The 72,089-nt window shown below is 42.4% G+C and overlaps 3 protein-coding genes across 4 annotated transcripts; 2 read left to right on the top strand and 1 right to left on the bottom strand.

The window, feature by feature from the left end:
* The first annotated feature begins 12,325 nt into the window (after window positions 1–12,325).
* LOC110492055 (creatine kinase U-type, mitochondrial) lies at window positions 12,326–30,678 on the top strand. The gene is made up of 10 exons (XM_021566037.2): window positions 12,326–12,458; window positions 14,589–14,801; window positions 15,907–16,105; window positions 17,016–17,111; window positions 18,155–18,376; window positions 18,539–18,624; window positions 23,047–23,170; window positions 25,467–25,601; window positions 28,389–28,514; window positions 29,873–30,678. Exons 2-10 carry the CDS (start codon window positions 14,653–14,655, stop codon window positions 29,978–29,980), a joined length of 1,245 nt encoding a protein of 414 aa, XP_021421712.1. The 5' UTR covers window positions 12,326–12,458; window positions 14,589–14,652; the 3' UTR covers window positions 29,981–30,678.
* An 11,002-nt stretch (window positions 30,679–41,680) lies between these two features.
* LOC110492043 (cation channel sperm-associated protein 2) lies at window positions 41,681–62,930 on the bottom strand. Of its 2 annotated transcripts, XM_036951018.1 has the most exons (14): window positions 62,718–62,930; window positions 62,500–62,534; window positions 59,620–59,803; window positions 59,166–59,339; window positions 58,774–58,842; window positions 56,638–56,810; window positions 53,397–53,558; window positions 48,287–48,411; window positions 47,795–47,973; window positions 47,385–47,484; window positions 47,116–47,142; window positions 46,876–46,961; window positions 44,836–44,994; window positions 41,681–43,423 (listed from the first exon to the last, which is right to left on the bottom strand). In XM_036951018.1, the coding sequence occupies exons 2-14, from the start codon at window positions 62,509–62,511 to the stop codon at window positions 43,392–43,394; spliced, it is 1,482 nt and encodes a 493-aa protein (XP_036806913.1). In that variant the 5' UTR covers window positions 62,512–62,534; window positions 62,718–62,930; the 3' UTR covers window positions 41,681–43,391. The 2 variants fall into 2 exon arrangements, with proteins under 2 accessions (XP_036806913.1, XP_036806912.1); XM_036951017.1 differs by lacking the exons at window positions 62,500–62,534; window positions 62,718–62,930 and having other exon boundaries at window positions 59,620–59,995.
* A 194-nt stretch (window positions 62,931–63,124) lies between these two features.
* pdia3 (protein disulfide isomerase family A, member 3) lies at window positions 63,125–71,873 on the top strand. The gene is made up of 13 exons (XM_021566005.2): window positions 63,125–63,429; window positions 64,483–64,561; window positions 64,753–64,870; window positions 64,989–65,096; window positions 65,233–65,362; window positions 66,438–66,554; window positions 66,864–66,989; window positions 67,257–67,439; window positions 69,887–69,995; window positions 70,251–70,379; window positions 70,470–70,549; window positions 70,696–70,753; window positions 70,899–71,873. The coding sequence occupies exons 1-13, from the start codon at window positions 63,296–63,298 to the stop codon at window positions 71,001–71,003; spliced, it is 1,476 nt and encodes a 491-aa protein (XP_021421680.1). The 5' UTR covers window positions 63,125–63,295; the 3' UTR covers window positions 71,004–71,873.
* The last annotated feature ends 216 nt before the right edge of the window (window positions 71,874–72,089 follow it).

The following is a 72,089-nucleotide window of genomic DNA, read 5'->3' as shown; positions in this document are numbered from 1 at the left end:
CACTCTGATACTTAATTATTCGCCAGTATGCATTCCCTGATATTTCGGCATTCCAAGAGCTCATAGCTTCAGTAACAAGAGAAAATGTTTTGTTAGCACTGTTGACCCAGAGGAAATCTGCCCTTTTCAGATCGACATGCCCTCCGGACCAAAAAGGTGATGGAGACGCCACTTCACAAGCAGGTGTCCAATCGCCTGCTGCACAGGCAAAAGATGGGCAGGTGAGTTGGACATGTGATTTTTTTTTTAACCAGGATGTAGCCCTTTACACTCATACCTGTATTCGGTTAAAAATGGCAGATTTGGACACTGATAAATGCCTAATTTGGAATACAGTGGCTGTACAGTAACATGCTATACATGACGTCAGAGCTCTGGCTCTGCGCTTCACAGTCCTGTATGGGTTTTGACTGACAGCTGTTCTGACCTTGAGCACGTCGCGCGATAAGAAGTTGCCCCCATAACTACCGCTAATTGGTCAAATTTGGCAAATGTTCTGTTGTCTGAGTGAGTGAAATGCCATAAATTAAGAAGACTGTATTTTGAAAGCTGAGACATTGAGGACTGTAATAAATACCGCTTTGATGTCATGCAAGCCAAACACTTGAGTCCAAATGTGCACATTTCCATAGAATAAAACTCACGTCATAAAACAGTGTCAATATTTCTGATCACTATGTTTGATGTGCAGTTACAAGATGACAAGTCGTTACACCCTGCGTTGTGCTGAACCAAATGAGACTGTCTATTGTGAAGAAAACTAGCACCGGAATATACTCGTGACTTCTTTCTATTCTCACCAAAATTACGATCAGTTTCCCTGAATGTCATTGCGAAAGCTTAACACTGCAATAACTGTGTGCGTGCGGGGATGCAGGGTTGTGTTCCAACCAAAACAACTACAAGTGTGCTCGCTTTAGATCCTCAACAGCACAGCTAGGAGAGCTAAGAAAAGCACCTTATAGTTGAAGACTCTTCTTTGAGTCATCAAAGGGCATCAAAATGACTTAGGATCAGTGCACACTTTGGAGAGGTGTGTGGCCACTTGGAGACAAATGTTACTCCTCTCACACAAACCGTGGTATATATTTTTTTCTTATGTTGCACCTACCCCGCATTGTCCAAGGGAAATTCATATCATGTTACTGAATGTATCCAGCATATGATTTTCATATCCATGTAGGCCCATTCCCACAAGGTAAAAAATGATACAGGGCCTTCGGAAAGTATTCACACCCCTTAACTTTTTCCACTGCTGTGTTGTTCTACAGCCTTCATTTAAAATAGATTAAGTCGACACACGTGCTTTCAAATGAATACAAAATGAAAGCTGAAAGTATTCAATCCCTTTTGTGTGGCAAGGCAAAATGGGGTTTGCGTTATATGAGTTTAACATGTATTTGTTTAGGAGAAGTTATTACTGTAACTGATTTGGTAGCAGTACACCGTGGGGATAATGGTGCGTAAGAAACATTTGAAATGTTCGGACTGTTTGATTTGCCAGGTCTGTCCCGACAGAGGAGTGCATCGTGAAGGAGTCGCCAGTGAAGCCCCCAGGTCAGTGACTGCTGCTAAGAGTGGATATGAAACAGACATTTCTGAACTCCAGCAACCTGGACAGAGCTCTCTCCTCCCAGCTCCTACTCAGCGACAGCTAAATAGGCCGGTGGACTAAACACCATTATTACAGGCGTATCACTACAGTTATTACTGTTCACTATTCTGTGGAGTCTTTCAACTGACACATATTGACAATTTGATCATTCAAATGCTGTAGATGCGGTAAACCTGCGATCAGTACGGTCTCCGGTACGTCTCCTATTTGGAGCCACTCAGTCTTCTGCTACCAGGTCCAGCCGGAGGCAGCTGTCCACTAACTCTGATGTCTTCGAGATAACTGGTCCATCTCGTTGAACCTCTTCAGTTGTCGTATACCACATTGTTTTCTCCAGGCAAAGAATAACAATGCTGATTAGTTTGTGATACTTATTGGAAATATTTGATTGGTTTTCCTTTCAGAGTCCAAAGAAAACTCCTTCAAAGTCGCCTGGTAGAGACGGTAGGTTTGCGAAAGGGAACAAGACACCCAGAAGCCCTCAGAACCCCAGAACAACCAGACCTTACAGGGTCCAGGGCTACTCGGTCACAGACAGCCCGGTGGCAGGGCCCTCTCACGGGCAGGACGGCATGGCCCTGAGAGGCAGCCCCTTCAGATCCCCAGCCAGGAGGAGCCTGGTGTTGGAAAGGCCCCAAAAGGAGTGCCCTCTGAAGGGCATCCTGAGGACCCCCGGTCAAGACCTTACTGGATTCTCTTTCACCCTCCGGAGCTTGCCAACTCCAGAGCCCACCCTGCTCCAGAACGCCCAGGAAGTGTGTCACCTGGTCATCGTCTCCACAGAAACCCAGAGTTACAGAAAGGAACGCACCCTTCAAGGTGCCAGAGTCGCCTCTTCTTTTCACCCGAAGCTTTCCATGGCTGTTGATGAACACACCCAACAAGTTCTGCAGTCTGCTCAAGAGTCCTAGAAGCAAATAGGCTATTTTTATGACTCCAGCAAAAAATAGCCCAGAGAACGAACAGAAATTCCTCACAGGTGTCTCTGTCTAGGATTCCAGACAATTCTGCTGTGGGTGGCGCTGAAACAACGCCAGAGAAAAGTGAATGTCAGAGGTCTTCCGAATGGCATATGGGAAAGTTCAACACACCTGTTAAGGATGAGCAGGACCTCCCTGATGGTCCCCAGAAATCCCCCTCTTCTTGTTCCACACCACCTCCTGACCACTTTTCCCCACCCACCCACTCCCACCACCACAACCCCCAGGAAATCTCCAAGCCTTGGCCCCCGCATGCTCACTTGCTCTGGAGGGACCCCTGTTAAAGACTCTCTCCATGTCTCAACACCAAAGCATGCTCACACCAACAAAGGCCACCTCCGTAATGTCAAAGTTCAACTGAATAAAACGACTGTTGCCATCTCTATAGGATCAAGGATTATCAAAAGCCGTGCTATAATTTCTCAGACAACCCAAAGATTCCTAGATGCCCTGTCAGACTCCCTCCACCTACCCAATGACGTCAGAGTACAAAAATCGGTTAACCACCAAACTGAGGAACTAAATTGAACCTTGCGTAATGCCCTAGATGCAGTCGCACCCCTAAAAACTAAAAACATTTGTCATAAGAAACTAGCTCCCTGGTATACAGAAAATACCCGATCCCTGACGCAAGCTTCCAGAAAATTGGAACGGAAATGGCGCTCCACCAAACTGAAAGTCTTCCGACTAGCTTGGAAAGAACGTATCGAAAGCCCTCACTGCTGCTTGATCATGCTATTTTTTCAACTTAACTGAGGAGAATAAGAACAATCCCAAACTTATTTTTGATACTGCCACAAAGCTAACTAAAAAGCAGCATTCCCCAAGAGAGGATGGCTTTCACTTCAGCAGTGATAAATCCATGAACTTGTGTGATGGAAAAGATCACGATCGTTAGAAATCAAATGACGGACTCCTCTTTACATCTGCATATTTCTCCAACACTCAGTTGTCCTGAGTCTGCACTGCTTGTCTGGAAGCAAGACGTCGGTGTCCGCAACGTGGCTAGTTTTCTCTTTGTAGTCCGTGATTGTCTGTAGACCCTGCCACATACGTCTCGTGTTTGAGCCGTTGAATTGCGACTCCACTTTAGCTCTGTACTGACATCTTGCCTGTTTGATTGCCTTGCGGAGGGAATGTTGTGCTGCCATCTCTCCACGGTTTCTGGTTTGGGTAGGTTTAAATAGTCACAGTGGGTATAACGTTTCCTATACACTTCCTGATGAACTCAGTCATCGTATCCGTGCATTCGTCGATGTTATTCTCTGCTGATCACCGTTCTCAAAACTTGTCGTTGCACATCTCACACTACAGAGCATTGCAGATTTTGTGCCAACATGTTTGTAAAATATTGGGACGTCTGGAACAGCACAAAGACGAGATCGTTAGCCCTCAGATTGCGTCTCTGACCCTCTCGCATTAAATGAATGTCGGCGATGGCCGCTCGCCCCTTTGTAGGCAACGACATGAGGATTTTTTTCTCCAACCTCAAACTTGTCTGGGAGAGCTAAATCGGGGCCAAAATCGTGTAGTGTCCACCCGGCTTAAGGATGGGAGAGACATGACATCCATCACAGCTCCTTGCTGAAGGTGACGTTGATCATGTACTGCTTCTCGTGGGCTGAGCTTGATGTTCGGCATGTCACGCCTCATGTCTGAAACATCAAAATGCCTATGCATCTACAAATCATTGTTTTACACAATATTGTATCATATTTTGAGTTGCTGACCTGTTCATCCACAGGCTTGTGCTGTAGTCTCCACGACTGGATCAGACTGACACAGGATTCCCATTCACCGGATGGTCTGAGGGATGCACTCATGTTGGACTGGAAAACATTTGGTCAGTGGTAGGTATTTTTCAATGCCGTATCACCATCCAATCGTAACACATACCAACTTTTGACAACGTGACAAGTGGTCCCTCGACGCCCAATCTTAAGTCATGACACAAACATACCGCGCAGATATCTCTTCAAAGGCACTGTTGTACACAATATTGTATCACATTTGATGAGTTACTGACCTGTCCGTCCACAGGCTCGATCTGTTGTCGTCTCTACAGGTACAGGATGTCCACGCACCGGATGGCCTGAGGGATTCACTCCTGTTGGACTGGAAAACAAAAAAGAGACATTTGGTCAGTGCCGTATCAACATCTTTATCTGGAGAGAAAATGTACCGTTTGTCATAACACAAACCCACCTTGGACAATGTGTGACAAGGGGTCCCTCAACAACCAATCCTCATGCCTCATTGTTTGTTCTCGTTTCCCAATCAATAGTCTGGATCTTCCTCTCTGCCATGGTGGATGAGCTACCTTTTCCTGGTAAATTTTCCCACTGGAAAATGGCAGCTGCAGACCCGAGTGCTGTCACTAGGTTTTCTGTCCTCCCATCTGAAAGACAACACAAAAAAAGTTACTTTTACTAGCTAGCTAAGTTGATTACTAAAATGGTAACATCTATATTGAAATGCCATAACCCACAGACTTGACTATAGTAATGGTCAAATAAAATGGTATATCTCAAATGCCCGTGCTTCTACACCTGCATTGCTTGCTGTTTGGGGTTTTAGGCTGGGTTTCTGTACAGCACTTTGAGATATCAGCTGATGTACGAAGGGCTGTATAAATAAATTTGATTTGATTTGATTTGATCTGCAACATATAAAATCCTACTGTGTGGATGGGACATTTCTGCTGGGATGGAGGAATTATCTGGAAGGCTCAACTAGATGATCAGGACAGTCTAGGGTACTATTTGCCCGAAGAGGTGAAGTATTGCGATGAGCTATATGACTGTACTTCTGATTATAATTCTCGAGAGGAAAATTAAAACCCTCAGCCGTGAGGTCACTGAGGAGGACCAACAGTGATAGCGGGATCGTCTGAAAGCGACTGACATGTAGGGAATGTAACATAAGGATTTGGGCACGGCCAGCAGACCACAATTTCTACATGGCATGCCATGTTTGCAAAGGCAAGATTTCACTGCTATGTCAGGCTAGTTTGGCACATTCTCTACTAGCCATTTCACTGTTGTATCAGGCTAGTTGGGCACATTGTCTACTATCCCAGTTTGAAAAGTACTAGCCTCGGGCTAGCTTAATTTCCATCCCTGCTGACATGTATAACTGACTTCACAGGTCATTTGGTTAATCATGTGCAACAGATGCACTCGTGGAATAAAACCATTTGTGTTTTCTATGGGAAAACATTGAGCCAACAAGTCCTTTGTGAGCTAGCTAGCCAGTTAGTTAACGTTAGCTCACCATTCGTGTAGTCACACTTTTCCACGTGGGGACATGCTAGCTAATGTTATCCCACCAGGGCACGGATATTTAGTTTACGTTTAGCTAGCTAGTTACGTTAGCTCATCGTTCATATAGTCAGACTTTTCCCCAGAACCCATGGGTGATGACATGCTAGCTAGTCCACCATGGCAGGGATATTAAGCATTAGCTAGTTAACGCTAATTGCTAACATTAGGCACTTCAAGAAGCTAAGTAAACAGAATGATCATTACACAGGTGCACTTTGTGCTGGGCGCAGTTTTGTCACACAACAAAATGCCACAGATGCCTTAAGTTTTGAGGGGACAGGCAATTGGCATGCTGGCTGCAGGTATGTCCACCAGATCTGAGAATGTAATGTTAATTTCCATACCCTTAGCATCATTTTACCTCCTCTATACCTCCAACATTGTTTTAGAGAATTTGTCAGTACGTCCAACAAGCCTCACAACCGCAGACCACGTGTAACCACGCCAATCCAGGGCCTCAACATATGGCTTCTTCACCTGTGGGATCATCTGGGGAGGAGGAAGAGGGAGTATTTCTGTCTGTAATTAAACCCTTTTGTGGGGAAAAACGAATTCTGATTGGCTAGGCCTGGCTCACCAGTGGGTGGGCCTGGCTCCAGTGAGTAGGCCTATGCCCCCAATGGCTGTGCCACTGCCCAGTCATGTGAAATCCATAAATTAGGGCCTAATTCATTTATTTCAATTGAATGATTTCCTTTTATGAACTGTAACTCAGTAAAAAATTTGAAATTGTTGCATGTTGAGTTTTTTATTTTTGTTCAGTGTATATATAGTTACTGAACAATAATATATGAGGGATTGGAAATGATGCAGACAATTAAATAGATATAAGCTGTTAGGTTCTAAATAAACAGAGTAAAAAACGCACAGATGCTTAGTAAAGCTCAAACCAAGTTTATTCACCCACATACAGCTGCATAAGACAAAGAACATATTAACACAAGTACTGGTATATAACCCTTTCTCCTATGCTGAGTCTCCAACACATCTGAAAAGCCAATACATCTCTGTTGCTAGACAGAACCTTTGTGATATCTGTTCTTCCTCACTTCATCTGACCTGACCTCTGCCCCAAATTCCTCTCTCCTCCCCACAGGATCACTGATGTCTAACAATAAAATATTCTGACGGAATGTAAATGTTCTAAATGTTCTTCTCTCTCCCTTAGTGACATGAATAAGGATACTTCATATTTTCAAATTAGAACTCAATCAAAGCCTTTGGTTGGAAAATCATTCCTCATGAAGCTGGTTGAGAGAATGCCAAGAGTGTGCAAAGCTGTCATCAAGGTAAAGGGTGGCTACTTTCAAGAATCTCAAATATTAAATATCTTTTGATTTGTTTAACACTTTTTTGGTTACTACATGATTCCATATGTGTTATTTCATAGTTTTGATGTCTCCACTATTATTCTACAATGTAGAAAATAGTAAAAATAAAGAAAACCCTGGAATGGGTAGGTGTGTCCAAACTTTTGACTGGTACTGTATAAGAGGTGTGAACTGTTGACCACACCCCCTGACTTTGAGAAGCTTTGAATCAAGCACAACCATAAAAACATTTCTTCAGGATTTTGGAAATTCTCCCACGAACCCCGTCTTCTTATCAGTTGACCCCACATGGAGTCGTGACCCCTGGTTTGGGAGCTAAAATTATAATTTAGTTCTCAGGCAAGGCTTGATCATGCAAACCAGTTCATAAACCTCTTATTTTGTTCATTTCTAGTTAAAATTTCTGTACCTGTCACAATTTTTTAAACAAGCTGCTAGTTATTATATTATTTTATCACAGTTTTGGTTCATGACTGGACACAGTGAACGGGCAGTAATCCTAACTGCTTTAAAAGTGTCCAGGTTTTTCCTGGCCAACTCCATTGTCCTTTGCTTATCAGCAGGTATATGTGATAAAAGGCACCTGATAGTCTAAATCAGAAATCACCCTATCCTGTTCAAAGGTCAGAGCTGTAAAGCACATTATCCTAAACGACAGACAATCAGTGGTACAGTGCCTACAGAAGGTACACGCCCATTGACTTTTTGCACTGTATTGTGTTGTGAAAGCCTGAATTTAAAATGGATTAAACTGAGATGTGTTTGTCACTGGCCTACACACATTACCACATATCAGTGAAATAATGTTTTTTAGCCATTTTTCAAAATTATTTATAGAAATTAAATCTGAAATGTCTTGAGTCAAGAACTATTCAAATCAAATCACATTGTACGTGTCACAAACACGCGTTTAGCAGATTTTTATAGCAAAATGCTTGTGTTTCTAGCTCTAACAGTGTCTGTAAAAGTTTGAGGGTTTTAGGTGCCAAGCCAAATTTCTTCAGCCTGCTGAGGTTGAAGAGGCGCTTTTGTGGGTGGGCCATTTCAGTTTGTCAGTGATGTGTACGCTGAGGAACTTGAAGCTTTCCACCTTCTCTGCCGCGGTCCCGTCGATGTGGAAAGAGGGGTGCTCCCTCTGCTGTTTCCTGAAGTCCACAATCAGCTCCTTTGTTTTGTTGACGTTGGGCGAGAGGTTATTTTGCTGGTACCACACTCCCAGGGCTCTCAACTCCTCGCTGTAGGCTGTCTCATCATTGTCGGTAATCAGGCCTACTACTGTTGTGTCATCTGCAAACTTGATGATTGAGTTGGAGGTGTGCGTAGCCACAGTCATGGGTGAACAGGGAGTACAAAAGGAGGCTGAGCACGCACCCTTGTGTCCCCAGTGTTGAGGATCAACGAAGTGGAGGTGTTGTTTCCTATCTTCACCACCTGGGGGCGGCCCTGGAAGTCCAGGACCCAGTTGCACAGGGCGGGGTTCAAACCCAGGGCCTAGAGCTTAATGATGAGCATGGAGGGTACTATGGTGTTGAATGCTGAGATATGGTCAATGAACAGCATTCTTACATAGGTATTCCTCTTGTCCAAATGGGATAGGGCAGTGTGCAGTGCGATGGCGATTGCATCGTCTGTGTATCTATTGGGGCAGTAAGCCAATTGAAGTGGGTCTAGTGTGTCAGGCCGAGTTGCAGTTATTCAGCCCCTTTGTTATGGCAAGCCTAAATAAGTTCAGGAGTAAACATTTGCTTAACAAGTCACATGGACTCTGTAACCCACACATACAATTATCTGTAAGGTCCCTCAGTCGAGCAGTGAATTTCAAACACAGATTCAACCATAAAGACCAGGGAGGTTTTCTAATGCCTCACAAAGGTCACCTATTGGTAGATTAGTACAAATAATAAAGCACATATTGATTATCCCTTTTGAGCATGGTGAAGTTATGAATTACACTTAGGATGGTATATCAATACACCCAGTAACTATTAAGATACAAGTGCTGATTCCAAACTATGTTGCCGGAGAGGAAGGAAACCACTCAGGAATTTCACCATGAGGCCGATGGTGACTTTAAAACAGTTACAGAGTTTAATGGCTGTGATAGGAGAAAACTGAGGATGGACAAACAACATTGTAGTTGGAAGCATGTAAAGAATATTCCAAAACATGCAACAAGGCACTAATGTAATACTGCAGAAAATGTGGCAAAGCAATTAGCTTTTTGTCCTGAATGCAAAGTGTTATGTTTGGGGCAAATCCAATACAACACATTACTGAGTATTACTCTCCATATTTTCAAGCATAGTGGTGGCTGCATCATGTTATGGATTTGCTTGTAATCGTTAAGGACTGGGGAGGTTTTCAGGATAAAAAATGAACTAAATGGAGCTAAGCACAGGCAAAATCCTAGAGGAAAACCTGGTTCAGTCGGCTTTCGACCAGACACTGGGAGATGAGATGAATTCACCTTTCAGAAGAATGCCAAGTCTAGACTGGAATTGCTTACAAGACAGTGAATGTTCATGAGTAGACGAGTTGCAGTTTTGACTTAAATCTACCTCAAAATCTATGGCAAGACCTGAAAATGGTTATCTAGCAATGATCAACAATCAATTGGATAGAGCTTGAAGAAGTTTGAAAATAGTAATAGGGAAATGTTGCACAATCCAGGTATGGAAAGATCTTAGAAACTTACCCAGAAAAACTTAAAACTGTGATCTACAAAGTATTGACTCAGGGGTGTCAATACTTATGTCAATTAGATATTTCTGTATTTCCTTTTAAATATTTTGCAACCATTTCTAAAAACATGTTTTCACTTTGTCATTATGGGGTATTGTGTGTAGATGGGCGAAAAAGACAGCGAGCGCATTTTTTTTTTGTTAATTCATTTTTAATGGACTCTACGAGGTGTCATGTTCCTGCTGGACCATGTTGACTCCAATGCTTCCCACAGTGTCAAGTTGTCTGGATGTCCTTTGTGTTATGGACCATTCTTGATACACACTGGAAACTTGATACACACCCTCAGAATGGCACACATATACAATCCATGCCTCAATTGTCTCAAGGCTTAAAAATCCTTATTTAACCGGTCTTCTCCCTTTCATCTACACTGATTGAAATAGATTTAACAAGTCACATCAATGAAGGATCGTAGCTTTCACCTGTATTCACCTGGTCAGTCTGTCATGGAAAGAGCAGGTGTTCTTTATGTTTTGCACAGTCAGTGTGTGTATATATATGTATACACACTATGCATACAATACCATAATATCTACCCTTACCTGAAACCCAAATAATCTGCATAATAGGATAAGGTTATTGGGAGTTAAATATGCCATATATATATACAGTGCCTTGCGAAAGAATTCGGCCCCCTTGAACTTTGCGACCTTTTGCCACATTTCAGGCTTCAAACATAAAGATATAAAACTGTATTTTTTTGTGAAGAATCAACAACAAGTGGGACACAATCATGAAGTGGAACGACATTTATTGGATATTTCAAACTTTTTTAACAAATCAAAAACTGAAGAATTGGCCGTGCAAAATTATTCAGCCCCTTTACTTTCAGTGCAGCTAACTCTCTCCAGAATTCAGTGAGGATCTCTGAATGATCCAATGTTGACCTAAATGACTAATGATGATAAATACAATCCACCTGTGTGTAATCAAGTCTCCGTATAAATCCACCTGCACTGTGATAGTCTCAGAGGTCCGTTAAAAGCGCAGAGAGCATCATGAAGAACAAGGAACACACCAGGCAGGTCCGAGATACTGTTGTGAAGAAGTTTAAAGCCGGATTTGGATACAAAATATTTCCCAAGCTTTAAACATCCCAAGGAGCACTGTGCAAGCGATAATATTGAAATGGAAGGAGTATCAGACCACTGCAAATCTACCAAGACCTGGCCGTCCCTCTAAACTTTCAGCTCATACAAGGAGAAGACTGATCAGAGATGCAGCCAAGAGGCCCATGATCACTCTGGATGAACTGCAGAGATCTACAGCTGAGGTGGGAGACTCTGTCCATAGGACAACAATCAGTCGTATATTGCACAAATCTGGCCTTTATGGAAGAGTGGCAAGAAGAAAGCCATTTCTTAAAGATATCCATAAAAAGTGTTGTTTAAAGTTTGCCACAAGCCACCTGGGAGACACACCAAACGTGGAAGAAGGTGCTCTGGTCAGATGAAACCAAAATTGAACTTTTTGGCAACAATGCAAAACGTTATGTTTGGCGTAAAAGCAACACAGCTGAACACACCATCCCCACTGTCAAACATGGTGGTGGCAGCATCATGGTTTGGGCCTGCTTTTCTTCAGCAGGGACAGGGAAGATGGTTAAAATTGATGGGAAGATGGATGGAGCCAAATACAGGACCATTCTGGAAGAAAACCTGATGGAGTCTGCAAAAGACCTGAGACTGGGGCGGAGATTTGTCTTCCAACAAGACAATGATCCAAAACATAAAGCAAAATCTACAATGGAATGGTTCAAAAATAAACATATCCAGGTGTTAGAATGGCCAAGTCAAAGTCCAGACCTGAATCCAATCGAGAATCTGTGGAAAGAACTGAAAACTGCTGTTCACAAATGCTCTCCATCCAACCTCACTGAGCTCGAGCTGTTTTGCAAGGAGGAATGGGAAAAAATGTCAGTCTCTCGATGTGCAAAACTGATAGAGACATACCCCAAGCGACTTACAGCTGTAATCGCAGCAAAAGGTGGCGCTACAAAGTATTAACTTAAGGGGGCTGAATAATTTTGCACGCCCAATTTTTCAGTTTTTGATTTGTTAAAAAAGTTTGAAATATCCAATAAATGTCGTTCCACTTCATGATTGTGTCCCACTTGTTGTTGATTCTTCACAAAAAAATACAGTTTTATATCTTTATGTTTGAAGCCTGAAATGTGGCAAAAGGTTGCAAAGTTCAAGGGGGCCGAATACTTTCGCAAGGCACTGTATATATATATATATATATATATATATATATATATATATATATATATATATGGTTAGATATTATGGTATTGGGGGGAGGGGAGCATGTAAATTCTTAGTCATGATGTGTCTTATCAGGTTCTCTGGTAGGCACAATCCACTCTAAGGGAGATAAGGAGACACCACGCCTCTCACAGGTCTGCCAGGCAGCCAAAGGCATCAACAGGCAGTGCCATCCAGTACCTGGGTACTGCAACAAGGTGAGACTATCCTGCATATATTTTTTTCATCTGTAGTGTGCCACAAGAATTGACTTCCAAAGTATAGATGTACACATTTTTAGAATTGGTTTGCCATGAATGTTAACTCAATTGCAATTGTTTCTGCACTGTATTGTGTTTAACAATTATTATTTATTGCAGTTACACCAAATATTTAGTAGATTTGGCTATTTCAGCCACACCTGTCGATAACAGGTGTAAAAAAAAAACTGAGCACATAGCCATGCAATCTCCATAGACAAACATTGACATTATAATTGCCTTTCTGAAGAGATCAGTGACTCCACGTGGCAACATGATAGGATGCCACCTTTCCAACAAGTCAGTTTGTCAAATGTATGCCCTGCTAGCACTGTTATTGTGAAGTGAAAATGTCTAGGAGCAACAACAGCTCAGCCACAAAGTGGTAAGCCACACAAGCTCACAGAACAAGACCGACGAATGCTGAAGCGTGTAGGGCGTAACAATTGTATGTCCTCAGTTGCAACGCTCACTACCGAGTTCCAAACTGCCTCTGGAAGCCACGTCAGCACAAGAACTGTTACTGTTCGTTGGAAGCATCATGAAATGGGGTTTCATGGCTGAACATGTCTAAGATCCCCATGTGCAATGCCAAGAGTTGACTGGAGTGGTGTAAAGCCATTGTACTCTGGAGCAGTGAAACGCGTTCTCTGGAGTGAGGAATCACGCTCCACCATCTGGCAGTCCGACGGACGAATCTGGGTTTGGCGGATGTCAGGAGAACGCTTGCTGCCCCAATGCATAGTGCCAACGGTAAAGTTTGGTGGAGGTGGAATAATGGTCTGGGGCTGTTTTTCATGGTTCGGGCTAGTCCCCTTAGTGCCAGTGAAAGGACATTTTAACGCTACAGCATACAATGACATTGACTTCACTAATGCTCTTGTGGCTGAATGGAAGCAAGTCCCCACAGCAATGTTCCAACATCTAGTGGAAAGCCTTCCCAGAAGAGTGGAGGCTGTTATAGCAGCAAAGGGGGGACCAAATAGATATTAATGCCCATGATTTTGGAATGAGATGTTCGACAAGCAGGTGTCCACATACTTTTGGTCATGTAGCATATGCATTTCGTCTTTTAATACTAACTAACTTATATTGCAAAAGCATATGTTATGCAATCATCTATCCTGCAATGGAATTGCCATAGGCCTGTATATAAAACACCTCTTGCATCATTTCCTCCTGTGAACTTTGATCAGATAACCCATGTAAGCTTGCTATTTCCTCATTTCATGTCTTGATCACTGAATTATCCCCTACTAAATAGCCTTTCCTACAAGTCTCCCTCAGAATAATGCCTTTGGTTTTCTACAGTAATGCTCTTGTTTTCCTCCCACGTGATGGCATAAAGTAGCTACCCATGCAGATCGTTTTAAGAGGGATTTCCACTCAAAAAGCACACAGCCCGTTTAAATACCATAACATGATCTCTTAAGGCAATAGAGTACTGTACTAATATTCCCTTTCCCTTTCATAGCCTATATATTCATTTGAATTAGGCTGTAGCTGAACAGGACTGTGTGCTTTTCTAGGCATCTTTAAAAGTTGTGTCAAAAGCAAGGTATTTAGTCACTATACTTGTCCTTAATCCCTGGTAAAAGTCAGCCCCTTTTAAAACTCTTGGTTCCTGCAATACATGGTGACTGGTCGGTAATTACGCAAACCCAAACCACAATACATTGATTGATAATCCAATTAAGGAATTGTCAAGAGTTATCGATTTGCTCGAATTTCACATGAATGATTCAACTATAGCGCTTGCCAAAGCCTACTACACCCATCCATGACTCATTGCATGGTTACTTGTAGTTGTGGGACGTTTGTCCGTGAGTATATCCAAAAATCCACAGATGCACTTTGCACCCTGCTTTCACCGTCTAGCCACAACTAAATTAAGTAAGTATGTGTCCAGTGTGTAGACCTATGGGAGGGGGAAATACAGACAGACTACAGCGTAGCCTACAGCTGCGTTAGTGTAGTGTAGACGGCTTCGTATATTGCTGTACTCTCTTGGACCCCTTAGCATTCACGCAGTCTCCTCTATTCCAGTCTCACTCATCCACTCTCTCTGATTTCATCCTTTCCTTTTAGACGCTTAGCATCAACAAGGCTCCCTTTCATCCATCCCTACCTCTTGAACTGTGGATATAAAAGAATGGCAAACAACTTCGCCAGAATGTTGTCCTCCAAACGAAATGTGAGGATTCTGTCATTAATTGGAGCCGGGTCTTTGACAGCGGGCTTTCTGCTCAATCGTGAACATGTCACCGCCGGAGCGCAAGCACGGAGAGTGTACCCCGCCAGGTAAGCCACGACGCCCTTTACTGCTATAGATAGACATTTTCAGTTTAGCCATGTCAAGTGCGAGAGCGTATTGCCACATTGTCATTAAGTATTTAGATAGAGTAGCTTAATACGTGAATAATATGCTGACCTCAATGAAATAATTTTACTATCAAAGCAATGCCAGCGACTGGGAGACGAATGTGGTATTTCGAGTCTTTCGATCATAAACTAACCTATTTGTAAAAATTATAACCCGACCTAAGCCAGTTTATTCTCGAGATATATTTAACTTATATTGCACCACATGTTCTTTATGCCTAATGATGAATAATTAATATAGATATAAATAATTAAATATGCATATTTTCTAAATCATTCTCTGAATGCTACATGGTTCCACGAGGGAATGCTTTGCCAACAAATACTAGGCCACATTGATATGTTCTAATTGAGTTGTTGATGAGACAGGTTTTTTTCCTGAACCATGGTGGAATTGTCTAGATTCGACCTTTTATGACCTGCATAGGGTCAGGGAAAACTCTGCTTTTGTGACTTTATAGGCCTAATGATAGGCACAATCTAGCGCAAACCCAACCCCGAGTGGAGGTGCTGTAGACAAAATGCTCAGCTGGAAAATCTGATTGCATAATGTGTATTAAGCATGGTTGGATATTCAATTTCCAAAGAATGCTCAACTTCTGGTGTGACCAGATTGTAAAAAGAATGCTCAACTTCTGGTGTGACCAGATTGTATCAAATTTGGCTACTATACACTGTTATGTCGTTGGCGAAGACATCGCTCTGTGCCAGGTGTATAAATAGCGCATGCATGCAGGGCATGCCAAAAGCCTAGTGGTAGGCTATGCCAAAGAAAAGCACAGGTAACCAACCTATAATTATAGCTATATCTTAACAATCAGAGCCATAGATGGAAATCTGTGTAGGTGTTGACTTGCAGTGAGTCTTAGGTTATAATTCTCAGGAGCATCATAATAATGAACTCTAATTAGTCATGTGCACATTTCCAATTTCATTTCGAATTTTAAACTGTCCTTGTGGTTGTTTCTCAGTTACAATGATATAGCAATTTTTGGGGGGTGAGTGACTGACTGTGTCCTGACAGTGCCGAGTACCCGGACCTACGCAAGCACAACAACTGCATGGCCAGCCACCTGACCCCAGCCATCTATGCCAAGCTGGTGGACAAGACCACGCCCAACGGATACTCCCTGGACCAGGCCATCCAGACTGGCGTGGACAACCCCGGGCACCCCTTCATCAAGACCGTGGGCATGGTGGCAGGGGATGAGGAGTCATACGAGGTCAGAGCAAGGGGCATTATTTTGGAGGCAGTAGTTCAAGGTCAGTGTAGTGAAGCCGTAGGCTGTGTTTGTTCTCTCAAAGAGTAGGAGGAGAGGATCCGAAGTCCCTCCCTTTGGACCTCATCCTCCAATGAGCTTTGAGAGGAAGGTGAGGATTTGGGGAAATGAGCACGGGGAGGAAGAAAGGATTTGACAGCTAGTAACATTTTCAGACACCCCCTAAATGTATGGTTGAAGGTCAAGTTGTGGAGCATATTTAACGACAAAGAAAAGCAATTGCTTTTGCCATAAATAGCCAATTTAGTCAATGGTCTACATTTATCTCAGAGACATTGAGAATGAATGACTACCCTGTGGCCTATATAACACTTTTGGCATCTAAAATGATCAGTAGCGAGCGCAATGGTTCATGGACCACATTCTATTACAATCCCAGACACTTCTTAATCTGACAATGGAGAATAGGCACATCCAACCCCCAAGTCCTGTTTTAGACTGAGGCCCACTACCACAGCACCAGCGGGAGTGCTGGTTTTAGGATAAAGGAGACCGTGTCATTTTGGGATCTCATTGCTTGCTATGAACTTGAAAGGTTCTCAAAATAGAAAGTGATATCATTATTATTTCCTCACTCGTATGCAGATGATATTCTGTCTCATCATGTGGCTATGACTGTGCATTAGTGCCCCGCCCAGTGAGTGGACATTGCCCATATACCACACCCCCTCGGGCCTTATTGCTTAACTCAACTGCATTACAATACTATACTGTAAGCCCGTCTAGTAGTTTATAAAGTGACAATGATCATTTAAAGAACTCCCATCCTTTCAACTTATAGGTGTGACAACTGTTGTAGGCTATATGATGATGTTATGTGGTCAGACCTCTGATGTGGATGTGGGGGTTTCAGGTGTTTGCAGACCTCCTTGACCCAGTCATCAAGGAGCGGCACAATGGCTACGACCCTCAGATTATGACCCATCCCACCGACTTGGACTCCAGCAAGGTATAGAGATGCAACTTCACTGAAAACCACAGTATAGGGTTTGCGTCCCAAATGGCGCCCTACTCCTTTGATCGTGCTCTACTTTTGACCAGACCCCGTAGGGAATAGGGTGCAGGCCCTGGTCAAAAGTAGTGCACTACATAGGGAGTCGGATGCCATTTGGGACGCTACTCTAGATGTGACAGTGAAGTTATCTAACGTTTAGAAGGTGGACAGATTCACTCGCTGGACACTACACCAGGGGAGAACGACTGCCTCCTTTTATTGAAGCCATGAAGTTCAAGGCCCACCGAGGCTGTTGATTTAATGAAACAGGGTTCCCCTATTGTAGTGAATGGGAAAATGGCAATCTTCGTGGTCAATCTTCATGCAAATAAAGAACAAATTCAAGGACAATCATGGTATCAATAATTGCTTCTATTACACCGGATGTATGTCCTTGAACCAATTATTTTAAAATCGCACACAGAATAAGTTATAAGGATAGCTTAGTTGCAGCCTGCAGTACCCCGGTCGGGATTCAACTTGAGGTGCTCCATGAGACGGGGCAGTCGTACTCCCCTGGTTGCAGCTTACAACAGCACTTCCTGGAGTAGCTCAAGCTGCAAATGCTATGTCTTGAGAATCCCAGCCATGAGACTTCTTACTAAGATAAAACAGACTTCCTGAGCTTCAAATGCGCCATTGAGTCGTCACATAGCAATGAATGGTGTGACGTTGTCTTTGTCCATTCATATACAGTCAATGCACTACACTAATCAGTTATACCAGCTAATATTATATAATTATGCAGTACATCCCATTGCCCATACTGGAATGTTATGTTACGTGAATATATTATAAGCTACAATAAATTATATGGCATACAAATCATTTGTTAAGGGAACAAAATATAGAAACTATCATGTCTTAACTTGGCTTAAACCCTTTTGCTCTTTGGGGATCATAGATCATTCACAAATGTCCTCCATCAATGCTGGTGTTGTGATACAGTTTACGAGACGCCATTCATTCTTTTTTTTTCTATTTCTCCCCGCTCGCAGCTCACGTCTGGCAACTTTGACGAGCGCTACGTGCTGTCGTCGCGGGTCAGGACGGGCCGTAGCATCAGGGGGCTGAGCCTGCCCCCGGCATGTACCCGGGCGGAACGCCGCGAGGTGGAGAGGGTGGTGGTTGACGCCCTGGCTGGCCTGAAGGGGGACCTGGCGGGGACCTACTACAGCCTCACCCACATGACCGACCAGGAGCAGCAGCAGCTCATCGACGTGAGTCAAGAGGCCAATCCATTTTACGTGTTGTAAGGACATAAAGGAGAGTGAGAAAAGGGAAATAATAGCAAGGATTTGTTTTTTTTGGGGGGGGGGGGTTATTGATATTGCTCCACTTTCATTAAGACCGCATTTCCTGTCTCTACCATGTTGACACAGGACCACTTCCTGTTTGACAAACCCGTGTCTCCTCTGCTGACCTGTTCGGGGATGGCTCGTGATTGGCCAGATGCACGCGGTATCTGGTAAGCACCTGTTAGTTATAGATACGGACCCTTAGTGGTCATTAACAGTCATCACAGTGAGAGGTGATTTTGATTGTTTCACAGTTATTTGCATATAGTTCATGCTACACATCACCATGACTCTTCTAGCAAACTAATGCCCACTAGCTTGTAGCTCCTCTAGATTGAGCCTTAAACGTGCATGTAGTCTAGCAGTTAGTGTTGGTCGGGTAACCGAAAGGTCGCTGGTTCGAATACCGAGCCGACAAGGTGAACGATCTGTCGACGTGTCCTTGAGCAAGGCACGTAACTCTTAAGTTTCTCTAGGGCCACCGTACTACTATAGCTTACTGTATGCTTCCCAGTTGATACTGTTCGCGCATATATTCTAACAAAATGTTGTGAAATTTGTGTTGGTTTTGGTGTATTTTTAAAATTAAATTCTTTGCTGTTCGAGCACCTTTTTTTTCTTGAGGGTGGTCCTAGTTCAGTAGATGAAGTCTACACCCTTTCGGCTGTGATTGGTTAACAGTAGGGATTCTTTAATTACGTGTTTGTTGTCATTCAATGAGAAAAGACTAGTTTTCATGTACATTTTGTTCACTTTAGAAACACTGCACCAAACATCTAACATCTTAGTTAGATGTAAAATTACATGACAGATCTCCTGGGCAAAAACAGCTCAATTGATTACAGATTTCCTGATTTCATTTGGACTATTTTTCTCTTGTTATATGTCACTCACTATCCAGGTTTCCATCCAACCTTTTTATGCGCGTAAAGTACAATTTCATGACAGGCCTGCAGGGAATTTTTCGGTAAACTTTCCAAATGTCTACAAAACAAAATACGCTTGACAAGGTGGGATTTGTTTTGTAACAATAAAATGAATTATGCGAGAAATGTCAGTGGCAACACTTTCATGCGCAAATATTTCTATAATAACCATCCTATCGAAGTTGGAGTCACACGGTGACATGTTGTGTGATCCTCCCACTGATTTGTTGGGAAAGAATGCAGTTTATTAGGCAATAAGATTCAATAAATGATGATGAACTTCACAGGGTGGTGAAAGTGCAAGGTGGTGATCTTGATGCTCCTTTCCAATAAATATTGAGGGTCTTATTCTGGTGACATGATAATCGATGCTTGACTGCTGTTTGACAAGTAAAAATAATCTCGCTCTTTTGTCCATAATAATAATAATAATAATCTCATCCGGTAGGCTACAGGTGGCAACAGTGTGCCGGTAGCGGTGTGCACACTTGCCAATACCAGAGTGGGCACACTTACCATATAAGGCAAAAATCAGTTGTGAGCAAAACCATCAGTAGAGTTGAAAATACAAAAGGTATTTTATGTACACTACCTCATCACACACAGCGTTTTATCTGCAACAAGCCAATTGGACGGAAACATCTTTGGAGGGGAAAACACGCTTATTGTTTTTAATGCGGATTTGAGAATATTCACATTCAAATCTGTTGCCAATTGGATGGAAAGCTAGCTATAGAAAGTCACTCAACTAGCCCATTGCACCAGTCAATTCAAATGTTTTAAATTGGTAAATGAGTCCAGTTAGTCTAGCCAGCTATCTACATTTCTAGTTATCATGGCCGAATTACTGACCGGGCACATACCCAGGGGCCCTGACCTCCAGGGGGCCCCCATTGCTTTAGCTAGTCACTCTTGCTCAGGTATCATATTAACGTGGTATACGGCATGGCAAAATGTGTAGAATTGCAGGAAATTAGCTGTAAAACTGCAACAACAAAAAAATAGAATCTGTAAAGCAAATGTATTTGTTTACCTTTTGTTAATAAAATACTTTTTCTGCCAATAGATCGCTCTGTCAATTATAGTTTTTAATCCCGGTGCTGTGTTAGTGTGAGTTAATCCGCAGTGGCTAATTGTATCCAGTGCCTTCAGGAAGTATTCATACCTCTTGACTTATTCCACATTTTGTTGTGTTATAGCCTGAATTCAAAATGGATTCATTAAATTAAAAAAACTCACCCATCTACACACAATCCCACATAATGACAGTGAACACATGTTTTTAGAAATGTTGGCAAATTTATTGAAAATGAAAGACAGAAATATCTCATTTACATAAGTATTCACACCCCTGAGTCAATACTTTGTAGAAGCACCTTTGTCAGCGACTACAGCTGTGAGTCTTTCTGGGTAAGTCTTTTCGGGTCTTGCCATAGATTTTCAAGTAGATTTAAGTCACATCTTTTTGGTAAGCAACTCCAGTGTATATTTGGCCTTGTGTTTTATGTTATTGTCCTGCTAAAAGATAAATTAATCTCCCAGTGTCTGGTCCACCATTTGTTATCCTGAAACTCCCCGATCCTTAACGATTACAAGCATACCCATTACATGATGCAGCTACCACTGTGCTTGAAAATATGGAGAGTAGTACTCAGTAATGTGTTGTATTGGATTTGCCCCAAACATTACACTTTGTATTCAGAGCACAACGTTCATTTCTCTGCCACATTTTTCTTTAGCAGTATTACTTTAGTGCCTTGTTGCAAACAGGATGCATGTTTTGTAATATTTTTATTCTGTACAGGCTTCCTTCTTTTCACTCTGTCAATTAGGTTAGTATTGTGGAGTAACTACAATGTCATTGATCCATTCTCAGTTTTCTCCTATCACAGCCAATAAACTCTGTAACTGTTTTAGACACCATTGGCCTCTCCGGCAACTTAATTAGAAAGGACGCCTGTATCTTTGTAGTGACTGGGTGTATTGACATACCATCCGAAGTGTTAATAACTTCACCATGCTCAAAGGTATATGCGTGGCATTGGAAAACCTCCCTGGTCTTTATGGTTGAATCTGTTTGAAAATTCACAGCTTTTTTTCAAAATTTTTTATTTAACCTTTATTTAACTAGGCATGTCAGTTAAGAACAAATTCTTATTTACAATGACGGCCTCCCGGGGAACTGTGGGTTAACTGCCTGTTCAGGTGCAGAACAACATATATATTTTTGTTACCTTGTCAGCTCAGGATTTGAACCAGCAAACTTTTGATTACTGGCCCAACGCGCTAACCATTAGGCTACCTGCCCGACTGAGGGACCTTGCAGATAATTGTATGTGTGGCGTAAAGAGATGAGATAGTCATTCAAAAATCATGTTAAACACTATTATTGCACACAGTGAGTCCATGCAACTTATTATGTGACTTGTTAAGCACATTTGTACTCCTGAACTTATTTAGGCTTGCCATAACAAAGGGGTTGAGTACTTATTGACTCAAGACATTTCATCTTTATTTTTGAATGAATTTGTACAAATGTCTAAAAACATAACTCCACTTTGACATTATGGGGTATTGTTTATAGGCCATTTACAAAGAAATCTCAATTTAATTAATTTTAAATTCAGGCTACAACATAACAAAATGTGGGAAAAGTCAATTGGCTATGTCTTTGTAGATTGACTGAGGTGAATGAAGTACACCAACCGATGTGATAATGGCTGGGGTCATTTTTTCTTTGTTTTTGCTTGTTCTCCAAATGACATTTTAGAGTTTGTAAATTGTATAGAAACGCAGTAAATGAGCTTTGACTTTCTTTACGTTTATAAGAAAGTCAACCCCCTCTCACCCTCATCCAAAACCTCGCTAAAACTCAGAACCTGGCTATGTCCCTGTAGACAATGCCCTCTCCGCATTGCGTTTCAGCCGGTGTCCAGAAATAGCCTGGTGCCCAGAAATAGCCTGGTGCCCAGAAATAGCCTGGTGCTGCTCCAGCATCGATAACCAGCTTTCCTCTTACACCCCCCCCCCCCCCCCCCCCCCGTGCCTACATCATACCAAACTCTTCTCTCCTTCATAATTCACCCTCTCACTCTCCGTTTGACGGCCCTCCTCCTTTCATCCTTCCCTCCGCTCTCCTGGCTCCAGACCGATCCATTACTTTCTCTGATTGTTTTTAGGAAGTCCGTTTTTACTGAATGCAATTCATTACAGTGCAATTACAATGAGATTTTTTTAATTGTATGGCATTACTGTATGCATAACGATGCATTACTGTGAGATTACTGCGTATATGGCAATACTGTAGACGGCGACCATCACCTCTGTGTTTTGTGCATGAAGTTATGAAGCAGCCACATGTATGTTAAACGGAACCCGGGACATCAACTCGAGCTGGTGCAATGGAGAATAGGGAAATTATCTCTTAGTCGTATATTGATCTTGTCTCACTCAATCCATTATGACGAGGGCTCCGAGCACTGTGTTTCTTTTTCTTTTTTTTACCCAACATTAAGGAAAAGCATCGATATCAATGGTTGAGCTCAGCTCCCCCAAAACGAGTCTACGGACGCTGGTGGCAGCGGTGGGATCCGTTGATTTCCAAAAATAAATGGGAAGTATTGATTTAAGAGAGTGTTTTGTGATTTTTAAACCATCTCCACTCAGGCACAACAACACGAAGACCTTCCTCATCTGGATCAATGAGGAGGACCACACCAGGGTCATCTCTATGGAGAAGGGAGGCAACATGAAGAGAGTGTTTGACCGCTTCTGCACAGGCCTGAAAGAGGTGCACACACACACACACACACACACACACACACACACTCACACACTTTAGTTATTTATCTAATTTTTTCCAAGTTCCTCATTAGACGCAGGAGACGGCAAATTGTTAAAGCAAGGACTGTTATTGAACAGTAGTAATGGCCAAACAGTAGCAATGACGACACTACACACAGGTATTAGTACAGTGCATTCGGAAAGTATTCAGACCCCCCCAGCCTAATTCTAAAATGAATTAAATAAAACATGTTCCTCATCAATCTGCACACAATACCCAATAATGAGCAAAGCAAAATCAGGTTTTTCAAATTTATGACAAATAAAAAACAGCAATACCTAATTTGCATAAGTATTCAGATCCTTTGCTATGAGACTCTAAATTCAGCTCAAGTGCATCCTGTTTCCATTGATCATCCTTGAGATGTTTCTACAACTTGGAGTCCACCTGTGGTAAATTCAATTGATTGAACATGGTTTGGAAAGGCACACACCTGTCTACAGTGCCTTCGGAAAGTATTCAGACCCCTTGACTTTTTCCAAATTTGTTAGGTTACAGCCTTATTCTAAAATTGATCAAATTTGTTTTTTTTCCTCATCAATCTACACAGAATATCCCATAATGACAAAGCAAAAACAGTTTTTTAGATTTTTTTTTCTAATTTATTTAAAATAAAAGCGGAAAAAATAACATTTACATAAGTATTCAGACCCTTTACTCAGTACTTTGTTGAAGCACCTTTGGCAGCGATTACAGCCTGGAGTCTTCTTGGGTATGACGCTACAATCTTGGCACACCTGTATTTGGGGAATTTCTCCTATTCTTCTCTGCAGATCCTCTCAAGCTCTGTCAGGTTGGATGGGGAGCGTTGCTGAACAGCTATTTTCAGGTCTCTCCAGAGATGTTGGATCGGATTCAAGTCCGGGCTCTGGCTGGGCCACTCGAGGAAATTCAGAGACTTGTCCCGAAGCCACTCCTGCGGTCCAGAGCGCTCTGGAGCAGGTTTTCATCAAGGATCTCTCTGTACTTTGCGCCGTTCATTTTTGCCTTGATCCTGACTAGTCTCCCAGTCCCTGCCGCTGAAAAACATCCCACAGCAGGATGCTGTCACCACCATACTTCACCATAGGGATAGTGCCAGGTTAACTCCAGACATGACACTTGGCATTCAGGCCAAAGAGTCCAATCTTGGTTTCATCAGACCAGAGAATCTTCTCTCTCATGGTCTAAGAGTCTTTAGGTACCTTTTGGCAAACTCCAAGCGGGCTGTCATGTGCCTTTTACTGAGGAATGGCTTCCGTCTGGCCACTCTACCATAAAGGCCTGATTGGTGGAGTGCTGCAGAGATGGTTGTCCTTCTGGAAGGTTCTCCCATCTCTACAGAGGAACTCTGGAGCTCTGTCAGAGTGACCATCGGGTTCTTGGTCACCTATCTAACCAAGGCCCTTCTCCCCCGATTGCTCAGTTTGGCCGAGCAGCTCTAGGAAGAGTCTTGGTGGTTCCAAACTTCTTCCATTTAAGAATGATGGAGGCTACTGCATTCTTGGGGACCTTCAATGCTGCAGAAATGTTTTGGTACCCTTCCGCAGATCTGTGCCTTGACACAATCCGGTCTCGGAGCGCTAAGGACAATTTCTTCGACCTCATGGCTTGGTTTTAGCTCTGACATGCCATGTCAACTGTGGGACCTTAAATAGACGTGTGTGTGCCTTTCCAAATGATGTCCAATCAATTGAATTTACCACAGGTGGACTCCAATCAAGTTGTAGAAACATCTCAACGTTGATCAATGGAAACAGGATGCACCTGACGTCAATTTCGTGTCTTATAGCAAAGGATCCATATATATATATATATATATATATATATATATATATATATATATAATACTTAAAAATGTATACGTCTGCATAAATGTCTAAAACCCTCACTTTGTCATTATGGGGTATTGTGTATAGATTGCTGTGGATTAAAATTTGTTTTAATCCATTTTAGATTAAGGTTGCAATGTAACAACATGTGGAAAAAGTCAAGGGGCCTGAATACTTTCCTGAAGTACATACCATATATATTTATATATATAACGTCCCAAAGTTGACATTCCATGTGAAGGACCCACAATAAAACATGGTAGCGTACAAGAACCTGGGTTTTCTGAAGATGATAGATGTCTGGACAAGACAAAGGGTACACACACCCACACCCGATCACTATATGGCTGCTGATCGACAGTCTATGTTTGCAAGACAAATGACAGTCTAGTATTCATCTAATCTCAAGTTCTCATGTCATGTTTGGTTAGGTGGAGAGGCTTATCCAGGAGAAAGGCTGGGAGTTCATGTGGAATGAGAGACTGGGCTACATCCTCACCTGCCCCTCCAACCTGGGCACTGGGCTCCGCGCTGGAGTACACGTCAACCTGCCCAAGCTCAGCAAGGTAACACACACACACACACACACACACACACAGCAATATCTACTCAGAGCCTCAACAAATATACACGGCGAAAACGGTCTTACCTAGATTTTTATTTATTTTGTTTTGAGTGCTAATACATTTTAAATGACTTTTTTTCTTACCAAGATACATTATCTCACTACATTGGCAGATAATGTTGCTTATTTTGACTTAAAAAAGCTTGACACGTAGGGTAAGATACAATTTTCTTGAAACAAGATTAATTTTCTTAATAAGACATCTGACTAAGATAATACATCTTTGGCTTGCCCCTATACAGATTCACACATTCACAAACACACAAACCTTTATACCCTCACACCAGCAGACCAACAAGATCCCCGCTTGCCAGTCATTCAAGGCCCATTTGTCTTCTGAAAATCCCTTTCCACTCGCTTACCAGCGCCGTGCTTGTGAGGGCACACCCTAGCAAAACGTTTTTACATCGGAAACGAGGGTTTCCTGTTGGACAATTTCAGATAGTATCTCTTCAATTCCTACGTTTTTGTGCCCCGTCAAAATCAAATCAAATCAAATTGTTTTGGTCGCATACACATACAGTGCCTTGCGAAAGTATTCGGCCCCCTTGAACTTTGCGACCTTTTGCCACATTTCAGGCTTCAAACATAAAGATATAAAACTGTATTTTTTTGTGAAGAATCAACAACAAGTGGGACACAATCATGAAGTGGAACGACATTTATTGGATATTTCAAACTTTTTTAACAAATCAAAAACTGAAAAATTGGGCGTGCAAAATTATTCAGCCCCTTTACTTTCAGTGCAGCAAACTCTCTCCAGAAGTTCAGTGAGGATCTCTGAATGAAGAACAAGGAACTCACCAGGCAGGTCCGAGATACTGTTGTGAAGAAGTTTAAAGCCGGATTTGGATACAAAAAGATTTCCCAAGCTTTAAACATCCCAAGGAGCACTGTGCAAGCGATAATATTGAAATGGAAGGAGTATCAGACCACTGCAAATCTACCAAGACCTGGCCGTCCCTCTAAACTTTCAGCTCATACAAGGAGAAGACTGATCAGAGATGCAGCCAAGAGGCCCATGATCACTCTGGATGAACTGCAGAGATCTACAGCTGAGGTGGGAGACTCTGTCCATAGGACAACAATCAGTCGTATATTGCACAAATCTGGCCTTTATGGAAGAGTGGCAAGAAGAGAGCCATTTCTTAAAGATATCCATAAAAGTGTAGTTTAAAGTTTGCCACAAGCCACCTGGGAGACATGTGGACATGTGGAAGAAGGTGCTCTGGTCAGATGAAACCAAAATTGAACTTTTTGGCAACAATGCAAAACTTTATGTTTGTCGTGAAAGCAACACAGCTGAACACACCATCCCCACTGTCAAACATGGTGGTGGCAGCATCATGGTTTGGGCCTGCTTTTCTTCAGCAGGGACAGGGAAGATGGTTAAAATTGATTGGAAGATGGATGGAGCCAAATACAGGACCATTCTGGAAGAAAACCGGATGGAGTCTGCAAAAGACCTGAGACTGGGACGGAGATTTGTCTTCCAACAAGACAATGATCCAAAACATAAAGCAAAATCTACAATGGAATGGTTCAAAAATAAACATATCCAGGTGTTAGAATGGCCAAGTCAAAGTCCAGACCTGAATCCAATCGAGAATCTGTGGAAAGAACTGAAAACTGCTGTTCACAAATGCTCTCCATCCAACCTCACTGAGCTCGAGCTGTTTTGCAAGGAGGAATGGGAAAAAATGTCAGTCTCTCGATGTGCAAAACTGATAGAGACATACCCCAAGCGACTTACAGCTGTAATCGCAGCAAAAGGTGGCGCTACAAAGTATTAACTTAAGGGGGCTGAATAATTTTGCACGCCCAATTTTTCAGTTTTTGATTTGTTAAAAAAGTTTGAAATATCCAATAAATGTCGTTCCACTTCATGATTGTGTCCCACTTGTTGTTGATTCTTCACAAAAAAATACAGTTTTATATCTTTATGTTTGAAGCCTGAAATGTGGCAAAAGGTCGCAAAGTTCAAGGGGGCCGAATACTTTCGCAAGGCACTGTATTTAGCAGATGTCATTGCGGGTGTGGTGAAATGATTGTGTTCCTAGCTCCAACAATGCAGTAGTATCTAACAATTCACAGCAATACACCAAATCTAAGTCTAGTTTTAAAAAAAAAATTGAATTAAGAGATAAATAATATTAGGATGAGCAATGTCAGAGTGGCATTGACTAAAATACAGTAGAACATAGGATGTAAACATTATTAAAGTGACTAGTGTTACATTATTTAAGTGACCAGGGATTCCATGTCTATGTACATAGGGCCGCAGCCTCTTAAGGTGCAGCTTTCAATAACCGGGTGGTAGCCGGCTAGTGACTTAAGTTCAGTGCAGGGTACTGGGTGGAGGCTGGTTAGTGATGGCTATTTAACAGTCTGATGGCCTTGAGATAGAAGCTGTTTTTCAGTCTCTCGGTCCCAGTTTTGATGCATCTGTACTGACCTTGCCTTCTGGACAGTAGCGGGGTGAACAGGCCGTGGCTCGGCTGGTTGGTGTCCTTGATGATCTTTTTGGCCTTCCTGTGACATCGGGTGCTGTAGGTGTCCTGGAGGGAAGACGGTGTGCCCCCTGGTGATGCGTTGGGCAGACCGCACCACCCTCTGGAGAGCCCTGCGGTTGAGGGCAGTGTAGTTTCCATACCAGGCGGCGATACAGTCCGACAGGATGCTCTCAATGGCGCGTCTGTAAAAGTGTGTGTCTTTGACCCCACTGCAGGACCCCCGCTTCGCAAAGATCCTGGACAACCTGCGTCTGCAGAAGAGAGGTACCGGAGGAGTGGACACTGCAGCTGTGGGCAGCACCTTTGACATCTCCAACCTGGACAGACTGGGCCAGTCAGAGGTAATAAGGAATACATAGTGTAGGGTGAAGTTTCTCTTAGACACTGATCTTGAGTCAGTTTGGATTTGGAAGGGGAAGCTGATCCTAGATCTGTGCTAGGGGAAAATTCACCCCACCCACACACACACACACACACACGGCCACGGGGTGCATCTCAAATAGTCTAAAATGGCGTACTCTCCACTCCTCTCCTTTACCTGCGCCTACAATACAAGGCAATGCAATAACAGTTATCCCAAATGAGGATATTACAGCTAAGGCACAACCTGGAAAAACTTGCCAGGAACCGACTGAGATGGCGGACATTCATCGATAGCCTCAGCTCCTTAGGAGCCAAGGGCTTAAGAAGGCAAATCAATACGCTGTTATTCAGAATCTGAGAAGGTGGGCCAAAACAATACGGTGAAGAGTAACAAATGCATTTGCTTTACAGCTCTGTATAGTAAATGAGAGGACACAAGCGAGGAAGCCGTTTTAGACTACTGAGATGCGGCCATGGCTTGTACTGGAAGGCTTGAACAGTGTCTTGAGGAGAGAGAGACCGTCTTGCCTCTGTTTGTGTGTTGTGTAACCCCTTGTGTACCCAGTCATGCTGTCATGCCTGTGTCTGCATGCGAGATGGTGACATAGATAAAAGAAGACAATGGGACTATTCTGTACTGTGTGTTGCTGGCGTGGGTCCTGGAGAGCCACAATGTGTGCGGAGTACCAGACACTTGTACAATCTATGTCGAGGCACATTGAAGCTGTTCTGGCGGCTCGTGGTGGCCCGGACACCCTATTAAGACGCTTTATGTCGGTGTTTCCTTTAGATTTTGGCACTTACCTGTAGATCCTCCGCGAACACTACATTTAGACGCACACACACACCAATCACGATGCGGTTGATTATTTTAACCAGGTACGGGGGGGGGGGGGGGGGGGGGGGGGTCGCACACACTGCAGCTCTCCAGAACCAATCGGTGAGGAATGCAAGGGCAAGGTCTGTGAGTGAAAGAATGCGGGAAAGAGAGAACAAAAGCGTAAGAGGGTGAGGAACAGAGAGAGCGCGAGACAACTCTCGACCGTCCACCGTCTCTGTCCGCGTGATTGAGGTTATCGGTTTAAGCAGGGCTCAGAATCCGCTGCAAGGCGGTCGACCTCGAACACTCCAGGCTGACCTCATTGCAGATGTTGCAGCAACCATTGGTCCTGTGCCACGTCATCGACTGCGCCGTCGGGCATCACATTGCTCGGCCTATGTCATTCAATGTGCTTAGTTGATGTGTTAACTGGATCTTGTGAGATCTGGCGCGGTCTGCGATGCAGTCATCTCTCTCTCCAACGCGCCCACTGACTCTCTCTCTCTCTGTGATCAGGTCCAGCTAGTGCAGACGGTGGTGGACGGAGTCAACTACCTGATCGACTGTGAGAAGAAGCTGGAGAAGGGTCAGGACATCAAGATCCCTCCGCCATTCAAGAAGTAGACTGCCCAACCCCCTCCGACCCATATATACCTCTTCTTACCGACCTGTCTGTCTCATCCCCATTCAGAGCCATAGGTAATGTCCAGATTTAGTCCCAACTCTGTTTGAGATGTCGAATTTAAAATGGCACCAAATGCTCCAAGAGCGTTACACTCCGGTAGGAATGCACATTTAGAATGCTCTAGTGCATAGCCATAGCTCTAATCCCAATGCAACTATATGCAATGGGACTCCTTCTACTTAATAGCCTCCAACCTGACACCTAGGCCTGTTACACCTAGACTACAGCATGTCCCATACTCTGTGTGTCCGATACTACTACTTCCTCGTCTTCCCTCTGTATCGGGATGTGGAGGAACACGGCTACATGCTATACTGACACTGCTACGGTAGTGTAATCCATCCGTTTGTGGCTGTCTACACCCAGAGTGTAACCATGTAGTGATAGATGACGACTTGAATGGACTTGAATGCAGCACAACAACCATGTTGGACTGAAAAGACTTCTTAGGGGTTTGTATGCTGAGGTTCTAATAAGACACGGGTTAAACTAAGTCGTACTAATAATAACTCATGCTAAACTACTGTGCTCCGTGCTCGATGATGTACTGTATGTATCAAGCAGCAATATCATTACAGCCCACCATTGAATGTCATTCGCGGACAGATCTTATTAAAGGAACCATGTCTTTAATACATTTCCTCTCTCATTCGTCATTAATATTATAAACCTGTCAGGTGCCCGTGTGTTGTTGACCCATAGGCTTATAGAATTGTGTCGAACTCGACCACATTGCAACCTGTAACTGTTCAAAGCGCGTGTGTGTGTGTGTGTGTGTGTGTGTGTGTGTCTGCGTGATTTCATCCCATCTTGAAAGCAATGCTTTGAGTGACTTATTACAGTGGATGGGCGCCATAGTAACCAAGCTCTCAGTGCTTGATTGTGATCAGCTTGGTAGGGTTTGGGGTCATGTGACAATACTGATCCTCTTAACACTGAGCAGTGTTATAACCAACCGCTGTACTGAACCAAGACTTATGGCCAAAGGGAGTTAGCGTTGATTGGTTTTCTATGCACTTGATTGAATTACTGTAAATCACTGATTAGTGTGAACACACTCTGATAATGTGTAGCCAATACACCAAACTGTCGTGCAGTTTAATGTCATAAATCTGAGTAGCATTCACAATGTTGCACAACTACTACAATCGTTAATACTTGTTCATTAAAGACGGATAAAGAAGTGATAACATGTTTTGATACTAGATGTTCTAACAAGAGCACTGTCTCTTGACGACTGACTTCAGATCTGCCAGCCAGGCTATTTGACATTGTAACATAATATGTGCTAGAACACTAGGGGAACAATTTGTCTTGTTCCTAAGGCTGAACATTGACATTGCAACAGCCTCTGTGTTATTCAGAATCCCTCTCTCTCTATCCAACCAGTGATTGTTTGAAAAGCATTGGAGCGGCATGTTGTGTTACTGAAATCTGGGTTGTTGACACCATAGCAAAACATTTTGCAACGGAGAACAGAAATAAGCAGTTCCTCCCGCTCTTTTTCCGTTTGGTGCCTACTGAACCCTGTACAATACAGCCGAGCTCCTTGAAGCGCCTCCGTCAGCTTTGCATTGCAGTCTGCAGATCTTGGTCCTCCTCCCAAATCTCACAGGGAGAAATGGTACGTTGCCATGGCAACTGTCTTATGGAGGAACGGGAACTAGGAACTCCAAGGGGGGCTTTGTCTGTGCACAGCCAACTAATCCTCAAGCCTTCAGTGGAGCTGCAGGACGCACGGGAACAATGACAAGCCAGAAAGCACAGACTCATCATAGCACACAGAAGTCCTGTTTTATACCTGGTGTTAAAATTGTGCCCACATTTTTAGACCGGTGTAGAAAATGAAAATGACTGATTTTGATTATCTTCCTGACCACTTACATGAGGTAGACAGGGACTTGTTGTATCTGGATCATCTTGATTAGATCACACAAAAAAAAACACATGTAACCAGTTGTAAGATGTAACCAGGGCCTGAGTATACAAAACATTAAGAACACCTGCTCTTTCCATGACACACACTGACCAGGTGAGTCCAGGTGAAAGCTATGATCCCTTATTGATGTCACTTGTTAAATCGGCTTTCAGAGACAATAATGTACACCCTATGGGAAGCGCTGAAAGCATACCTACGTGGCCAGATCATATCATATAACGCCGGCACGAATAAGAGGTCAGGGCATCTTACAGAACTTGCTAACCTTATAAACGACATTGATCAGAGGCACTCAACCACGCCATCGGCAAAGAGAGAATCACATTACAGATGGAATTTGATCAGAGGACCTTCACTTAAAATCCAGACAAAACCACGATGAGTATAAGGAACTGGCCAGTAAACTTCTTTGCCAACAACTGAGGCAATCAACAGTGTCTGGCCTAATACCTGAAATCACAACCTCAGCAGGTGTGACCACCTCCGGCCAAAAGTACATTAATGATCAATTCAAACATTTTGACGAGGACCTTCTAAACTGACACCATATTATGTGACATATACGCAGGGGTCACTCCCCCCAACCATGTCACAGGTCATAATATCAGTCTGAAAAAGACCCGCTGAAATGTGAGTTCTACTGCCCTGTTAGTCTGCTTTGCTGTGACTATCAGATATACACCGAGGTAAAGCCAGTTTTCAGGTTGAATATTCAACGGATATTCGCGCTTTCAAACCTCAATAGCTTTCTAACCACTAGAGTCACAGACTCCAAATAAGTGTCTTGATGTTGGAAAAATTGCGCACACCACTGCAGAGGTCTTATTTTCACGATTTGGACATGACTTTGCTTTCCAAAGCGAATAAACATGTGGAAATGTGAGCAGCATCTTGTATTCCAAGTTGAATTAGTTAGGGAGCGTAATCAAAGTGCAAACTTTTTGTACATTCAAAGTTTAATAGCTCCTGGTGACTTCAAACAAGGTCCAGAATGTCCACTGACTACCCTTCTATATTGCACACCCTTTAGTTTGTCCATTTTCATCTCACATGTTTTTACATAAATTTTTCTAAATGTAACATTTCAATAGCTCCTTGGTCATGTGACCAAGTGACTTCAAACAAGGTTCAGAATGTCCACTCAGTGGGCCTACACATTGCACACCCTTTAGTTTGTCCATTTTCATCTCACATGGTTTTACATGAAACATTTTTGGTCATGTGACCTGGTAACTTCAAACAAGGTTCAGAATGTCCACTGACTACCCTTCTATATTGCACACCCTTTAGTTTGTCCATTTTCATCTCACATTGGTTTTACATGAATTTTTCAAAATGTAGAATTTCAATAGCTCCTTGGTCATGTGACCTACTGACCTCAAACAATGTTCCACTTACTATACCTTCATATCGCACACTCTGATGTTTGTCTACTTTCATATCATGCTATTAGACTTAAATCTGTAAGCTTTGCAGGCCTTCATTTTACATGGGTGTTAAAAAATATGTTTAAGTCAACAAATGTTCCATCCTCGCAATAACATGGACACATGGACACTGAAAAGATCCGCAATTGGCTGTATGTGGAATGGATCAAGGACAGGAGAGGTGTTCGAACAGAGGTGCTTAAAGGAAGGTGCACAGGTGGGCCTCATGAAAAACAATGTTTCATAAATTATTTTTAATCACAGTAATAGGCAGTGATTTGTCAGTCAATTATTTTCATAGCATCACTTTCATATACTGTACATTAAGACAAATCCTTCTACGTTGAGAATTAGAACGCAGTTTCCATAACCTGATAATGACTTGATATTTGAGTGTGTTCCCAACAAGCCACCTGCAGACAACTTACAAAATGCAATATTGCATTTGAGGGTTTGTTTTTCTGATGAAAGTAGTTATTTGATGCATGGCCTACTACTGGGAAAATAAATTCCTACGTCTTTTGTGAGCAAAATCCTTTTTCCAAAATGTATTTAGGTGCATTTTTGTGAAGAGGTATGAGGGTTGTGATGTGGGTCATTTAATAGTGAAATCCTTTAAGGGATCAATACATTTCTATATTGCTTCCCCAGTATCTGCATGAACCATCAGGCCAAGTGTTTTTGGTGAAGGAGGAATCGGAACACGCTGCTCTCAAATTAAGGTCTTAGTTATTCCATTGTACTGGATCTAATACATATTAGCATTTTACATACATTCATAAGTGTAATGATTTTTTATTACATACTGTGAAAATCTCTCTTGGCTGCTGGCTCTGTCACTTTCAGACATGCGCAGAGCAAACTGAAAGGGGAAGGGTAGCTCTTGACTTGAACCACAGGGGTTCTCTGTAAAGAGAGAGTAATCCAAAAGGCACAGACACACCCCTTGACTTTCAGTTGGCACCGTTGACCTGTATGTATTCTCTCCTGATTGGCTCTGTGGTGCACAGTCTGGCAGTCTGACTAAAGTGCCAGAGGTATGAGGAGAGACATCCTCCTTTGTATTTATGGGAACAAATATTTCCTTTGGATCCTATTCGTGGACAGTTAGAAGACACAATGCATCAATGCAAAAAGTGTTTTATTGCTAATTACTGTCCATGAGTAACCTCAACCTTGTGGTTCAGTGAGTGTTTGGGCCAATAAAGTGCCAACTCAATTCTACCATTGACTAGTCACTCATGCCCCTATGAACGGGGACACAGGGCAATAGTTTTTAATCTAAACCAGTGCTTTTTTACTGGAGGACACTAACCCCTAATTGGGGCTCTTTTCTTGACACACAGTAGAAGTTTACCAGATAACATCCTGTATTACATCCTGTGCTGGCCACATTGTCATATCCATTCTGGATTCTGAGTGGTAAAATCACAGCTGAATAATGCCTCAATGTATGTGTATACATTCTCCGCCAAGACAGAACTGCCAAAGGGGGTGGAGTTGCAATCTACTGCAGAGACAGCCTGCAGAGTTCTGTCATGCTATCCAGGTTTGTCCCCAAACAGTTCGAGCTTCTACTTTTAAAAATCCACCTTTCCAGAAATAAGTATCTCACTGTTGCTGCTTGTTACAGACCCCCCTCAGCCCCCAGCTGCGCCATGGACACCATATGTGAATTAATTGCCCCCCATTTATCTTCAGAGTTTGTACTGTTAGGTGACCTAAACTGGGATATGCATAACCCCGGCCGCCCTACAATCTAAACTAGATGCCCTCAATCTCACCCAAATTATCACGGAACCTACCAGGTACAATCCCAAATCCGTAAACTCGGGCACCCTCATAGATATCATCCTGACCAACTTGTCCTCTAAATACACCTCTGCTGTCTTCAACCAGGATCTCAGCGATCACTGCCTCATTGCCTGCGTCCGTAATGGGTCCGCGGTCAAATGACCACCCCTCATCACTGTCAAACGCTCCCCAAAACACTTCAGCGAGTAGGCCTTTCTAATCGACCTGGCCCGGATATCCTGGAAAGATATTGACCTCATTCCATCAGTAGAGGATGCCTGGTTATTCTTTAAAAGTGCTTTCCTCAGCATCTTAAATAAGCATGCCCCATTCAAAAAATTTAGAACCAGGAATAGATATAGCCCTTGGTTCACTCCAGACCTGACTGCCTGACCAGCACAAAAACATAATGTAGCGTACTGCATTAGCATCAATAGCCCCCGCGATATGCAACTTTTCAGGGAAGTTAGGAACCAATACACAGGCAGTTAGGAAAGCAAAGGCTAGCTTTATCAAACAGAAATTTGCATCCTTTAGCACAAACTCCAAAAAGTTCTGGGACACTGTAAAGTCCATGGAGAATAAGAGCACCTCCTCCCAGCTGCCCACTCCACTGAGGCTAGAAAACACTGTCACCACTGATAAATCTATGATTACGAGAATTTCAAGAAGCATTTTTCTACGGCTGGCCTTGCTTTCCAACTGGCTACCTCTACTCCGGTCAACAGCTCTGCACCCCCCACAGCAACTTGCCCAAGCCTCCACCATTTCTCCTTCACCCAAATCCAGATAGCTGATGCTCTGAAAGAGCTGCAAAATCTGGACCCCTACAAATCAGCTGGGCTAGACAATCTGGACCCTCTCTTTCTAAAATTATCTGACAAAATTGTTGCTACCCCTATTACTAGCCCTTTCAACCTCTCTTTCGTATCGTCTGAGATCCCCAAAGATTGGAAAGCTGCCGCGGTCATCCCCCTCTTCAATGGGGGAGACACTAGACCCAAACTGCTACAGACCTATATCTATCCTACCCTGCCTTTCTAAGGTCTTCGAAAGGCATGTTAACGAACAGATCACTGACTATTTCGAATCCCACCGTACATTCGGCGCTATGCAATCTGATTTCCGAGCTGGTCATGGGTACACCTCAGCCACGTTCAAGGTCCTAAACGATATCATAATCGCCATCGACAAAAGACAATACTGTGCAGCCGTATCCATCGACCTGGCCAAGGCTTTCGACTCTGTCAATCACCACATTCTTATCGGCAGACTCAACAGCCTTGGTTTCTCAAATGACTGCCTCGCCTGGTTCACCAACTACTTCTCAGATAGAGTTCAGTGTGTCAAATGGGAGGGCCTGTTGTCCGGACCTCTGCCAGTCTCTATGGGGGTGCCACAGGTTTCAATTCTCGGGCCGACTCTTTTCTCTGTATACATCAATGATGTCACTCTTGCGGCTGGTGATTCTCTGGTCCACCTCTATGCAGACGACACCATTCTGTATACTTCTGGTCCTTCTTTGGACACTGTGTTAACTAACCTCCAGACAAGGTTCAATGCCATACAACTTTCTTTCCGTAGCCTTCAACTGCTCTTAAATGCAGTAAAACTAAATGCATGCTCTTCAACCGATCGCTGCCCGCATCTGCCCACCCGCCTAGCATCACTACTCTGGACGGTTCTGACTTAGAATATGTGGACAACTACAAATACCTAGGTGTCTGGTTAGACTGTACACTCTCCTTCCAAGCTCATATTAAGCAAATCCAATACAAAATTAAATCTAGAATCAGCTTCCTATTTTACAACGAAGCATCCTTCACTCATTTTGAGAAACATACCCTCATAAAACTGACTATCCTACCGATCCTTGACTTTGGCGATGTCATTTACAAAATAGCCTCCAACACTCTACTCAGCAAATTGGATGCAGTCTATCACAGTGCCATTCGTTTCGTCACCAAAGCCCCATATACTACCCACCACTGCGACCTGTATGCTCTCATTGGCTGGCCCTCGCTTCATATTCGTCGCCAAACCCACTGGCTCCAAGTCATCTATAAGTCCTTGCTAGGTAAAGCCCCGCCTTATCTCAGCTCACTGGTCTCCATAGCAGCACCCACCCGTAGCATGCGCTACAGCAGGTATATTTCACTGGTCACCCCCAAAGCCAATTCCTCCTTTGGCCGCCTTTCCTTCCATGTCTCTGCTGCCAATGACTGGAACGAATTGCAAACAACACTGAAGCTGGAGACTCATATCTCCCTCACTATCTTTAAGCATCAGCTATCAGAGCAGCTTACAGATCATTGCACCTGTACATAGCTGTCACGAGAATTTTCAATCCCAATGAGGATAACAATCACTGTAGCTTTGACCAATTCCCCCTAGGTTGTAAAGCTAGGGTTAATAAGAATTAGGCAAAGACTCCGTTTCTGCAAAATGTTCATTGTTGTTTATTCATGAGAGCTCTAAAGTCAACCAACATTTGAACAGTCTTTATAACCCCCTCTATGCACACACACACACACACACACACACACACACACACACACACACACACACACACACACACACACAGTTGTATCACTTTTCTATCAGCCTTGGCAGTTTCTCGCCATACTCCTCTCCTCCCTAGATTAGAGAGGCCTTGGAAGGGCCCTCCTGTTGTCAGCTTTTTCAGAATTATCATGTATAGTCTACCAGCCTCTGTTTTCTCCACATATTTCTCCCTCTTAACTTGTCCCACACATGTATTATTGGAATATAGTCTTATATGTTTCAGGGTGGAATTCTTTAGTCATTTCTTTAAACATATAAATTCCCTTATCAATAGCCCATCTGTAAATAGCCCATCCAACTACCTCATCCCCATATTGTTATTATTTTTTTTATTTTCTCCTTTGCACCCCAGTATCTCTACTTGCACATTCATCTTCTGCACATGTCACTCCAGTGTTTATTTGCGAAATTGTAATTATTTCACCACTACGGCCTATTTATTGCCTTTACCTCCCTAATCTTACTTCATTCGCACACACTGTATATAGACTTGTTTTGTGTATTGTGTTATATTTCAAAACTGCATACAGTGGGGCAAAAAAGTATTTAGTCAGCCACCAATTGTGGAAGTTCTCCCACTTAAAAAGATGAGAGAGGCCTGTAATTTTCATCATCGGTACACTTCAACTATGACAGACTATAACTAATCATAATTCCATTATTTTTACATAAAAAAGAGAATACTTCAATATGAGAAGATCCTGCCTTGGAAAAGACGACTGGGCGGACATAAAGTGGAAAGGAGGGGAATAACTCACACCATGCAGCAGGACACCTTCAGCTGTGGGGTCTTGGTAATGCAGGTTTGATAGTTATATTTTCAATAATGAATGGTTATGTCACGACTTCACCGAAGTCGGTCCCTCTCCTTGTTCGGGCGACGTTCGGCGGTCGACGTCACCAGCCTTCTTGCCATCGCCGATCCACTTTTCATTTTCCATTTGTTTTGTCTTTGTCGTACACACCTGGTTTCAATCATTATTTAACCATATGTTTGTTTGTAGGAAGGTATGTTATTGTGGGCTCTGTTTTTGTATTGAAATTATTTTATGTTGAGTAAAATATGTTTATTTACTCATATCTGTTGTCCTGCGCCTGACTCCTATACACCAGCTACACACAGACTTCCATACAGGTTAGCTGTTATGTGACAATTTGGTCAAAAACGCAATTTTATTTTTTGGTGTAGATGGCCAAGGAAGTTGCACAGAACTTCCCCAACATCCTCTCCCAAACTGATATGGAACCTTCAAAAACACATGGAGCAACTGCGAAAAGCAATGGCTGAGGATATGCTAAAAATGTCAGGTATGTAATGACATTTAATTCAAAGTAAATGTAAATACTTTATTTTTATGTAGTTGTGTGGGACAGCCATATGTTCAGTTCATGCCTATGATTTCAGAGTTCAACAAAGCCAACAACTGCTTCATGTGTGCCACTGATAAAGAACCTGGATGTGGCCTCAAAGACTGGCTGGGTTAGTAACTTTATTTAACATGTTTATAATCTTTTGACAACAGTGATGGCATGTAAGACAATTTATGATATAACACAATGGATGGCTAATTCGTCATTCGTCATACTGCATTGATATTTGATATTATTTATAACGTGTTACGCTTTGTTTTGTTTTAGATTGACTGTTTTGCACTGTGCCTAGGAATGAAGACTAAAGAGTTCAACAGAGTAAAGAACACAAACTGGAAGTGCGGCCTTTGTTGTTGAAAATGTATGCTATACCCCATCCACACTGAAGAGACTCTGTAATGAACCTGGGATAAAGAGAAAGTTAACTTCAATTAAATACAAAACATTTCATTGTTAAGTGTCTGACATGTTGGAAAAGATTAAAGGTCTACAATTTGTTTAATTTGTCAACATTACATTTTTATTCATTGATTTACTGGCCACCATTACTGTGGTTACATGTTCAGTATATGTATTGACCAGCAAACCCACTGCAGCCTTCCTCACTAGCTCACTCCCCATCCCTGCTTTGGACAATTAATAGTCTCGTACTTTCCCCTTTTCCTTTATGGTTGATATTAACGACGAACGGAGATATTATCAGTCTCTCTCCTATTGTGTACCACTGTTAAATACTGTGGGAAAATAAATAACAGGGAAAATAAGTACTAAGACCTACCAATTATTGTAGATAAATGGTAAACACTGGACTGAACCCCCTAATTGTCAAACTAATATTAATGTTCAACAATATAGAAGATGCATGACTAGAGGTTATGCAATATGGGTGTATATCCACTGCATGATTCTTAGGTGTGTAATTGACATGACCAAGGAGCTATTGCAAATTTCAAAAATTCAGGTAAAACCATGTGAGATAAAAAATGGACAAACTTAAGCATGTGCAATATGTAGGGCCACTGAGTGGACATTCTGAACCCTGTTTGAAGTCACTAGATCACATGACCAAGGAGCTATTGAAATTCTACATTTTGAAAAATTCATGTAAAACCATGTAAGATGTATCTGGACAAGCTAAAGGGTGTGCAATGTGTCTATGCTATCGGGTTAGCCACAACCAGTTTTGAAAGTGTTCGGAGTAATGGTTAAAGAGCTATTGAAATGTTTTTATTTATTTTTTATTTGTCACTATGTTGACGGTCCCTAACTGTTGTTGGTGGACGTGAGGAAAACTACAGGCGAATATCCGTCGAATATCCAACCTGAAACTGCCTTTACCTCGGGAAGATATACTTACCAAGGCTCTGGCTATCCGACAAGAAATACCCCGCCTTTCAGACGGGCTTTAGGGCTTCTGGAGTGGGGGAATAATTTGGGGAGTAAAGAATATTGAAGAAGCGCCGTAGGTTACCGAATGATCAGCCACAATTCGTCGAGGCGTGGACACTACAACTTTTCGAAAGCGTTTGCCGAAAAACAGTAAGCTTTTAGGGATGGTATAATGACCTTCCTGACAAGTAAATCATTTAACCTACTGAATCGGACAGGACTAAATTGACGGATGTGGTGATTTGTGCTCTTACACATTTACATTACCCGAGCTCCCCCAGTAAAAAAAAAATCCCGTCTGAATAAGGCTGAAGTCAGGTGTACACAGGTGTTTTTGTTTCGTATACTCTATCTTTTTATTCATTTCCTTTCACGGTAGCCCCCAATACTTTCACCTATGTAGGGGTCTGTGTGACTCGGAAATTCAAAGACCTGTTCAATTTTAATTTCAAGTCAGCCTTGGAGAAATCTAAGCAGGACCTCAATTGCTGGTCGACACTCATATCACATACCGCAACTGCAGTGCCGTTTCAGATGAAGGACGACACTTTTTTGGTGAGCATGGCCATATTTCTATTACAGCGTATTGAAAGACTGTCATTCATATTCCATTCACCCAGTTCAACGTAACATCAATAGGTTTAGGCTACTACATGATACTTTAAAATGTCCCTATACACATCATGAGGTTGCTACAACCTAGCCTATGATTGAAAGTTTGCAACGTAGGTGCACACAGGTCAAGAGACACATTTGATGTGACAGACAGTGACACATGGACAGACTGACATTCAATACCGCCAAGCGTCGGGGAGCGTTCCACAGGGATGCTGGCCCGCGTGGACTCCAATGCTTCCCACAGTTGTGTCAAGTTGGCTGGATGTCCTTTGGATGATGGACCATTCTTGATACACACGGGAAACTGTTGAGCGTGAAAAACCTAGAAGCATTGCAGTTTTTGACACACTCAAACCAGTGTGCCTGGTACCTACTACATACCTCGTTCAATCTTTTGTCTTGCACATTCACCATTTGAGTGACATACATACACAATCCATGTCTCAAGGCTTAAAAATCCTCCTTTAACCTGTCTCCTCCCCTTCATCTACACTGATTGAAGTGGATTTAACAAGTGACATCAATAAGGGATCATAGCTTTCACCTGGATTCACCTGGTCAGTCGATGTCATGGAAAGAGCAGGTGTCCTTGACGTTTTGAACACTCAGTGTATATGTACTTTCATTTGGAATATAAACGATCCCATGGTTGCGTAAAGTGTTTTTTTGGAAAGATATAAAGGAGAGGGGGGTCTTGCTCTACCCAGTTTCCTCCATTACTACCGAACTGTCAATATTCACAATATAAACATTTGGGTCTCTACGTTCTTAGAGGGGGAAGGACCAACTGGTGTGGCCACTTATGGAATAGCACTCATGTCAAACATCATCCCAACCTCTTTAGTCTGATCCCCCCCCCCCCATCTCTCCCACCCACCAGCTGGTTTGAACCTGGATCCCTAAAAAAAAAGGGACACATTTCTATGCTGCATGACATTATTCAGAATATTGCGTGCCCCAATCTTAGATAGACATGTGCATCAATCAAGGTTCCATTGGTACTATCCTATGCAATAGCTGGTGGACAATAGAACGTTTTTATAAAACAAGGCTACATTAAGTTCTCAGAGCAGAGGTTACTCTCAATGTAGTCGAGAAATGGCTGCCAGACCACGTAAATCGTTCATGGGAGGAAGCGTTTGGAATCGAGATCTCCGATATCACCTGGCATTCTGCAATTGACAGGATACACATATCCTCTATCTGCATTAGACATGATTTACTAAAGTTTTCAAGTATTTCATTGCCTACACTTTTGCAGGAGTAGACCTTCCGTATTGTAAACAGAAATAGACCCAACCTACTCTAGATGCCATCAGCCAACCGCCACTCTGTATCACACGTACTGGTCATGCCTGACACCAGGTCCATTCTGGTCCTCTATCTTTGAGACTTTCTCAAATATATGCAATAAGAAAATTGCCCCAACTCCCTTTTGTCCCTATTATTGAGGCGCTCACGAAGGGATTACTTTCTGCATTACCCAAGCAGAGGCCATAGCCTTTTCGTCCCGTCTGGCCCGCCCACTTATTCCTTTTTAAGTGGAAACCCGATACCCCGCCATCGCATGCTCACTGAGTTAGGGACGTTATGGCCCATCTTAAACTGGGTTAGTGATGTTATGGCCCATCTCAAACTTGAGAAGGTAAAATATTCCACCCGTGGCTCCTCTCAAAAGTTTTCTAAGGTCTGGCAGCCATTTCTTGACTACTTTGAGAGTAGCCTCTGCGCTGAGGACTTAATGTAGCCTTCTTTTATTTAAATAAAACCCCATTGTTATTGTCCACCAGCTATTGCATAGGACAGTACCAATGTAACCTTGATCTGTCTAGGATGTCACATGTCAATCTAAGATGGCAGGGAATAATCTTAAGGAGAACTGTGGTGGACACGGTCCATGACCTCCCAGGGGGCTCAGTGACACTGTGTAAGAGTGCCCCCTATTACATATTGGGTGGAACTGTGAGACCATTCAAGTTGACTACTACTAGGAATAAATATATTTGACCTCATTGCCTTAGCCTGGCATCCAAACTGAGGTGAAGTAAAACAGCGGTGTGCGCAGCATTCAGTATGGTTTAACCAGGCTATCGTTGGCTCTCTCTGCCTTCCACATCAGCTTTAGTTCTCAAGGGTGAACTAGATGACTAATTGAACATGGACACTGACAATACTGGGAAGAAAAAAAACATGTTTTATTTTCTTCAAAATATGGTGGCTCTTCTGAATAGATGTCGATGTGGGGTCCTATGAGTCGTGCAGGTTTAGCAATGCCTGAACTGTGTCAGAGGAGACAGAGAGAGTAGGGAGAGGGACAGAGCGAGACAGACAGAGAGAGAGAACATTTTTGACTCAAACATACTGTAGGTCTACTGTGTCTATTATGTACTTCACAATGAGGTTCTAAAGCGAGGCATACTTATTACATGATTAAGGCATCTGGCAAAAACACATGAAACCTATTCAGAAGTGTTGTTGTTGTTTCAATAGTTCAGACAAATTTCTACTAGTCTCGGCTACCAAGACTATTGCCAAGTGCATAGTCTCAAGTGGTTTCCTATCCCTTTCTCATCTTGTGGCGGATGAATCAGAATTAGTTGGGTAACATAGATAATTAAGATGTTTTATTTGCCTAATATGCTCATGTGAGATACTTGTCATTAGAATGTATCCCTTTGGACAATAGTGTTGGCAGTTGCACTTTTCCCTCAGCTGGGTCTTAGTCACTTGGGGCCCAGAGAGGGGAGAGGTCAGGCTTGTCTTTCACATGTCCCTGGTGCTATGCAGAATATCAGAAAGGGAAGAGGACAGAATGGAACATTGTCTTCATATGTGAATGTGTCTTTACCTATTCTTAAACCATGTGAAGGGATGGCATGATTAATGGGGAACCAATGACTTGTCTCAACAATGTCTGTGCACCAGTCACTCCCTCCTTTTCCCATTGGGGGCAGATGTATGGCAGCGTCTGGAAACATTGTATGTCCTCTCTGATCTATCCTGGGATAGTGTATGACCTAGAGGCTCACTCCCCTCAGTGAGCTTGTCCAGGAGTGGGGTCAAGAGGGGGTTTACTAGAGATGGGAGTATCTAGAGTTGACAATTGATATATGCCATTGGATGAGTTGGTGTTTTTGTACTATGAAGTACCAGGAATGAGATTAGAACCTTGTCGTATGGACCAAACTAAGCGATAATTTATAGTGAATGTTATCTGGCTAAGGGATACTCCTTTGTCAATTATAAAGTCACTTTGTGAAGAGTTCCTAAGATCTGTGGTCCGTCATGTAGGTTGAGAGGGGTGTATCTTGGCTATAAAAGATCTTTGTAATTTTCTGTAGTCACTCTCAACGGTTCATTAGAAATAGTGAATTGTTGAAAGTCAAATGCCATTGCAAAGCTTAATTATTATTAAAGATGTAGTTTAAGTATAACTCTGACTGGTGTGTGAAGTTTGTCTCTTTCTCCTTATTTGGTAAATCAGAAATTAATCCACCACAATCCACCTTCATCAGCACTGCCACCTCTAGCCTTTTGGGGGCCCTATGAGAGATTTGGTTGATTGGGCCCCCTCCCCCTTGCAAAACCTTTTAGTCTCTTCGACATCTAAATACAGTCCTGGAGGGGACGACGACTACTACTACTACTACTACTACTCCTCCTCCTGCTCCTCCTCCGTGTGATTCCTTACCTGCTAAGTTCTGCAGCCTCTTCCTCTCGTCCAGGTTGTGCTGGAGAACCTCCAGCAGCTCAAAGTACCTGAAAAGGGAATCCCGGGGCCAGGTGACCTTCTCGTCCTCCTCTTGCTCCTGCATCACCTTCATATTCTCCTCCACGTACGACTCCCAGTCTAACAGAGAGGGGTAATACGAGGAAACCAGTTCATTAGGGCATGAAACAGAAAAATGAAAACGAGTCCAGGGATACCCTCTCTGTTTCAGTTTGTTTTAAGTTTGGTGCCTTTATGATGGCCCAGATGGCAGATGCATCATAGTAATGAGATCTCAGTGTCCAGGGTATGTTGGTATGTTCACTGTTATTCTTAACAGAATTGATGTACTGTACCAAATATAATCACACACTCCAAATGTAGTCCCTATGATTTATTGGGTATCACCAACATTTTGACACAAATTTGGTTCCTTGGAAGTTGTGGGAATGTGTTTTTGGTTTCAGATTGGTTTCCAGGAACAGAGCCCTAAGATTCCTGACGGGTAAAACTGATGACTGTTATGGGAACATTTATTTTTTTGGTTGCAGGGAGATTCTGAGAACATTTCACTCGAGTTTCTGGGAGGTTTTATTAACTCTCTGAGAATGGAAATTATAGTTTATTTGAAGGTAATTAAATAACATTCTGAGAACATTCTCTAAATGTTATGAAAGTTTTGTTAAGTTATAAGTGAAAGTTTGCCAACAATCACAGTAGGTGTGATCTTGCACACACTTAACAAGCTGGAGGATTAGAGAGTTTTGTTGATGCTGAGAATGTAATGTATATGTAAATAACATTCTTAGAGCGTTCTCTGAAAGTTACTTAAGTTTCTGTGTTTTTTCTGGAAAGTTTTCTTCATGTTCTGAGAACAGAATTTAGAGCTTATTGATGGTAATGTTTTTCGTAACATTTAGAATTCCATTTTTTTTTACAACATTCCCAGAATATTACCAAGAACGGACATAAAAGAGAACCATACATTCTCGGAAAGTTCTGAGAAAATTGCTTAAGTTACACCGTTTTTGAGAATGTTCCCAGAATGTTGTCAAAATATTGCATTAAATAGAACCACATGGGAACTTGTGCAGAATGTTCTGTACTGAAATTCCCACAAAAGATAGTTGTTTCTTAAAGTTCTCTGAACAATTTATGAACATGACTTTAAATAAAACCACGAGGAAACCTGTAAGAAACGGTATGCTGAAGTACTGAATTTCTCACAGAAGACCGTTGTTTCTTAACATTGTCTGAACAATTTGAGAACATTCCCAATGTCAAACCATTTAGAGAACGTTCTTCAAATATTATCAAAATGTAATTAAATGTAACCATGTGTTAACTTTTAGGAATCGTTCTGTTAAAGTAATGAAATAAAGTTTTTTTTGTCAAGTTCCTTAAATGTGCTGAAGATGTTCCAAAGCCAAGCAACTATCCTGCACCATTCACAAAACACTGTGGGGAGGTTGTATGCAAAATAACCATAGGACAACCTCTAACCTCTCAGCTCTAAGAAACGTAGGGTTCTTAGAATGTTCTTTGTTCTGTGACAAAATTAATTGCTCTTTTGTCTCATTGTAGGATCGCAAAGAAATGGTCCCTATTCAAAGTATGATGAGTTTATTACGGTGTCCCAATGGTGGTTAGGTTTGAAAAGAACCCACTGTCACGCCCTGACCTTAGAGATCCTTTTTATGTCTCTATTTTGGTTTGGTCAGGGTGTGAGTTGGGGTGGGCACTCTATGTTTTGTGTTTCTATGATTTTCTATTTCTATGTTTTGGCTGGGTATGGTTCTCAATCAGGGACAGCTGTCTGTCGTTGTCTCTGATTGGGAACCATACTTAGGTAGCCCTTTTCCCCACCTGTGTTTGTGGCAAGTTGTCTTTGTTTGCGGGCACTATTGCCTTTAGCGGCACGGTTTGTTTTGTATGGTTTATTTTTTTGTTGGCGTCATTCTTTAATAAAGTAATATGTACGCTGCACCTTGGTCCGCATCTTTCAACAGCCGTGACACCCACCTTTTTCTGGAATATTAGATCTTGTAAACTGTAGTAGATCCTCAGTGGAAAATGACTCTTCACCATCCTCTGCCACTTTGCTCAGCCTAAATGTATATTTGAATATATTAGACCTAACCTGAACTTTTTTCAGTTGTGAATTTAAATGAAATTAATTAAATTGTGTTGACATCAAATTGTTTTATACGTTTTACGACAGGGACGAGAACGTACATTAAAGGTTATAAGAAACTGCCTTACCCGGCAAATTTCGAATGACTTATCCTCCTACAAAAAGAAAAGAAAAACATACATGTTTCACGGTATTTGTCAAAAGACATTTCAATGACAACATATTTTATCTAAACAAAGATAATATATTGGTTAGTTTCACATATTAGCCCAGAAAGTAATGGTGAACATCAAAGACTTCTATCTTGAAAAAGATAATACGGTTTCATTTCTTTACTGTAACGCTATTAGCCAATCACACCGGTCTGAAGAATCCAATAGAACATCTCCACACTCACCTGTTTATGATCTCAGCTTTAAAGAGATCAGCTTTGGCCTGGATCTCAATCTGCTGTACCTCTTTAGAGAGGTCACTCCGGATGGCCTGGAAGTTATTCACTGGACGGACAAAAAGGAAGCAGACAATTAGGTAAAAAAATCTGAGCACTATCACATTAGCATACCACTTAGACTGCATGCCCAGTAGTATTTATGCAAGTAGCATGGACATTGGAACAGTATGATATAAAACCGTTTTATATCCAGCTGGCCTTCAAAGTTAGAGAACTTTTTAAATTTCCATTTTAATGTGAAATATCTAGATAAAAGATAAAAGACCCACAAACAGTCAAGTCTGAGAATACGGAAAAAAGAAAATGAAATAGCTAAATGGATGCGCTTTATCAAAGCATTACGGGGAAGTACCTACCCATAATACCCACAAAGATATTGCGGAATACGAAGGAGCCTATGAGGAGCCAGAGGATGATGTATAGGCCACATATGGCTTTGTCCAGTTCTGGAACTTTGCGGGTGTCGGCGAGCAGAGCGTACCAGTGATCCATGGTGAAGAGGATGAAGAGGGTGATGAAGGAGTTGTAGATATCTCTGGGAGGTGATGAAGGTTCATGAAAACGTGTCAAAAATCTTCAAAGATGTAACAGGTTTAGTAGGTTTAGTTCCTGAACGGAAATGGATTCTGACTGGTTGGACTTTAACCTTATCTGTAGTGTAATATCAAGTCTTTGCATTCTATTCTTGAAGCCATCTTAAAATGTGTGAGATTTAGGAAAATGTGATGTTTCTCAATGACCACTGTTCACATTAATATTATATTATCTTAACTGAGAAAGAGAGAAATACTACTGTTAAATACTTCCAAAGAAACCAAGCTTTCATAGTAAGAGCAAATGTCACACACTTAAAGTTCATATTGTAGACCAGGCCCTCGATGTTGGAGCGAGTGTAACTCTCGAACAGGATGACTCCAACCACAGCGAAGATATAAGCAAACACCAGCAGCAGTAAGAATATGAAGGTCATAGCCTGTAAACACACAGAGATATTTTGTCATCCTTCAGTAGAATATAATAGAATAGAGGCTCTTCATAACAGTGGGACCATTTCTATGTTCCATGAGGTCACAAAAGGACCACACATGTATACAGGTAGGACTAATCAAATCATATGTATTACATTCGCCGAATACAACTGGTATAGACTTTACAGTGAAATGCTTGCTTACGAACTTTTAAAAATAATAATACAAAATAAAATAGTAACAAACATGAGGAATAAACTAAAATACACTAGAATGGCGGTATTTACAGGGAGTACCAGTACCAGATTAATGTGCAGAAGTATGATGTATTTGAGGTAAGTACACTGCATGACCAAAAGTATGTGGACATCGGCTCGTCAAACATCTCATTCCAAAATCACGGGCATTAATATGGAGTTGGTCCCCCCTTTGCTGCTATAACAGCCTCCACTATTCTGGGAAGGCTTTCCACTAGATGTTGGAACATTGCTGCAGGGACTTGCTTCCATTCAGCCACAAGAGCATTAGTGAGGTCGGGCACTGATGTTGAGCGATTAGGCCTGGCTCACAGTCGGTGTTCTAATTCTTCCCAAAGGTGTTTGATGGGGTTGAGGTCAGGGCTCTGTGCAGGCCAGTGAAGTTCTTCCCCACCAATCTCGACAAACCATTTCTGTATGGACCTTGCTTCGTATACAGGGCATTGTCACGCTGAAACAGGAAAGGGCCTTCCCCAAACTGTTGCCACAAAGTTGGGAGTACAGAATTGTCTAGAAAGTTATTGTATACTGTAGTGTTAAGATTCCCTTCAGTGGAACTAAGGGGCCTGGCCCGAACCATGAAAAACAGCCCCAGACTATTACTCCACCACCACCAAACTGTATAGTTGGCACTGTGCATTGGGACAGGTAGCGTTCTCCTAGCATCTGCCAAACACAGTCTGTCGGACTGCCAGATGGTGAAGCGTGATTAATCACTCCACAGAACGCATTTCCACTGCTCCAGAGTCCAATGGCGGCAAGCTTTATGCCACTCCAGCCGACACTTGGCATTGAGCTACTCGGCCATGGAAACCCATTTCATGAAGCTTCCGACGAACAGTTCTTGTGCTGACATTGCTTCCAGAAGCAGTTTGGATCTTGGTAGTGAGTGCTGCAACCGAGGACAGACAAGTTTTACGCGTTTCAGCACTCGGGGGTTCTGTTCTGTGAGCTTGTGTGGCCTACCACTTTGCTGCTGAGCCGTTGTTGCTCCTAGACGTTTCCACTTCACAATAACAGCACTTACAGTTGACCGGGACAGCTCTGGCAGGGAAGAAATTTGACGAACTGACTTGTTGGAAAGGTGGCATCCTATGATGGTGCCACGTTTAAAGTCACTGAGCTTTTCAGTGAGGCCATTCTACTGCCAATGATTGTCTATGGAAATTGCATGGTTGTGTGCTCGATTTTGTACTCCTGTTAGCAACGAGTGTGAATGAAATAGCCAAATTCACTCATTTCAAGGGGTGTCCACATTTTGTATATATAGTGTATGTACATAAAGGCAGGGTACAGCGACTAGGCATCCGGATAGATAATAATATGAGTAAAATAAAGAGTATGCGTTTGTGTTGTGTCGGTATCCGTGTGTAGTGAATGTGTGGGAGAGACAGTGTAGTGTGTGCTCCCTCTCCAGCCTTTAGGTCACCAGGCTGCTCGTTATGGAGCACACCTGTCACCATCATTACGTGAACCTGCGCGTCATCAGACTCACCTGGACTCCATCACTTCCCTGATTACCTTCCCTATATATGTCACTCCGCTTGGTTCCTTCCCCAGGCGTTATTGTTTCTGTTCCAGTGTCATGTCGGTGCATTGTGTTTCTTGTTTTGTATTGTATTTAGTTGCGTTTATTTATTGAAACACTCACTTCATGAACTTGCTTCCCGACTCTCAGTGCACTAGTTATAGAGTGTGTATATGGTATGTGCAGTGCATTCAGAAAGTATTCAAACCCCTTGACTTTTTCCACATTTTGTTATGTTACATCCTTATTCTAAAATGTATTACAGAAATTGTATTGCTCATCAATCTACACACAATACCCCATAAAGACAAAGCAAAAATTGTTTTTTAGATTTTTTTTTGCAAATGTATTACAAATAAAAAAACAGATACCTTTTTAAAATTAGTATTTAGACCCTTTGCTATGAGACCCTTTAGACCCTTTGCTAATTGAGCTCAGGTGCATCCTGTTTCCATTGATCATCCTTAAGATGATCATCCTTAAGATGTTTCTACAACTTGATTGGAGTCCACCTGTCATCAATTAATTTGGAAAGGCACCCACCTGTCCATATAAGGTCCCACAGTTGCATGTCAGAGCAAAAACCAAGCCATGAGGTCGAAGGAATTGTACGTAGAGCTCCAAGACATGGGATTGTGTCGAGGCACATCTCTGGGGACGGGTACCAAAACATTTCTGCAGCATTGAAGATCCCCAAGGGCACAGTGGCCTGCATCATTCTTCAATGAAAGAAGTTTGGAACCACCAAGACTCTTCCTAGAGCTGGCCGGCTGGTCAAACTGAGCAATCGGGGGAGAACGGCCTTGGTCAGGGAGGTGACCAAGAACCCAACCCACAGAACCCGAGTTCATCTGTGGAGATGGGAGAACCTTTCAGAAGGACAACCATCTCTGCAGCATTCCACCAATGAGGCATTTATGGTAGAGTGGCCAGACAGAAGCCACTCCTCAGTAAAAGGTACATGACAGCCCGCTTGGAGTTTTCCAAAAGGTATTTGAAGAACTGTCAAGTCTGATGAAACCAAGATTGAACTCTTTGTCCTGAATGCCAAGCGTCACGTCTGGAGGAAACCTGGTACCATCCCTACGGTGGGGGATGTTTTTTAGTGGCAGGGACTGGGAGACTAGTCAGGATCGAGGGAAAGTTGAATGGAGCAAAGTACAGAGATATCCTTGATGAAAACCTGCTCCAGAGCACTCAGGACCTCAGACTGGGGCGAAGGTTCACCTTCCAACAGGACAACGACCCTAAGCACACAGCCAAGACAACGCAGGAGTGGCTTTAGGGACAATTCTCTGAAAGGCATTGAGTGTCCCAGCCAGAGCCCGGACTTGAACCAGATCGAACATCCCTGTAAATAGCTGAGCAGTGACGCTCCCCATCCAACCTGACAGAGCTTGAGAGGATCTGCAGAGAAGAATGGGAGAAACTCCCCAAATACAGTGCCACACTTGTAGCGTCATACCCAAGAAGATTGTAATCACTGCCAAAAGGTGCTTAAACGAAGTACTGAATAAAGGGTCTGAATACTTATGTAAATGTGATATTTCAGTAAGACATATAATATTGCAGCTTCTTCAAGTCTCTATAATAGGAGACTCTGGAACGAAGCTCATCCATCATATTCTCGAGTGCCTAGAAATTTGCCAATAGAACAGACCGGAACGCCTTTCAGTTTTCTCTTTGCCTCAATTTCACCAGGACTCCACCTCGTCTCCCACGTTTACGCCCGCGGCGTTTTGGTAGCCCATGGAACAAAGAAATATGGTCCAGTATGAGCAGTGGAACAGCTGAGTCTGAGTTGAAGTCGTATTTGAAGTTGAAATCGAGGTTAGTAACTGTCAATCTGATATCCAGAAGTGCTTGGCAGTCATATGTGATAATAGTATGGCTAGAAGTTGACCATGTTACCTGGCTGGGGCCTCATTTACAAACCGGTGTAAATGTCTCACTAAATCTGGCGTACGTGGAGATTCTAGGATTTAAGTGCACAACAAATTATTGGGATTCATCAAACTGTCACACACCACATATACGCATGTTTTCATTGATAAATCAGACACATACCCACCTGAAAAACGTCATCCATTCACCTTTTGTGTTGACAAAAAAATCTCTCATTTGCTGTACAATTTGGACATGCTGGAACTGGGCCATGAGCAGAGTGTTTAAATCCTTTGCAGTGACTTTTTTCAAACCAAAAATGCATGCCATCTATAGCGAGTGCCAAATACTGGCGTCGCATTCTGGAAGTGTGATTGCCATTTTGAACCATTTCAAAATAAATTATACAGCCTTGGTATAATATCCAGCCTTGGGATAAACTCTGAGATTACAGGCCATGATGTCGCTCTCTTATCACACAATTATTTTAAGTAGGCTACTAATTACTTTCGAGCATACTCAGGCTATTGATTGAGAGATGGAATTAATGTTAGCTTCATTTGTTGTGTAGAGGAAATAAACCAGTCATGTCAGAAAGGAGAGATGCCCTGCAATACGATTATGATTTAGGGCCTAAATAATACAAGTAAAATAAACATATTAGGCTAATTGCTGCTATGTGATATTTATTTTTTTATTTTTTTATTTTACCTTTATTTAACCAGGTAGGCAAGTTGAGAACAAGTTCTCATTTATAATTGCGACCTGGCCAAGATAAAGCAAAGCAGTTCGACAGATACAACAACACAGAGTTACACATGGAGTAAAACAAACATACAGTCAATAATAAAGTATAAACAAGTCTATATACAATGTGAGCAAATGAGGTGAGAAGGGAGGTAAAGGCAAAAAAAGGCCTTGGTGGCAAGGTAAATACAATATAGCAAGTAAAACACTGGAATGGTAGTTTTGCAATGGAAGAATGTGCAAAGTAGAAATAAAAATAATGGGGTGCAAAGGAGCAAAATAAATAAATAAATTAAATACAGTTGGGAAAGAGGTAGTTGATAGGGCTAAATTATAGGTGGGCTATGTACAGGTGCAGTATATACTTACAGCAAATGCATGTTTTATCATTAGGCCTACCTTTTAATGTTTTTATTAGTTGTGTCATTCATGTTTGTCCTACTCCCAAAGTCTGTATCACTCAGTCTCTAACTGCACAATAAATGCTGACACCAATGCAGTGGGAGTGTAAAACTGTTGGATCCATAGACATAGAATAAACAATTATACTGTATTTCTATGGTTGGTTCCCTACCTTGAACGCTTTGGAGATGGCCAACACGATAAGGCGGATCTGCCTGAATTTGGAGATAATTTTCAGGGAGCGGAGGATACGGAACTTCTTTAGGAGTGCCACAATCTCCAGGTCGTCAGTGTCCACCCCTTTGAAGACCTTCACGATCTCTGGTATAACAGACTGGGGGAGGAGAGAGGTAACCTGAGTACTGTAACTGGGATTTGGACGTGTATGTACAGTGCCTTCAGAAAGTATTCACATCCATTCACGGATTCCATTTGTTGTGTTAAAGCCTGAATTCAAAATTGATTAAGTATCTAATTTTTTTTCTCTCACCTATCTACACAAAATACCCCATCATGACAAAGTGAAAACACGTTTTTAGAAATTGTTGCACATTTATCTAGAATGAAATACAGAAATGTATCATTTACATAAGTATCCACACCCCTGAGTCAATACATAGAATCGCCTTTAGCAGCAATTAGTCTTTCTGGGTAAGTCTCTAAGAGCTTTGCTAGCCTGGATTGTACAATATAAAATTATATAAGCTAAATCAAGTTGGTTGTTGATCATTGCTAGACAGCCATTTTCAAGTCTTGCCATAGATTTTCAAGACAATTTTAAGTCAAAACTGAAACTTGGCCACGCAGGAACTTTCACTGCAACTCCAGTGTAGATTTGGCCTTGTGTTTTAGGTTATTGTCTTGTTGAAAAATTAATTAATCTCCCCGTGTCTGGTGGAAAGCAGACTGAACCAGGTGTTCCTCTAGGATTTTGCCTGTGCTTAGCTCCATTCAGCTTTATTTTTTATTCTGAAAAACTCCCCAGTCCCCACTCCCCACTCCCCACTTAACGATTACAAGCGTACCCATAACATGATTCAGCCACCACTATGCTTGAAAATATGGAGAGTGGTCCACAGTAATGTGTTATATTGGATTTGCCCCAAACATAATGCTTTGTATTCAGGACAAAAAGTTAATTACTTTGCCACAATTTTTGCAGTATTACTTTAGTGCCTTGTTGCAAAAGGGTGTTTCTGAATATTTGTATTCTGTACAGGCTTCCTTCTTTTCACTCTGTCAATTAGGTTAGTATTGTGGATTAACCACAATGTTGTTCATCCATCCTCAGTTTTCTACTATCACAGTCATTAAACTCTGTTACTGTTTTAAAGTCACCATTGGTCTCATGGTGAAATCCCAGAGCGGTTTCCTTCATCTCTGTCAACTGAGTTAGGAAGGACGCCTGTAGCTTTGTACTTACTGGGTGTATTGATAAACAATAACTTCAACATGCTCAAAACGATATGCAACGTCTGCTTTCTTTATTTTAACCAATAGGTCCCCTTCTTTGTGAAGCATTTAAAACCTTCCTGATCTTTGATTTGTCAATGGAAAACCTCCCTGATCTTTGATTCGTCATTGGAAAACCTTCCTGATGTTTGTGGTTGAATCTGTGTTTAGAATTCACTGCTCGACTGAGGGACATTACGTTATATGTGTGGGGTACAGAGATGAGGTGTTCATTCCAACATCATGTTAAACACTATTACACACAGTGAGTCCATGCAACTTAGTATGGTTTCTAACTCCTCTAGCTCCACAATGAGATAGGGTGCAGGCCAGGCAGCAGGATAGGGTGCAGGCCAGGCAGCAGGATAGGGTGCAGGCCAGGCAGCAGGATAGGGTGCAGGCCAGGCAGCAGGATAGGGTGCAGGCCAGGCAGACTCTGTCTCGACCTTTAAGTCTTTATTGAAAACTCATCTCTTCAGTAGGTCCTATGATTGAGTGTAGTCTGGCCCAGGGGTGTGAAGGTGAACGGAAAGGCACTGGAGCGAAGAACCACCCTTGCTGTCACTGGCTTACTGGTGCAATTCCGTCCCTATGAGGAGTGCGTCACTTGAGTGGGTTGAGTCTCTGACGTGATCTTCCTGTCTGGGTTACCCCCCCCTCGGGGTCGTGTCGTGAGGGAGATCTTCGTGGGCTATACTTGGTATTGTCTCAGGGTAGTAAGTTGGTGGTTTGAAGATATTCCTCTAGTGGTGTGGGGGCTGTGGTTTGGCAAAGTGGGTGGGATTATATCCTGCCTGGTTGGCCCTGTCCAGGGATATCGTTGGACGGGGCCACAGTGTCTCCTGACCCCTCCTGTCTCAGCCTCCAGTAATTATGCTGCAATAGTTTGTGTCGGGGGGCTAGGGTCAGTCTGTTATATCTGGAGTATTTCTCCTGTCTTATCCGGTGTCATGTGTGAATTTAAGTATGCTCTCTCTAATTCTCTCTCTCTCTTTCTCTTCTCTCTGAGGACCTGAGCCCTAGGACCATGCCTCAGGACTACCTGGCCTGATGACTCTTTTCTGTCCCCAGTCCACTCGGTCGTGCTGCTGCCTCAGTCTCAACTATTCTGCCTGCGGCTATGGAACCCTGACCTGTTCACCGGATATGCTACCTTGTTCCGGACCTGCTGTTTTCGACTTTCTCTCTAGTACACCTGCTCTCTCTAACTCTGAATGATCAGCTATGAAAAGCCAACTGGTATTTACTCATGAGATGCTGACCTGTTGCACCCTCTACAACCACTGTGAGCAATGCTGGTCATCTATGAATGTTTGAACATCTTGGTCATGTACTGTTATCTCCACCCGGCACAGCCATAAGAGGACTGGCCACCCCTCAGAGCATGGTTCCTCTCTAGGTTTCTTCCTAGGTTCCTGCCTTTCTAGGGAGTTTTTCCAAGCCACTGTGCTTCTACATCTGCATTGCTTGCTGTTTGGGGTTTTAGGCTGTGTATCTGTATAGCACTTATTAACATTGGCTGATGTAAAAAGGGATTAATAAATACATTTGATTGATTGAGTATGTGACTTGTTAAGCACATTTTTACTCCTTTACTTATTTAGGCTTGCAAGGCAAAGGGATTTTAATACTTATTGACCCAAGACATTTCAGCCTTTCATTGTTTATGCATTTGTAAAAATGTCTACAAACATAATTCCACTTTGACATGATGGGGTATTGTGCGTAGGCACAAAATCTCAATTTAATCTATTTTAAATTCAGGCTGTAACACAACAAAATGTGGAAAATGTCAAGGGGTTTGAATTCTTTCTGAAGGCACTGTATGTGTATATCTACATAATGCATAGGCCTCTATATATAGGTATGCATTTATTTATGTGCATCTATCTACATCACATCTACAGTACATTCACATGGAGACAAGTCATTATTCAATTATTTGCTGGTTTGGCTCTTACCAGCATGGTGACAGCAAAATCAAAGATGTTCCAGGTGCTTTTCCAGAAATTCCAGAAGTTGTCCAACCACTTCAATAAGATCTCCAGGAAGAAGATGGCCAGGATGCTCCAGTCCAACATTTCCAGAACCAGTTTCACAATCTCCAGCTTGGGGTCCATGTTGTCAAACACCTCTTGGGCAGAAAGAATAGTCAAGTTGCCAGGTCTGCTTGTTGTCCTGCCAACAACCGTCAATGAGTTGGCTAAAGCAAAGATGAATCATCTGCAAACCTTAGAATACATTTTGAAGCTAAGAAAGATATAAGATGAGTGTTGATTACATTTTGTTTTGCGCATGGGCAGCCTTCCAAACCCTAGGAATAGCACCCAAGATAACAAAATATTTCAATGATTCCACAATCAGGGTAGCAGAAAGATGCAGCAAGACAGGATTAAGCAAATCAGCTCCAGTGGATTTTTTAAAAAAAACATTTTTTTACACATCAAGCACATCTCAGTAGAAAGTTGTTGAAATTAGAACAAAGATTCACTAGAAGTTGACTGATCTTTCATTGCGCCAACTGGAGTTTGGGAGAGGGAAGAGCAGTCGACTAACTGACCAGGGTCAGTTAAACCACCTTTTCTTTAAAATAAAAAACCTGCAGAGATAAAATGATGATTAAAAGCATAGCTTAACTCATTTTTCTCAGTAATGATGCCAGTCTGACACGATTTGCTTAGGCAGGGAAGGAGAGGAAGTTCCACGTTTCAGTGCATTAACTGTTTCCCCCAAATTTTACAGCTCACCAGCAGAGTCTAAGATAGAAAGTAGCTTGATTTAGCTTTCTTAATTAAGGAAGTGTATCTATTTCTCAATTGCCTGAAACACTGCCAATCAGCTACCGAGTCAGTTTGTCTGCCAGAGACACAGTATAAAAATCGATGAAAAAAGTTATAGAGCAAGTTTAGGGTCAGGCATGCAGCCGATAGAGGAAAGCTTGGAGCAAAACATACAGTAGTATCTTGAAGAGATACTTGGGGAGTTAACTTTTTAAAATTCATCTTCATAATTATATCAAGATCAAAGTGTTGTGTTTCGTATCTCTAATACGTGCAATGATCACTGATGTCATTAGCAAAACATTACTTGATAAGTGCTTGTGGGAGCTATTTGTCAAAATTAGGTTCATCAGCGAGGACTTTGCTGGGTTTCTTACATGAATCACTGTAGGTTTGGGGAGATTAGTTGAGTCAGGTTATAGCCCAGACAAATATTCTTCAAAGGATCAGAGGCCATGTTAAGCCAATCCAGGTTCAAATCTTCTAACATAACTAATTTAGATTACATAAAATGTTATAAATACTCAGAAATAGTACCAACAGCATTCGCCAATGCAGCAGGAGGGCATTAAATCCCTGCTACAAACAAGTTAGTATTTTGGCATAAAGCCACATCTATAAGCAAACACTCACACTTTTTTTGTGGATAGTGACACTTAGAGAACATGCATTGATTTCACATGTATAGCCACCCCTCACTCTTTTTTTTCAGGATATCACACCTGAAGATGTTGTAATCCCCAATTCCAATGTCCTTATTCATAATCGAACCCCTGAGCCAGGTCTTTGTGAGAAACAGAATATCAGGGTATGTGTCATGCACCCAGAAATCAAGAAGGTCCATCTTTGACGTGACGTTATAATGTGCAACAGCCCAAGCCCTCTAATTGATTTGAAAACCGAGGGGAGTATCCATTTGTTGAATTCACATAGGAACTGATAGCACTGGTCGAGCTAACGGCTCTCTGCTGACAGAGTTATCGCTGGAATGACAGTGGTTAGACAGGGGAGTTAGAGGAACATAAATTAGGTTACTGACATTGACCACATAACCATTTCTACGGGAAATAACATGCTTTCCATGTCCTCTGTTGCTAACTATGACAGGGGGGACTGGAGCACTAACAGAACCGGACCGTGCACTTCGCAATATAGTAGGCATTCTATCTATGTAGTGAAACATCTTATGTCATATTGAAAATTCCAGTCAATGCTCATAGACCCCGGCTGTGGAAATATGGGGATGAAATGCATTACAAGTGTTAATGATTTATTTGACATTGACTTGATATGATGAGAGACTTTGATATTTTTTACCTGCTTGTATCTCCAAGACAATGGTGTTCAGAATGATGAGGATGACAATGATATTCATAAATATTTTACCTGGAGAATTCTGTCAAGTAAACAGTACACTTGAAAGGAATATGTACAAAGCTATTTCCTGAGACAACACTTGTACACTTGTAATGTTCCTATGAATAATCATGAAAAACATTGAAAAACTCTTGAGCCCAAACAACAAAAAAGACATACATGAGTCCCCCCCCCCCCCCCCCCCCCCCCCCCTATATATATAGGTAGTTTGTTTAGGGTTTGTTTTGAAATGGCTTGCATCTATATGGTTACGCACTTTACGTCATTGCAGTTACAGGTACAACTAAAACCCAAGGCTTTGGTTTTCCATTCAGGACTGGGTGCAAGGATACTCTCTAGAATCCAGTGGGCAAACATGTTCAAGGGCGGATAGTTGGCATGGAGGTTCTCCAGTCGTCCCTGGCGACGGAGGTCCATGGTGATGGTGCTGCCCCTCTGGGGGGAGATCTCGAAACGCACCAGCTGGTGTGTGTCCTTCCCCATCAGACTGGTGTAGTTCTCCTCTTCTGTCAAACACACACACACACAGACAGACAGACAGACAGACAGACGGACGAGATAAGCATCCTTGTTATTTACCAATGCCTTCTTAAAAACAAATACACACGATGGAGTAACAGTATTCCTGTATTGTAAAGTGTAGGCCAAGCAGGACCAAAGTGTGTAATCATCTGAAGTAAACATACTTCTACAAATCTCTTCACAGACAAACACCTCAATTCTCAAAACAACTCAGGCCGGTTTCATTCAGACCAAATAGGAAGCTATGTCATTACTGTGGGCTACCTAAAACATCATTGGTGCAGTATTTGGGGCTTCCTCTCTGCTCCTCCTGTAACTGGTCCAGCAGGTAGAAGCTCTGGATGAGTTTGGACCTGACCACCTCTGCTCTGGGAAGGAACTTCTCATTGGTTGACTTGCCCATCTCATTGTGGCTGTTGTAGGAGGGAAGATCCATGGAGGGGGGCTCCTGGAAAATGACCATGCAAATTACGGCAATTGTTGTCAGTGATTAGACCCTGAATTTACACTAAAGTTTTTAAAGAATGCCATTCATATGACAATTTGAATAGCCATAAATTTACAACATGAAACAGATATGCTTCACACCCCGGCAGTCCTACAATCTAAGCTAGATGCCCTCAATCTCACACAAATCATCAAGGAACCCACCAGGTACAACCCTAAATCTGTAAACAAGGGCACCCTCATAGACGTCATCCTGACCAACTGGCCCTCCAAATACACCTCTGCTGTCTTCAACCAGGATCTCAGCGATCACTGCCTCATTGCCTGTATCCGCTACGGATCCGCAGTCAAACGACCACCCCTCATCACTGTCAAACGCTCCCTAAAACACTTCTGTGAGCAGGCCTTTCTAATCGACCTGGCCCGGGTATCCTGGTAGGATATTGACTTCATCCCGTCAGTTGAGGATGCCTGGTCATTCTTTAAAAGTAACTTCCTCACCATTTTAGATAAGCATGCTCCGTTCAAAAAATGCAGAACTAAGAACAGATATAGCCCTTGGTTCACTCCAGAACTGATTGCCCCCGACCAGCACAAAAACATCCTGTGGCGGACTGCAATAGCATCGAATAGTCCCTGCGATATGCAACTGTTCAGGGAAGTCAGGAACCAATACACGCAGTCAGTCAGGAAAGCAAAGGCCAGCTTCTTCAGGCAGAAATTTGCATCCTGTAGCTCGAACCCCAAAAAGTTCTGGGACACTGTAAAGTCCATGGAGAACAAGAGCACCTCCTCCCAGCTGCCCACTGCACTGAGGCTAGGTAACACGGTCACCACCGATAAATCCATGATTAGCGAAAACTTCAACAAGCATTTCTCAACGGCTGGCCATGCCTTCCTCCTGGCTACTCCAACCTCGGCCAACAGCTTCGCCCCCCCCCCCTTGCTGCGGGCGATTCCCTGATCCACCTCTACGCAGACAACACCATTCTGTATACTTCCGGCCCGTCCTTGTGTAATGGATGTGAAACGGCTAGCTTAGTTAGCGTGGGCGCTAAATAGCGTTTCAATCAGTGACGTCACTTGCTCTGAGACCTTGAAGTAGTGGTTCCCCTTGCTCTGCAAGGGCCGCGGCTTTTGTGGAGCGATGGGTAACGACGCTTCGTAGGCGTCAGTTGTTGATGTGTGCAGAAAGTCCCTGGTTCGCGCCCGGGTATGGGCGAGGGGACGGTTTAAAAATTAAACTGTTACATTGATGCTGTTGACCCGGATTACTGGTTGCTGCGGAAAAAGGAGGAAGGTCAAAAGGGGGGTGAGTGTAACGGATGTGAAACGGCTAGCTTAGTTAGCGTGGGCGCTAAATAGCGTTTCAATCAGTGACGTCACTTGCTCTGAGACCTTGAAGTAGTAGTTCCCCTTGCTCTGCAAGGGCCGCGGCTTTTGTGGAGCGATGGGTAACGACGCTTCGTAGGCGTCAGTTGTTGATGTGTGCAGATTCGGTTCGCGCCCGGGTATGGGCGAGGGGACGGTTTAAAAATAATACTGTTACACTTGGACACTGTGCTATCTAACCTCCAAACGAGCTTCAATGCCATACAACACTCCTTCCGTGGCCTCCAACTGCTCTTAAACGCTAGTAAAACCAAATGCATGCTTTTCAACCGTTCGCTGCCTGCACCCGCACGCCGGACTAGCATCACCACCCTGGATGGTTCTGACCTAGAATATGTGGACATCTATAAGTACCTAGGTGTCTGGCTAGACTGTAAACTCTCCTTCCAGACTCATATCAAACATCTCCAATCTAAAATCAAATCTAGAGTCGGCTTTCTATTCCGCAACAAAGCCTCCTTCACTCACGCCGCCAAACTTACCCTAGTAAAACTGACTATCCTACCGATCCTCGACTTCGGCGATGTCATCTACAAAATAGCTTCCAATACTCTACTCAGCAAACTGGATGCAGTTTATCACAGTGCCATCCGTTTTGTTACTAAAGCACCTTATACCACCAACCACTGCGACCTGTATGCTCTAGTCGGCTGGCCCTCGCTACATATTCGTCGCCAGACCCACTGGCTCCAGGTCATCTACAAGTCCATGCTAGGTAAAGCTCCGCCTTATCTCAGTTCACTGGTCACGATGGCAACACCCACCCGTAGCACGCACTCCAGCAGGTGTATCTCACTGATCATCCCTAAAGCCAACACCTCTTTTGGTCGCCTTTCGTTCCAGTTCTCTGCTGCCTGTGACTGGAACGAATTGCAAAAATCGCTGAAAAATCGCCTTCACCAACTTCAAACATCTGCTATCTGAGCAGCTAACCGATCGCTGTAGCTGTACATAGTCTATCGGTAAATAGCCCACCCAATTTTACCTACCTCATCCCCATACTGCACACCAATATCTCTACCTGTACATGACCATCTGATCATTTATCACTCCAGTGTTAATCTGCAAAATTGTAATTATTCGCCTACCTCCTCATGCCTTTTGCACACAATGTATATAGACTCTCTTTTTTCTACTATGTTATTGACTTGTTAATTGTTTACTCCATGTGTAACTCTGTGTTGTCTGTTCACACTGCTATGCTTTATCTTGGCCAGGTCGCAGTTGCAAATGAGAACTTGTTCTCAACTAGCCTACCTGGTTAAATAAAGGTGAAAAAAAAAGGATTGTTAAATTATGACTTACCTGTGTCCCCATTTGTCTATATGAATATCGTTCAGCTAAGCAAAACAAAATAAGTTTGACATGATTTCACCAAAGCAGTTTGACATGATTTCACCAAAGCAGTTTGACATGACTGAAATGTTCTCTTCAACAGAACACAAATGTGTCATAAATCGAAATGATATTTTACTATGTGTGATGTCACAACAGTATAATCGTTCTACAACGTAATCTCTCACCTGTTATTACGTTGTCTGTAACTCCATAAATCAATCAACTCTGTCAGGCTCTTAGTTCAAAATACTGTAGTGATTAATACATGTAAAAAGTATTGTATCATCTGACACAGAACATTTTTGTTTGGAAAGAAAGACACAATGTATCAATAGTAATGAATAAGCAATGAACATTATAATGCATACTATTTTAATATCTGTGATTTATATTTTTCCCACAACAAATAACGTTCGTTGTACTGTATTTAGATTAATTGAAGTCTGTGATCAATATTATCAGTATCATTTTTGCGATTTAAATTAAATAAAGGGGATGAATGGGGATTGGTAGTGAACAAGGAAATCATATGTGCCTGACTCTTATTGGCTGATTCAGACAGTATGACGCTGTTCAAAATCCAATGGTGAGATGCCACACTTTGTTTAGCAGCGCAGTCATTCACATCCTTACCATCTCCACTAATAGCCCTTTCTCTTTCTCTTTCCACAAGTGCCTCCAACATTGGGCCTAGCACATTATCACATTAGGAGTGTTTCCAAAAAAAACATTTGAATTTGCTCCTCTTTTGGCACGTTTTGCAATGTTGAAATTGTTTTTTTTCATTGTTCTCGCCGGGGCTGCCCGGGCGAGTGATGTGATAGAATTCTCTGATGATGATTTCGACAGTAAAATTGGAGATCACGGGATGATTCTAGTGGAATTCTTTGCGCCATGGTAAGGTCTACAGAAACGCATAGTTAATTACATGTTGAGGCTAAATTGTTACAATTTTGTCTCCAGTGAATATACACTGTTAGCTAGCTCTACTGTCCAGTAACTCGCGCAAGAGGAATACATACACACACAAAAAGAATAGTTAACGCTCTATAGAATTGAATAGTTGACTCTGGCTGTCAACTAACTGTTAGCTAACTGCTAGCTAACTATATGTATTAACGTTAGCTGGTTGAGGAAACAAACAATTTTCAAACGTTAACGTTACCTACTTAATGGTTAACTCATAACATTTGCTAGGAAGTGAATGTCAAATTGGCCATAGTGACCCATTTCTGCTTCTTATTTCTTACATGCACTTTGCTGGCTACATAGCGTTGCTCGTTATCAAATGTCATATGTTATACTAGCTAGCTGGGTGTCTCAGAATGGACACAGTTACATACTAAGTTGGCTACTTTGGATGTGGCCTGGCAAGCCACAATGTTTCATATAATAGAAAATTGAATTTTATTTCGTAGAGTTTCAGGTTGAGCATGAGTTTCCTCAAATGTAACTTGTTTACCTTTTCAAGCTTAACTTGGAGGCTAAAAGCGAGCTAAAATGGGTTTAAAATCACCTAACGTGGGGGCTTGGCATACCACTTTTGTAACCTTATGATTGGCCAGTGAAGTTTGGGTGGCTACTCCTGATTGGTCCCCAGAACAGTTAGCAGGTAGTTCAATGCTGTCAGACTTGAACAAGACTTCATCGGGTGATCAGAACCATCTATCCTTTTCAAGATAGTTCATATTTGATAACTTCATTCACAGATTTGTATTTTCCAGCAATAATGTGGATTTCCTTTTTCCTCAACATTGCGGCTGCGTTTATTAAAACGTTAATTTACACCCATACATTTAATCCATCACGGTGGTATCAAATTCCACCTGCTTTTAAAGCCCACCCATCCTCTAGATTTCAAACTAAGGTCTGAATGGATTATTAACAGCAACATAAGGGTCAAGCTTTTGTTTTACTGATCTCAGTTTACCTCACTTGTGTGTCCCTTAGGTGTGGCCATTGTAAACGGCTAGCTCCGGAGTTTGAGGTGGCAGCAACGCGTCTGAAAGGCATTGTCGCATTGGCCAAGGTACTTTAGTCACTTAATGCACCTACCTTTTGTACATTAAAATGTTACCTTTGGATTACAACCGGTTGTGTGAAATCTCCATACTCCTGTAAAGACAGCCATGTCTACAAGGTTTATAAACTGAGTTAGTCACCTAGTTTGTGCTCTTTGTCACATTCACTAAGTAATGGCCACCTGTCATTGTGCTTTAGGTCGACTGCACGGTCCAAAACAATGTGTGCCAGAAGTACGGAGTTAGCGGTTACCCAACACTGAAGATCTTCAAAGACGGAGAGGATGCCGGTGCCTACGATGGGCCCAGAACTGCAGGTATTTGGACTTAACATGCCGTGTTAAGTCTGATACGCTTAGATACAAAAGCATAATACATGCCTGTAACCTATTGCATGTTTTGACCAGGTATTTCAATGGTCTCTCTCTCTGTCAGATGGGATTGTGAGCCATCTAAAGAAGCAGGCTGGCCCATCTTCCGTAGAGCTCAAGACCGAGGCAGATTTTACGAAGTATGTCGGAGACCGTGACGCAAGTGTTGTGGGTAGGTTAAGCCTTTGGAAGTTGACCTCTTCAATAAATAAACACAACTAAATGACAGAGTAAAGTTTTTCAACTTTTTCCTTTGTTGTCAATCATATTTGACTGTATGGCATATTTCCTGTGTTTGTCCTGTCCAGGTTTCTTTGCTGACGGTGGAAGCCCAGCCCAAGCAGAGTTCCTTAAGTCGGCCAGTGCCCTCCGAGAGTCCTTCCGCTTTGCACACACCAACTCTGGGGAGCTTCTCCAGAAGCATGGCGTGGAGGGAGAGTGAGTGCTCCTCTTAACATTGTGTTTTCTCCACTTACCCCGAGGATAGACCAGCTTTAATATTGCAGATTGTGGCTTCTACCAATATAATTGTCTGTATCATTTCCAATTCCCCATATATTTGTGTGTTATTAAATTTCCCTAACCCCTCCCCTAGTTGGAGTAAACTAATGCACAACAACACTTAGGCTTCTACTTCCAGCTCATACATACTATATACATTTTACAAACACCATATTTTACATTGTTAGGTTCTAATTCTCAGAGTAAAAAACTCAATGGACGCTATGAAAGCTCAACCAAGTTTATTCTTCCCAGAGGATCGATACAGCTGCATTAGACACAAACCTTTTCACACAAGCACTGATATTTAACCCTTCCTCCTAGGCTGAGTGTCCACTTACACATCTGTAAAAACATTGTCTTTACTGCTAGGCAGCACACTAAGTGGTACGGGCCATTCACTTTTTATTTCTCCCTTAATGTGACCCTCTCTCCCTCAGTGACATGAATAAGTATATTTCATATTCTCAGACCCTGACAACATTAGTTATTTTGTTTGCTTTTAGTCTCATCCTTCAGTTACCCTCAACCCCTCCTATCTCTGAATACCATCCAGATGATTTGCTATATATTAATCAGCTGTGATTCACTAAAGTTCTGAACCTTTCTAGGCGCATAGTTTCTACAGATTGTAAATTAAATGGAACAATTTTTGCTCAGAGCATGTGTGGCTATGACTTTTCAAATCACCCAGCGGTGCTCTTTGCAGAGTTGGCTCCAGGTAATTGTTGCAATTCTTCAGCCATTCCTGAACCTGTGACCAAAAACAAGCTACATATGGACAAAACAAATGATCTAATGATTCTGTCTCTTCACAGCAGAATATGCAGAGCTGGGATGCTTGTATCATATATATATATATATATAATTAATTCCATTGGTTGCGAGAATTTTGTATTCTTTATATAGAAAAACTCAAATGTTGAATCTGGTGTTTTGTGTATCAGTTCATAGATTATGTTTGAGTGTCCTTGTCTCTCGATCTGACTGCTTGTGTTCTGTTTTATTGCAGGGGAATCATTCTGTTCCGTCCAGCACGCCTCAGCAACAAATTTGAAGAGAGCAGTATCAAGTTCAGTGAGGACAAGTTCACCAATGCCATGATCAAGAAGTTTGTCCAGGACAACATGTGAGTTTTACCACCTCAAAATGTTCTCCCTCGTGTTGCCAGCAGTAAAAAAGCATAGGCAGTTTGAATTGATTTTTGTTGTTGGTGTATTTAATGAATTCTTGGGAGATGCATGGGCCAGTTAAGTCCAATTTCTCTGAAGAGCAGCCCTTATTTTTTTTCTTTTTTTTCAATCCCACAGTCGAGATGGATGAGGTGGTGACATATTTCTAACAAGTTGTACATCTTTTACACTGCATTTTGGATGCTGACATTAATGAAACGAGTTGTCCCTCTTACACTGATATAATTATTTTTTTTCTCCATCAGCTTTGGAATGTGCCCCCACATGACTGATGACAATAAGGACCAAATGAAGGACAAGGACCTGCTGGTGGCCTACTATGATGTGGACTATGAGAAGAACCCCAAAGGCTCCAACTACTGGAGGAACCGGTAGGGTCCCTAATAAATAACTTACTCCCAGGAGGGAACCTCCTTTGTGTGCCTTAGTGTATTTTCTCTAGCTGTCAGTTCCCAAGACTACACAAAATGAAGTACAAGTTTACTCTGAATTCTGGTTTCCTGGACACTGATGGGGAAAAGCATGTTCAATGGAGATTTGCAACAGATTTGCATACAAGTGGACTCTTTGGGATCCATGACAAAATGTTCCAAAGCATTGTTGTATGAACCCAGCTCCCTCTCTCTTGCTGTCTATAGGGTAATGAAGGTGGCCAAGAGCTTCCTGGACCAGGGGAAAACGCTGAACTTTGCCGTGGCCAGCAAGAACAGCTTCAGCCACGACATCTCTGAGATGGGCCTGGATGCCAGCTCCGGAGAGCTGCCCGTGGTCGGCATCCGCACTGCCAAGGGAGACAAATACGTCATGGCTGAGGAGTTCTCGTAAGTGTCACTCACCATGCAACTCAAAATGGCACTTCGGACATGGTATCTCTTAGGTTAGGGTGAAGTAGAACTGGGCGATATAGACACAAATGCGATAAATTCCAATGTTTTTTTGGGGGGGGGGGGGGGGGGGGGGGGGTGCTAGAGCTGGGAGATATAACTTTGTCCATATCGCGATAAATGTAACTTTTGCTCGATAACAACAAATACCATAACATTTAACTGACAGTTGCTTTACATTACAAGCAGCAGGGCTCTAGAGTTTTACTTTATTTTTTTTTTTTTAATTTTAAATTTACATTTTCTTCCCAGTGACAAGACAACTGAGATGGTGGCCTATGATTCAAAAAAAGTAAACTCTTTGATCTAGGAAATGCATCATTGATATTATGTGCAACCTGTCAAAATTGATCCAGAATAATCTATGTATTTTTCGACTCCTCAGAGAATTTGCTGACGTCTTTGTGCACATTGGCCTAAGGGACGTATTATTGACCACCCGAGGAAGTGGGAACTCAAAACACTTAGCTAGATTGCTAAATCTAAAATATGGTATTGCTGCTTAATTTCTGACTCTCTCAGTAAATGTAGGCTAATGTCCTACAAAAACATTGTCCAGGGCTAGGCTACTTGATGCAGGGCTATTCACTGTGAGCGGTGTGCTCCGCGGCACATCAACACCATACCACACTACAGCCTACTCCGGCTGTAAAGTGGCGCCATGAAATTAGTATTATGAGGTGAGGCATGTATGATGTACTCTCAGGAAAGCTGTTACACTCCCCTCTGTAACTATAACGACAGTCGTTTTTCTGTCTTTTTCCCGCAATAGCATTTTGAGCAACGGTCATACAATGCCTTCAAAGTATTCACACCCCCTTGACTTTTTCCACGTTTTGTTGTTGCAGCCTGAATTTTGTCCTGAATACAGTGTTATGTTTGGGGAACATCTGCTACAGCACATTACTGAGTACCTCTCCATATTTCCCGGCATAGTGGTGGCTGCATCATGTTTGTGTGCCTGTAATCGTTAAGGGGGAGTTTTTCAGGATAAAAAAATAAACGAAATAGAGCTAAGCACAGGCAAAATCCTAGAGGAAAACCTGGTTCAGTCTGCTTTCCACCAGACACTGGGAGATGAATTCACCTTTCAGTAGGATAATAACATAAAACACATGGCCAAATCTACACTGGAGTTGCTTACCAAGAGGACCATGAATGTTCCTGAGTGGCTGAGTTAGATTTTCAAACAGATTTAAGTCAAAACTATAGCAAAACCTGAAAAATGGTTGTCTAGCAATGATCAACAACCAATTTGACAGCGCTTGAAGATTTTTGAAAAGAATAATGGGCAAATGTTGCACAATCCAGGTGTGGAAAGCTCTTAGAGACTTACCCAGAAAGACTTAATGCTGCCAAAGGTGATTTTAACATGATTGATTCAGGGGGTTGAATATTTATGTAATCAAAAAAAATTTTTAACATCAATTTGATTTTTTCCCCCCCATGAGTATTTTGTGTTGATCGTTGACAAACGACTAAATCCATTTTTAATCTCACTTTGTAACACACCAACATGTGGGAAAAAGTCCAGGGTTGTGAATATCTTCTGAAGGCACTGTATGCTTGGGGTTCTCAAAATGCATCGCTCCCTCGTCTTTGTGCACAGTGGGGCGAGGGAGTGAGCGTCAGCAGCCGACAGGGACAGGTAGATACTGTTAACTCGAAATGACACAACAAGGTTCCAGTTTAACAAAGTTTACTATACCGTATGAACACACTACAAGGTAGCCATTCCACTCAAGGCTAGGTCCATCAACAACCAAACTTCCTGTGCAGGCGCACTCTTGACAGAGTGATAGCCCCGTAATAACAGAAATATAGGGATACTTAAAACATGAACTTAACAGATACTTTCGTAGCAGGAATCAACATAATGCATAGGCTATTACTGTTGACCAAATAATGGTTTTTAGAACAATCTACAGGAACGTTGTGTATCAAAATGACCAATGTAAGCCAAAATGCTTTGGTAAGAGGAAGACAATGTGGATGTCTAATTTTTCGTTGTATCGTTCCAGCTCTAGGGTGACAGACTGGTTAATGATTTAGTGGTTATGAGTTTATTGATCTACCTGTAATTTACCTAGGGAATTCACACACACTCATCACCTTCACGTAACAGTGAGTACAACCTGCCATTGAATTCCATTTAACATTTCAAGCGACCCTTGAAGAATGCTAAAAAGCACTTGGTGCTTTTGGAGCCAAATTTGTGACATTTAAACTCTGTGGCAAAGGATATCATGTACACTTTCCACCCAATATAGAAGCACTAATGGGTCTTGATGACCTCGGTGGAAGTAGAAACGTCCTGTGTCTGGGTTTTATTTCCCCACGTGCTATTCCCTACTGATTCAGTCCAATGTCTTGGTCTTCCACAGACGTGACGGCAAGGCCCTGGAGCGTTTCCTGCAGGACTACTTTGACGGCAAGCTGAAGCGTTACCTCAAGTCTGAGCCCAGCCCTGAGAACAATGACGGCCCCGTCAAGGTGAGTCAGCACTTGAGACTGAAATTGCAAGTGGTTAAGGGTGGGTGCTCCCAAACCTGGGGGAGAAACACTGCAACTCAATGATTTCCAATGAGAGCAGTGTGTTGGGGGGGAGGGCCTAGGTTTATGTTGTGCTGTTTGAGAGATTCCCCTAGTTTACGCCATTTTTTTTTAAAAAGCACGTGTTTTCTCAAGGTTTGTCTGTGTAAACCATTCTCACCAAGGCTAACTTTCTTTTTTTCCTCTGTTCTCCAGACTGTGGTGGCTGAGAACTTTGACGCCATTGTGAACAACGAGGAAAAGGACGTGCTGATTGAGTTCTACGCCCCGTGGTGCGGCCACTGCAAGAGCCTGGAGCCCAAGTGGAAAGAGCTGGGAGAGAAGGTAAGGGCTACTGATTTTTAAATCTTGACTATGTCATGGCCATTCTACATTGGCACGTGAGACAAACCCTTTCCCTCCCCTACCTCACAGCTGTCCAGTGATCCCAACATTGTCATCGCAAAGATGGACGCCACAGCCAATGATGTCCCATCTCAATACGAAGTCAGGGGGTGAGTGATAAGTCTTCCAAGTCAGAACTATTTGGAAAGTACTTGACACACACAGGACCTACATGTCAAACAAGTCCCGTCTGTGTTACACCTTGATCTTCATTCTTCATGTCCCCCCCCCCCCCCCCCCCATACCACTGTTTCAGATTCCCCACCATCTTCTTTGCTCCAGCTGGACAGAAAATGAGCCCAAAGAAATATGAGGTTTGTCCCGAGTATACATAACATATACGCCTTGGGTTAAAGTATCTGGCTCATGTAAGAGTGAAAGGGTACTCCCACTTAGACCTCATTGTCTCACGTTGATGCAGCAGCTTACCTGGGTTTGATGTTTTTTTTTTTTTTTCAGGGTGCTCGCGAGGTCAGTGATTTTATCTCCTACCTGAAGAGGGAGGCCACCAACCCTCTGGTGGCTCAAGAAGAGAAGTCCAAGAAGAAGCAGACGGAGCTATAAAAGCTCAACTGGAGCCAACATTCCGAGGCGGGAAACACTGACGGAACTAAATTATATTCCAATTTTTAGTGAACTACAGAATGCTCTGAACCCTCCCTTGGGTCCTGCTGCTCTGGGAACACTGGAAGGTGGTGGTGGTGGTGGCCAGGGCCTGCCTGATTTTTAAATGTATGGAAAGAGGGACAGTTTTGAAATTGAGATTATTTCCCCTGGTCTGTACCTCTGATGCACTTTGGTTTGAGACCAATTTCCAGTCATCTATTGTTTAGTTTTTTCTGAAAGCGGGGTGGTTATTGTAATTTTATTTTTAACCACATTTTTGTACATTTTGGAAGGATTGGGAATAAAAGGCCCACAAAACAAAATGCATGTTTTTATTTGAATTTATGGAGAAATGTATCTGTTTTCAGTCGGGTGTATAGAACATTATTAAGCTGTGTATGACTCTAGTAGTAGAATAGAAATCTAAAACATATTCTTCAAAACCACAGAGGACCATTCTGTAGAATGTTGCACTTTTAATGGGAGTGTTTTTATAGCTTACTCCTTGACCTAAAAACATGCTCCATGGAGATACTCTATTGAAAGGGTGTTTTAGTCCAGGAATAGGCTTATTCTGTTTCCAGGAAACCGGCCTTGATTATGAGAGGCCATTTCCAAAGACACCAGTGTGCACTATCTTTTGTAACAAAGTCGAGTGTAATGGTTTATTTTCCTCTTGTGAAAACAGTTTGTACTTTGCAGATGTTGCTGTGTAATGTCATTGATCTTTGAGCAGAGGTGTGAAATTCTTCTGTGACCACTGATTCATAGATTAAGCACCTGAATGGTTAAGAGCAGGGGTAATTGAGTACTATATGAGAAGGTCTTGTCACATTTCCTAGGTGGCAAAGGTCTGCATACAGACCGCTATATCGAACTGCTAATTCCATTTGGGGTGGCAGGTAGCCTAGAGGTTAGAGCGTTGGGCCAGTAACCAAATGGTTGCTAAATTGAATCCCCGAGCTGACAAGGTAAAAATCTGTCGTTCTGTACCTGAACAAGGCAGTTAACCCACTTGCTCAAACTAGCCCGTCATTGTTTTTT

This window comes from Oncorhynchus mykiss, chromosome 2 (assembly GCF_013265735.2).
Source record: "Oncorhynchus mykiss isolate Arlee chromosome 2, USDA_OmykA_1.1, whole genome shotgun sequence".
NCBI lineage: Eukaryota > Metazoa > Chordata > Actinopteri > Salmoniformes > Salmonidae > Oncorhynchus > Oncorhynchus mykiss.
This window is presented reverse-complemented; position numbering and strand designations above follow the sequence as displayed.

Excerpts from the sequence above, each read along its gene's own strand:
- LOC110492055 (XM_021566037.2), top strand. The coding sequence starts at position 14,653 with ATGGCAAACAACTTCGCCAGAATGTTGTCCTCCAAACGAAATGTGAGG. Across the intron at positions 18,377-18,538 it reads AGCAGCAGCAGCTCATCGAC|GACCACTTCCTGTTTGACAA; the intron begins GTGAGTCAAGAG and ends ATGTTGACACAG. Across the intron at positions 18,625-23,046 it reads CCAGATGCACGCGGTATCTG|GCACAACAACACGAAGACCT; the intron begins GTAAGCACCTGT and ends ATCTCCACTCAG.
- LOC110492043 (XM_036951017.1), bottom strand. The coding sequence starts at position 59,818 with ATGGTCATTTTCCAGGAGCCCCCCTCCATGGATCTTCCCTCCTACAAC. Across the intron at positions 47,485-47,794 it reads TATCTTTGTGGGTATTATGG|TGAATAACTTCCAGGCCATC; the intron begins GTAGGTACTTCC and ends TTGTCCGTCCAG. Across the intron at positions 47,143-47,384 it reads AAAGCTGAGATCATAAACAG|GAGGATAAGTCATTCGAAAT; the intron begins GTGAGTGTGGAG and ends TTCTTTTTGTAG.
- pdia3 (XM_021566005.2), top strand. The coding sequence starts at position 63,296 with ATGTTGAAATTGTTTTTTTTCATTGTTCTCGCCGGGGCTGCCCGGGCG. Across the intron at positions 67,440-69,886 it reads GTCATGGCTGAGGAGTTCTC|ACGTGACGGCAAGGCCCTGG; the intron begins GTAAGTGTCACT and ends GGTCTTCCACAG. Across the intron at positions 69,996-70,250 it reads ACAATGACGGCCCCGTCAAG|ACTGTGGTGGCTGAGAACTT; the intron begins GTGAGTCAGCAC and ends TCTGTTCTCCAG.